At 38.1% G+C, this 72,089-nt stretch overlaps 1 protein-coding gene across 1 annotated transcript; it reads left to right on the plus strand.

The window, feature by feature from the left end:
- Nucleotides 1-6,972: 6,972 nt before the first annotated feature.
- On the plus strand, nucleotides 6,973-35,958 carry Hpgd (15-hydroxyprostaglandin dehydrogenase). The gene is made up of 7 exons (XM_028860910.2): nucleotides 6,973-7,375; nucleotides 7,611-7,734; nucleotides 10,921-11,027; nucleotides 17,870-17,966; nucleotides 32,088-32,164; nucleotides 33,330-33,493; nucleotides 34,976-35,958. Exons 1-7 carry the CDS (start codon nucleotides 7,283-7,285, stop codon nucleotides 35,112-35,114), a joined length of 801 nt encoding a protein of 266 aa, XP_028716743.1. The 5' UTR covers nucleotides 6,973-7,282; the 3' UTR covers nucleotides 35,115-35,958.
- Nucleotides 35,959-72,089: the final 36,131 nt, after the last annotated feature.

Raw genomic sequence — 72,089 nt, forward strand, 5'->3', positions numbered from 1 at the left:
AAACTGGAAGATATTCAACTTGCCTTGGGCCATACTCTCAAAGAAAATTGAGTCTCCCTCTCCTAGGGTCCATTATCTGTGCATAGCTTCTCCATTAGAGGTGGGCCTTGTGAGCTCCTTTCTGTTCCATGCTGGAGTCTGGGCAGAAAAACTGGTTGCTGCTCTGGGCAACAAGTGCCTTGAGTATAGTGCCCCTGTTACGTCTAGAAGACAGTTTCTCTTTGCTGCCACCTGACAACCTCTGGCTCTTGAAGTATTTTTGTAGGGTAAAGGCTTTTAAAAGTCGGTTAACTTAAAATGAAAACATTAGGACAGCTCCTACTCCAGTCTGCCTGGTGTCCTTATATGAAGAAATCTGGCCACAAAAGAAAACATCAGTGAGATATATGCCCTGTAAGAGGCAGCTACCTTTAAGCCATGTAACTAGGCTTCAGGAGAAATCAAGCTTCTCAGCATTTTGACCTGGAACTCCAGAATTAGCCTTCAGAACTGTGAAATGTACATTTCTACTGTTCCTCTCTGAAATCTACAATACTTTCCTATAGAGAGTCTAGCACTAATGCAGCATGAAGCATTGGGAATATTTTACTTGCAATCTGGAGTAGAAATCTACCATTGTGATCTGAGCATTCATTCATTTAGTGTTTGTGACTAAATATTATCTCTAAAATCCAGAAAGAAATAGGACCATCAAAGGAGAAGCCTGATGTAAATTACTCATCATCACTAAGTAAGTGCTAGGCATGACAGTGGGTGATTCAAGGAATGACAATTTGTTCTCCCTGTAATGGATCAGGAAACAGACTCAGAGAGGCTGAAGGAAGCACTCTCGTAGCTAGCAAATGGAAAGAGAGGCTACATAAAACAAACAAACAACATCAAGAACAACAAAACCCTGGATGTAAGGCAGTTGAGCCTGGCAGAAAAGCAACAGCTTTGGGGCCCTATGGCTTGTTTAAGGGCCAGGATTTGTGCCAAACTTCAGGGCGATCATGAGTCAAGTCACTTGCCTTCTCTGAATCTCAATTTCTTCATCTATAAAATGAAAAAAAAGTAATGTTTACTTTATAAGTCTGATAAATGGAATAAGTGTGGTATATTCCGAAAGTACAAGAATTTACTAGATATTGAAAAGAAGACAGCGGATTGGGGGTGTAGGGTATGGGGTTGGAGAGGCTAGGAGCACTGGTTGCTTTTCCAGAGGTCCTGAGTTCAATTCCCTGCAACCACATGGTGGCTCACGACCATCTGTAGTGAGATCTGGCGCCCTCTTCTGGTGTGTAGGCATAGATGCTGGCAGAACACTGTTTACATAATAGGTAAATAAATCTTAAGAAAAAAAAAAGAGAAGTAGACAGCTTGTATCTTAATCCATTTTCTATTGCTGTAATGAAATCAAGGAAACTGGGTCCATTACAAAAAGTGTCTTTAGCTTATCTTCTGGAAGTTCAAGGTTGAGAAGGTACATCTCTATACAGGCTCTCTTGGTGGTTAGGACTCTGCAGAATTGAGAGAACATAACTAAACACTCAGCAATAAAGAACAAGCAAGATCTCTTTTCATCTACTAGTAGAGACACTAATTGAGTGGTGAGAGCCCCACCCTCATGACCTCCTTGGATCTGAATGACCCTTAAAAAGCTCCCACAGGGCTTTGGGAACTACCTTCCCATCACATGGATACTAAAAAAAAAAAAAAAAAAAAAAAAAAAAAAAATGGATGCAGATGGAAGAGCCAAGATCCCAGAGTTATCCCACGTGGCCTTCATGTTTTTGCTGCTGCTGCTGCTCTGCCACTGTTTGTGTGTTTCAGTGACTAAATTGCCTGTCTCTGTACTTGTTTCCATCGAACAAACAAGAGGAAGCAAACATATGTAGACATGACTGAATGCAAGCATGACAATTTTATCAAGACAAAATAGTTAAAAATTTTTTTTCCAAAATAAAATATACTCTCCTCTAGAATTAGCCAGACCCAAGTCAAAACCTTCTCCTTCCATTTTCTAGATAAGTGGTGTTGGTGTTGGACCAAGTTCTCCAGACTCCCCAAACCTGTTTCTCTCATCTATAAAATAGCCACAATAAGAACTACCTCACATTGTGGCTGTAAATAACAGATGCAATTATACATGTGTAGTACTTAAGTATAATAGCATTTATATAACATGTGTCGGGTACCAGTCAATGGCTTGTGCCCTTGAATTGTATTTAACTTATTATATGGTCTTCCCAACAGCTTTATGAAATAGGTACTATTATTATCCTCATTTTGCTGCTAAGGAAGCCAGAACTGGTGGTGCTAAATAGTTTCCTGAGGGTCACAGGGCTGATAGGTGTTAGTCATGGCCTCAGGGAGTCTGAGCTATTTGCTATTTTGAGATTTCTACCCCCACCCTTCCACTATAAATGATAAATATTCAATACTTACATTTTACCTAGGGAATAAGTATCCCTTTTGAAATTTCACAACATTTTGTTTTCATTTTAAGAGATCTTGATCAAAAACTAAAACAATCATAGGAATGTTCTCACAAAGTTATATTAATAATAAATCTCAGATTTCTCATCTTTCTAGCCATGAATCACATTTTTAGTAGCAACTCACTGTGGTAGTGGAAATATGTAGTTCATGTAAACACAAGTTAATACAATTCGCACGATTCACGGGTAAGTGGAAACACATTTTTCAAAATCCACAGAGGAGTCAGGGTGTCATTACAGGATAAAGAATGTTGGGGGATTTTTATTTTTTAGACAACAATATACAATGGCCTGTAGATATTTTTAAATCAAAATGTACCTTTCTTTTAAAATTTTAAAGTATTTTTCTAAAAGTATTTTTTTTCTTATCTTAATATGTGAAGCAAATCAACACAGTAGCTGAAATCTCAGCATGCAAGCAAACTTATCCATCTTCTCTTGACATGACTCGTGTCCACCTCTGCTTTTCTTCATCTAACATGCACTGAGCACACACATACACACTCGGGCCAGATACTGGGAGACACACAGAGAAAAAGACACAACCTTCTTCTGTGGAGGTGCTCAGAGGGTCAACTAAGTACAATCAATGGAAAGGTGGATAGCTGATGACAGAAACAGGTAAGGGAAATGGGAGGGGGAGGAGGAGATCCAGTGAGCAAGTCTTTCAGGGCAAGGTCATGAGGGTGGAGATTGGACTGTGTTGTAACCGATACTTCTTCCCGGAATGCAGTGAGAGGCTACCAGATAAATATACTGCATTGATTAGATCATATACAATGCCCTGGAGTTAAAGAGTTTTCATCATCAGAATGGGGAAACATGAGCCCATCGACGTCTTTAGAACTTTTCCTGGTTTGGCATAGAAGCTGAATTGAAGAAATTTAAGGACAGATAAATTCAGGAGCCTAAGTGCTGTTGCTGTCATAACAGGCAAGGTTCAACTGAAGCAATCAGAAATCGGTAGTGGGAAAGTGGAGATGGATAAGGAAGGTTAACAAGTCGATTTTGAAGTCCTAGGTCTTCTTAGGTACAAAAAAAAATAAATAAATAAAAAATAAATAAATAAATGAAAGAAAGAAAGAAAAGTCCTTGTTTCCCATCTCTCGTGTATGATTTATGAACAATCTAGAAACCATTTGTTAAGATGAATATTTATTGTGCTATTATTCTGTTCTAGGCCCTGTGGTAATGCTTCACATGCATTGCTTAATTCTTACTTAACAAATAAGGAATCTGAGGCAGGCTAGAAGGAGCAACACCCACAAAGTCACCTTAAAATCTCACCCTCAAACTCCTATTTTTCTCCTTAACACAGTCTTCAGTCTAAATCAACACCGTCCTTTTCTTTTGTTATTAATTTTTAAATTCATTTTACATATCAACCACAGATCCCCTCTTATCCCTCTTCCCTCTCTCCCCCACTCTCAGCCTCCTCCAACCGGGTAAGTTCTCCCATAGAGGGACAGCTAAATAAGTCCGGTACATTCAGTTGAGGCAGGACCAAGCCCCTCCTTGCTTTATCAGGAGTGAGCAAGGTGTCCCACCATAGGTAATGGGATCCAGAAAGCCGACTCATGCACCAGGGATCAATCACATTGCCAGGGCCCCCTCAAATAGACCCAGCTACACAACTGTCTCTCCCATGCTGAGGGTCTAGTCCAGTCCCATGCGGTTCCACAGCTGTCGGTCTAAAGTTCGTGACTTCCTTTGAGTTCAGTTGTCTCTGTAGATTTCCCCATCATGATCTTGACCCCCCACCCCACCCCTGCCTTGCTCATAAAATCCTTCTTCCTTCTTTTTGACTGGACTCTCGGAGCTCGCATGGCTGTGGATCTCTGCATCTACTTCCATCAGTTACTGGATGAAGGTTTTATGATGACAGGGTATTCACCAATCTGACTACTGGGGTAAGCCAGTTGAGGCACCCTCACCACTGTTGCTAGTAGTCTAAACTAAGGTTGTCCTTGAGGATTCCTGGGAATTTCCCTAGCACCAAGTTCCTCCCTTACCCCTTAATGTCTCCCTCTATCAAGATATCTCTTTCATGGCTCTCCCACTCCATCCTTCCCCCAGCTTGACCATCCCATTCCTCATGTTCTCATCCCCTACCCTCTATTGCCCCCCATCCCCAGTTTACTCATGGGATCTCCTCTGATCCCCCTTCCCAAGGTGATCTGTACATCCCTCTTAGGGTCCTCCTTGTTTCCTAGCTTCTCTGGAGCTGTTGGTTGTAGTCTAGTTATCCTTTGTTTTATAACTAGTATCCACTTATAAGTTAATATATACGTGTTTGTATGTACATGTTTGTCTTTCTGAGTCTGGGTTACCTCACTCAGGACTCTGAGATACCATCTTACAGCTATCAAAATGACTAAGATCAAAACACTGATGACAGCTTATGTTGGAAAGGATCTGGAACAAGGGGAACACTCCTCCACTGTTGGTGGGAATGCAAACTTGTACAGCCACTTTAGAAATCAGTATAACTGTTTCTCAGAAAATTAAGAATCAATCTACCTCAAGACTGAATGATACCACTCTTGGGCATATACCCAAGGGATGCTCGAGCATACCACAAGGACACATGCTCAACTATGTTCATAGCAGCATTATTCATAACAGCCAGAATCTAGAAGTAACCTAGCTGTCCCTCAACCAAAGAATGGATAAAGAAATTGTGGTACATATACACAATGGAGTACTACTTAGCTGTAAAAAACAATGACATCATGAAATTTGCAGGCAAATGGATGGAACTAGAAAATATCACCTCTTTTTTTTTTTTTTAAGAAAAACTTAATCACCTTCTAATTTCCCCAGTTACCACCCAGCCCATGTTGTGTAATGATGGTCATGGCTCTAACACAATCTCTCCTCTACTCAGCTCCTTTCTCCTAAAATTTCAGCACTAAGTGCTGTGCCTTTTAAATATACTCATACTAGCCATTATTGCCCCAGCAAACTAAAAAATGTTTTGCCAAACTCCTACCCTACCCCACCTCACCCCACCCACCCCACCCCACACCGACCACCCCCACCCCCACCACCCCCACCTCATGTTCCTCAAAGCACTGGGCATTAGTAAACACTTCTTTCTTCCTTTGCCTGATGTATTGTGGCTTTGGTGGAAGCTTACTCATTGGAAGGTCCTGGCCCGCAAGGCTCGGTTTCTAGACTTGGGCTGGCTTTCTGTTATTTGTCTTTATTATTATTTCTTGTCTCTGCTTTACTCCTTCAACATGAGCCCTCATATGTAGCCACTGGTGAGCTTCCTAGCTTCAGTGCCTGGTCTCATATCCACGCACAGATAGGCAGGACGAACTGAACTTAGTGGGTTACTTGAAAAGTAAGAGGAGGGGTTGGTGGGGCATAAGGACCTTGGTGGGAGCAAATTGGGGGTTAAGGTGGTCATATTTCCTTGTATACATGCATGAAATTCTGAATAAAGTAAAAAATTTAAAATACTGTCTCTCCACTTCCTCTTCTCAGTACAATGCTGAAATATAAATATCTTCCTACCCTCTTTTCTCAACATTTTTTTTTTTCAAGATCGAGTTTCAAGCAACTTTGAAACCAGTTGGCTCAACACCAACTCGAATTTATGCAACCTTCCCAAACACTTCCCTGAGGAACCAGGCACATTCCCTAAGATTTCCTTCTATAAGCAGGCAAAGTACACAAAGAATTCATTCTGCTGTTAATCTCGGGCTGCCCGGAGTGCTCCGATTTCTTTGTTTATGAAAATAGATGCCAATGAATTGAACTGACAGAATGTACTTTGAAGCCTGCCGCTGTGAACGTGAGAAAGGGCGAAGCTTAGTCAGTGGACCTGCGCCCTGGCACACAGCGCTCCAGTTCTTGCAGGGCTTGGGGAGGGGGAGGAGGGGGCTCCAACCCAACTCTAGAAACTGAGCCTTGCGGGCCAGGACCTTCCAATGAGTAAGCTTCCACCAAAGCCACAATACATCAGGCTACCAGGGATGCTGACAGTCTAAGCGAAGGCATGCCTACGGACCTTCCAAGACGACACACAATTGACACAGATCTGAAACAGGATCGCTGAGGGAGTTCTTAAAGCTCTGGCGCTGAAATATGATTCAATTTAAGGTCAGAGCAAAATTAAACTCTCATGCCCGATATTTGTACAAAACGCCAGTAAATGAAGTCATCATCGCTCACTCCTACTTTACAGCAATATTCGTTTATGAGATGAGAAATGATGCAAAAGCTTTAACACACACACACACACACACACACAGAGAGAGAGAGAGAGAGAGAGAGAGAGAGAGAGAGAGAGAGAGAGAGAGAGAGAGAGAGAGAGAGAGCATCGTCCCTTAACATTTTGTGTTCATTCTTTTGCTTGCTTGTAGCTCAGTATCTGTCGAGAGTGGGAGGAGAAATCCCAGTTCCCTGGCCTCTCCTCTGCTCTCCTATAGGATTAGCCTTTGAGTAGTGCAAGAAACTTTTTAAGAAAGTTTTTGGTTTTTTTTTTCCTTCCTTTCTGCGTTTCCTCCGTCAGCTCAGCACCTTCAAGCAACCAGGGGCTTGGGAGCAAATTCTCCCATGGGAACCGGCAAAAGCGGAAAGCCTAGAAGGCAAAAGTCACCTCGGGTCCACCCGGGTGCTTGGGGGCAGGTGACAGAGGGACAGTTTCCTAGGCGCTGGTTTGACAGTTTCATCCCCGCCCACTGGCAAGAGAGCTCCTAGGGCCGCTGCACAGGCACGCAGAGGGGGCCATAAAAGCTGCAGCAGCGCCGAGACGCGGAGCTCGCCCACCCCCGGCGGAGCCGCGACCCACCATGCACGTGAACGGCAAAGTGGCCCTGGTGACCGGTGCAGCGCAGGGCATAGGCAGAGCTTTTGCCGAGGCTCTGCTACACCATGGCGCCAAGGTAAGGACTTCTCTGTCCACCCACACGCCGGAGGAGCCCCAGCCCCGAGGGTTGCAAAGCTCCAGGCTCGCTAGCAGACCTCCAACGCCGCTGGCTGGCAGAGAACCCGAACTTGGATGAGCCCATTCTGAGGTCTAAGAAGGGAGCGTCTTGTTTCTTCTTTGCTTGTGTGTCCCGCGGCTTGGTGTGGCAGAGCTGCACACAAGACCTGCTCCCTCTTTCTTCTTGTTTGTAGGTAGCCTTGGTGGATTTGAATCTCGAGGCAGGTGTAAAGTGTAAAGCTGCCCTGGATGAGCAGTTCGAACCTCAGAAGACTCTGTTCGTCCAGTGTGATGTGGCTGACCAGGAACAGCTGAGAGGTAAGACATGGGAAATCAATCCATAGACTCGGGAACACGCCCTGAGCAAGCAGCAACCTGAAGACTGCCAGGTAAGAGCCCGACAAGGCTGAACGCCAGCATCGCTCCCTTGGAAGAAGCTGCGACCTTCTAGCTCCCATGGATAGTTTGGACTGTTATGGTTCTTTCTGACAATCCAATGGCCATAAAAACTAAAGGGAAGACAGGACAGCCTAAGAAATCCTTTTATTTTAGTTACTTGGCAGCACATAATGTAATCAAATGTCTTTTGTGTATTCGAAGACAGTGCTGCTACAGTAATTACTCCGTGAGGGGACAGGCTGAGGAACTGTGGCAATAGCTCCCAGGAAGCTGGACAATGCAGTTAAATGACAAGCAAATGCGGCATGCTTCAGGCTACAAGTTCAAGGGTCAGGGTCATAGGCAAACCACATACTTTTAGCCAGATGTTTTCTCTGGGTTTTCCCCCTCTGAGATGGCTCTTAATCACTGTGTGGTGTTAGAATGAAAGAAGGAAAGACTCTATCGCCTTTCCCCAAAGTTTTCCTGTTTTTCTGTGATCTCTTAAAATAGACTTGTGAAATATCAGGAAGAATATTGGCGTCAGCACTATACTCTGGCTGTATAGAGGGCTCCAAGAATTTTCATAAAGAAAATTTCCCAGGAGGGAAAACATAGGAAAAAAAAATGTTGGTTTTTCACAAGGTGTTATTCAAAGGAACGAAGCAAATTGGTAGGCACATTTTTAATCCAGAAGTCAGAAAACTCACACCAGGTTCACTCTAGAGCTTAAAGGGATACTGAGGTCCTAGGTTTCTTGCAGCTTAAGATATCCTATGATTAAAATGGACTGATCTGTTAGAAGACAGTGAATCTAAAGATAAGTGAAATTGGATTAAAGAGAATGTCATTAAAATATGAAAGTGATAATATGTCAGACAATAGAGCTAGCATGCATGAGTAGAACAGATTTTTAAGAGCAGTCATAACAGAGCATGCTTTGCCAGAGGATAGTTTCATTGAAAGCATATTAATGACATTTAGGTTCAACCAAGAGCCAACATTTATTCTGCTGGAATAGAGGACCAGTATAGATAATTCATATGGCTTTACACAAGACATTTAATATAAGTTATTTTGCCAGTATTTAAAATGAGTACCATGGCTATGAAGATATTTATTAAGCATAAGTGATTGTGAAGGAAACTCAGACACATAATAAATGACCCAGAAGGCCTGTCAGTCATAAGAAGTTCACCAGTTGTTTAGAGTGAACAGACATAAAATGGAAGGATGATGGTGATGCTCACAATGTCACAACTAAAGGCTGCCCAGGACTTTTGAAACTGTTTAGATACATTGTAACAGTGCAGAGTTGGAAGGGTTCTTGGAGACATCTAGACATGTTATTGTACAAATTAACAAACAGAAAAAACACAGAAAGTTCAGATGAAGATAGAGTGTCCTTGCATGTAAATGTCAGAGGGAGCCAAACTTTGAAGTCATGTGAGCCAAGATCTCAGTGATATGTCAAAAAGCAGATGGCACAGGGCACCTTGGCAAAATCAAAGCAGTGGCAACCAGGAGGGAAGAAAACTGAGGAAAAATCAGACATATGTATTTAGTAACTTAAACCTAGGATGGAAGGGGCAGGGGCAGATTAATATTCCTTGACCTTTTCTGGAACCAACTGAAGACTTAAAAAATGGCTTTAAAAATCCATTAAAAAGTAAAAAAGTTTGTTTTATTGTTATTATTTTTGTTGTTTTCCAGTTTGGCCCAATGAGTATAAAATGATGCTTATGCAAAAACTTTGAAAATGTGCTTCACAATCAACTTGCATGTTTATTGCCTGCCCCAAATATTTGATGATTGTTAATAATTCTATAAATTTTTTCAGTCACATTAAAATTTGGATTGATCTACCTATTTAAAGAAACCCGTGTGTTCACTTGCAGGACTGGAAATAGACTTATGCCCCATGAAAGGAAAAACATAGTTGTTGTCTACAGACTGAAGTAATAGAAATAGAATAAAAGTGACCACTTGTTAAATCTATAGAACTTTATAAAAGGATGCTTTAAGAAATATGAGCTTCTCAATACTAAGGTGGTAAGGCCAACTTTGAACTGGATATAGAGGGTTTACAGACTTTGACAGATGGTTAGACAATGCAGTGTGTGAGATTCAGGTCTTGGAATCTATATAAACTTCTCCAACTGAACACAGTTTTATACAAATCCATAATGTAAAGTAGTAATGATAATAAGAGGGAAGAATGAAACAAGAAAGTAACATTAACACGATGAAATCAACTGAATAAAAAGTAATCTTTTACTAATTAGAACAGCAAAGATTCCTGGAAAAATGATCATAATGGATTTAAATGCATGAGTACTGACTTAGTTTAAGGCTCCGCATATACAATAGAGCTTATTAAAAGGGGATATTTGAAAGGCTAGGGTCATGGTTCCTATGGTGGAGCACTTTTCTATAGTGTGTAGGCCCTAGATTTGACCCGTGCTGCAAACAAATGCAAAGAATGTGTATTATAGTCTATACCAAAGAGTTATAACAATTTCTTAAGAAGGAAAGGATACTAACTGCCCAGACAGAACTCAGGAGGGCTCTTAGTTTGCGATGCTCACTTCTCTAATATCTGCTCCATCAATTTATTGACTGTAGAATGCTGACATGAATTCAAATCATCTAAAGATATGTTGAAGTAAGATTCTGATTCAGTGAGCATGCAAGAACTATACTGCATTTCTATCATTTGGGTAACTCCAGGTATTACCTAGAGTTAGTCGGCAGACCACTTATTCAGAACCAGATTATGAGCGTACTTCTTACTATGTGGTCAAGTAGACTTAAAAATCCTGCTAAACTTGGTAGTGCAAGCCTATAATTTCAGCAATGGGAGCTGAAGCATGAGGATTCCAAGTTTAACAACAATCTAGGCAATTTAGTGAAACCCTGACTCAAAATAAAAAGTAGAAGGATGGCTAGGGATATAAATCAGTTGGAGAGTGCTTGTCTAGAATGTCAGGTCCTAAATTCAACCTCTGGTACAACAATGAAATAGAATAAAATAATATAGTAGACTCAATGAAATCCATTTCCTCTCATAGGAAATTATTTAAATACATATGTGGAAAATGAAAATCTCTCTCTCTCTTTTATTAGATACTTTTAGAAAAGTCGTAGACCATTTTGGAAGATTGGATATTTTGGTCAATAATGCAGGAGTGAACAATGAGAAAAACTGGGAACAGACTCTGCAAATCAATTTGGTAAGCTATATTAGACTCATTTATTCACTAAGACTATTCAGTACCACTTCTGTATATATAAAATGTTATTATAGTCATAGAACAACAATAATGGCCTTCAGTTTAGAAAAATGGAAGTTACAGAAAGCTAGCAAATTATCTTTTCATAAATATGATGATAATTGATATTTATAATTATGAAAACATGTCTTAAAATATTAAAGAGAAGCAAAAACATACAGTTCATGAATAACCTGACATACATGAATAAGTGAAACTGAAATTTTGGTATCTATAAAGTTTTATTAGACTACAACCATGAAGTCATTGTTATATTTTCTCCATCTAGCTTTGTGCAATAATGGCAGGCTGAATGTTGTGACAAAAACCTCATGGCTTGCAACCCTAAAAATATTTACTGTCTGGCCCTTAACAAGTTAAGATTGCTAAACCCTGACTCAACTTATGTATTTGAAAAACAAGTCTTGAATTCTAGAAATAGATCAGAAAACAAAGTTAAAGAGATCATTGAACTTTATAGTTAATAAGACTTTGGCCATAAAATTCAGTAATTCTGTGTGTGTGTGTGTGTGTGTGTGTGTGTGTGTGTGTGTGTGTGTGTGTATACATGTGCATACATGCTCTTATGTGTGATATCCACATTTGAAGATGAGTTAGCTCTGAAGTAAATGGTGAGTAAAATTTTAAAATGAGGTTTTCAATTCATCCAGTGTTGTATAAGGGGATAGATTATAGCATTTTATGAACACCCTCAACATAAGGCTATTGTGGTTTAATAAGACTCAAACCTTTCCCCAGCATTGCAAGAAAACAAGAACAAAAAACAAAACATTAAGAAGTGTGTAGCTAAAACAAAATGTCAGATGGATTTTATACAGGGCCACCATGCCCTGGCTCAAGTTATTACAAATTTGTGAAGCAGCCAAATGTCAAGTACAGCACAATGACTTCATGGGTGAGAATACAGAGTACTGTTTCAGGAGCTTCCTCCTAGGCGATAATAAGCTTAAAAACAGCAACTAGATGGGGCTGGAAAGATGGCTCAGCAGTTAAGAGCATGTTTTCTGTTTTGTTCTCCTCCCGCCCCAGGAGTGAGTTTAGGGGTCCTGATCTATTGATCTGTTGCCATAGATTTATTGCCTACCATTAACCTATTGCCAAAATGATCGATGGTGATTTTGCAAATACTCATTCTATCTAGAACATTCTTGGTGAGCTCTGAGGGGTTACAAATGGACCTCCAGTTGCCATCAGATAAAGGGAGAAGCTCAAAAATGGCTTTTGGGACAGTAGAACAGGTGCATTTCCTGTGTGGGAAGGGCTGATGAGATCAGCAGGGTGAAGAGTAAGAGAGGGTAACTATGGTAAGCAATGAAAGTGCAAGGACACACACACGAGATGGTTTGGCAAGTCACCAAAGACTGTGCCAAAACACTGAGACGCACACAAAACCACTCACATTAATTTGTACAAGATTCTTTGTATTTCTACCCTCTAAGAACACAAAAAGTAATTTTCTGCCTTCAAAGAACTTAATTTGTGCTAGCATGAATTATGCATCTAAAAACAGTTCTAATGGATTATACACTGAAGAGTTTCTATGAGGATGGTGGAAATATGCTAGATGGGATTTCTCAGGAGGATGCATTGGGAATGGAGGTACAGAGCAATGGTATAATTATCTGTTTCATATATATGAATCCTGAACTCAGCCCTCAGGAAAAAACAAAAAGGATTCTGAACTATCTCTCCAGCTCAATCTAGTTCCTATTTTTGAGCTTATTATCCCCAAAATTCATGAAACAGTACTCTGTATTCTCACACAGGAAGTCACTGTGTTATACTTGACATTTGGTTACTTTGCAAATTTGAAATAACTTTGGCAGGTAGGTAGGTATAGAATTGCTTCGAATATTAGTAAGGCAATTCTATAATGCGATTCTTTTAACATTTTGAAGCTTTTGTAAACATAAATAATCCATCCCCATGCAGATGAGAAATATAATCTAATTTTGATAAATAATTAACATATATTGAATCCTTTAGCATATTCAAATAGAAAGCTGCTATTGATGATTATCTTTCCAGAAATACTAGTTGACTACCGATTTCCTCTGGGGAAAAAAGGGGTGCATATTCGGAATTAGTCAAAACTAAAGTTTTGTCCTGAATGTAACAATTTATGGACTCTATATAAATATCTCTGACCTTGACATTCACAGGTGTGAAAGAAGTTAAACTTCTTACCTCTAAGAACCATTAAGGTTAAATAGGACACAATTTGTGTGAAGGATACAGCCCAGTGTTACTACAGAGACATTCAATAAAGCAAATTTCCCTTCTAGGTACCAGAATATATATTGTGCACAATCTCCTTTTCATATGAAGTGGATTTTTCTGCCTTATTGTTCCTCTAATAAGGAGATGAATTGAGAAAACAGACAGAACTGTTGCTGCTTAAATAAAAAGGTTATTATGGATTCATCAGTAAGAGCTTAAGAAAAAGCCAAAAGCATGCTGTTGGAGTTAAGCCCACAGGGAGGTCAGCCATATGGCAGACAACAGACACATAGTGGGGAGAGTAACTTCTGAAAAAGAATGAAAAATCCCAAAGTATTCCACAGATTATACAAGACTCTGACCAGCCCCCAAAGGACAAAAATGGAAGAGAGAGGAAAAAAGGAGAGTTACTCCTGAGTCAGGACTCAGAAATGTGAGCAGACCCAACAGAACCTCACTGTGGTTAGTAGGTGCCTGCACTTGGGGTAGGGATTCTGGGAGGGAAAATACATTGTCTCATTAAGCTAATTATCTGCTCCCTCTTTAGATTAGTTTAAAGAAGCATTGTTCTTAATGTGTTTGCTTTTGTTGGCCCCAAAGGAGATTAATAGCAAATGAAATATGTAACCATTTGTTGCCACTGATACGCTGTAACAAGGAAAGTTCTACCTGAAGTACATTAGCTAGAATTGCTAAATTGTAAGTCTCTCTAGCCAATATTAGCACCAAAACAAGGAAAAACTAAGAAAAAATAATAACCTAGACATGAAAAATTAAACAATGAAGGGGATTTCAGAAAAATAATCTCCATTAATGTTCTTTGAGAACTGGCCTGGAGAAAATACAAGGACCATAAAAAGCAAATTTGCATGGTTTAGATGCCAGAATATTCTCAATTACAATGTAGTGTAAGAACTATAAACTGTGAAGTACCTCAAGTGGAGGGGAATGAGATGAGGGAAATGGAGAAATGACAGATTGGGAATTTTAGTAGTGAAAAATATAAATGTCTCTCTGAGTGTGCATGTATATACACTGTGTATGTGTGCTGTAGAAACATGTGAAACCTGATAAGAAAGAAAGCAAACAGGATATGTTTTTTTTTCTAGATGTCTGTGTTACTAGAGAATATTCCCAGTACAGAGGAATAGAAAAGCACGCTTTAAGTTATAGAACACTGCAATTAGCAAAAAATTCTAACACTTGCAATAGGTTTTAATTCCAATTTTAGTATTATATATAAAAGTTGACTCTTCATAACTAAAAGTATTGAATGAACATGTTGATTTGATCATTTTGTCAACAGTTAAAGAATGTCTCCTCTTTGAAGTTAGAGAAGTTTTTTTCTATGAAGTCAAGAACAGAATTTTAACTACATTCACAATGTATCTTAAATAATACCACAGAACCAATTTATATTCTGTTTTATCTAGAAATGTCATGTAATTTTATCTTGATGCTTGATTTAGTGATCCAATATTATATATATATGCATCCCTCAAAACCAAGAAATATTAACAAGAAATATTTCATTCTATGATTTTTTTCTAAAAGTTCCATGTGTGTGTGTGTGTGTGTGTGTGTGTGTATGTGTGTTGTTGTTGTTGTATACAGTCCAAACATTGAATATTCCTTGAAGTTTGTCCCATCAACACTTTAACTTAAAAAGTTATTCAATTCTTGAACTTAGATGGTTAAGAAAAATATTCCCTTGTCCATCTCTACAGAAAATATGGAAATGAATCCTGCTTTTTAAAACTTTAAAACTAGGGAACTGGGGAGATGGCTCAACAGTTAAGAGCATTGGCTGCTCTTTCAGAGGATACGAGTTTGGTTCCCAGCATCCACAGAGTGACTCACCACCCTATGTAACTCCAGTTCCAGGGATCAGATGTCTTCCCCTGACCTTCAAAGGCACTGGCCACCCACATGATGCCCATCCAGACTGGCAGGCAGACAGTCATACATATAAAATAAAATAAATACATTTTTTTAAAAAATTTAAAATTGAAGCATAAACTTTTGTACATTTCTTATCTTACTACAACTTGAAGATTTTTAGAAATACAGAAGCAGAATGTCAGGAAAGCTTTAAATATCAGAATAAAGGCATATACTAATGTATGTAAACTAGAACCTTACTCAAGCATGCTGAAGAATTGGGCAGAAATTAACAAACAGAACTGAACTGATTTTAGTAATTTCAGCCATGTACATATTTTTCCTTCTTATATAATCCATTTAGGTGTTGTTTTTTTTTTCATTTTCAGGGAACAGTGATAAATTATTTATGCCCTTGCTTAACTGGAAAAATGACTTAATTGAATAGAATTTTCAACTTACCTTTTTTTGTTTTGTTTTGTTGTTGTTCTAGACATACTAGCAGGAAATGGAGTTTCCCTAAACACTTTCTAAGAAAGCACTTTTTTCGAATGAAAAGAAGGAAAACACTAGTATGTACCCCTAGTTTCAGACTCATGGCCTATTGACCTTTATCTGTGCATTACTATAAAGTATAGATAAAGCAAGAATTAAGCTGTCCAAAGTGAATTTTCAGTTTTGAAAAGCTTAAGCTGAAAGAGAGAAGAGTTCAGAGAAGTAAAAGAAACAATACTATCAGTTTGCTCTCGAGTTATTTCAGAGAGTAGGAAATTCTTAAAAGTAAGAATAAAAGTTGAGTTCCCACTGAAGGGGTGAGCAGGAAAACAGTGGATGATCAGAATGAAGCCATCAGCAGTGTGGAATAACATTAAGTAGTAGATATGTCTAAAGACTCTGTCCAAGTAGCAGAAAATCTCTGCTCAAATTAGAACTAGAAAAGAGTCATGGGATTTCCCCAAACTGAAGGGCTCGGGGTTATCCGACACTGTACACCAGTGTTTTCCTCATAATCTAGTCTCTTTAGCCCCACCATCTTTTATTCAGGTTTCATCTTCATGATGTTAGTAGCTTAGCTGTGCTTTACCATGACTTAACAGTCACCAAGCAATGTAAAGGGGAAAATGTAGCTATTTCTTTATACCTTTCTTAAGAACAACAGATTTCACCAGATCCCATTCTTCACCTCCACCTTCACCTCTCCATCCGCAGGTCTCACTAGCCATAGCTGGGTCATATTCTAGGTCTCAAACACAGCACTATAAAGAGGGATGCAATTTCCCTGACTGAATCACATCAGCCAGTGTCTACACTAATTCTAGGAAGGTCATGTTCTACTATGTTACATGGAGAAGATGCATATAGATGTAAAATAGTTTATGCTGTAATCCTAGCACAAAGGATGATGAGGCAGGAAAACTTCCTTGAGATCAAAGTTAACTTGGGCTACCTAGTGAGATCTGGGTCAACCTCGGTCATTGTGTGAAAAGCACAACAGACCCTGGATAGGCAATCCAATCCTGAGAAAAGAGAACAATTCTAGGGGTAACTTAATACCTGATTTCAAACTACAACTTGGAGTTATGGTAACAAAAACAACATGATATTAACGCAGAACATATATGTAGATCAACAGAATAGAATAGAAAACTCACATTTATACCATCATAGCTAAAACTATCTGAAATTTCACAGGGATGCTAAAAAACATACATTAAAGAGTCTCATCAACAAGTGGTATATACATGTAGAAGAAAGAGGTTAGATTTCTGTTCTTCACTCTGTACAAAAACCCACTCAAATGTTTCTGAGATATTAATGTAAGACCTAAAACTCTGGAAGTCTTAGAAGAAAATCCTGAGTAAATACTTTAAGATACATACATAGGCAAAAGCTCTCTGAAAAGAACTTCAGTCCTTGGGAAATAATAGTAATAATTGACAAGTAGGATTTGTGCAAGTCAAAACTTTCTGCACAGCAAAATAAACAAATGAGTGAGGAGACTGCCTACAGAATGGGAAAAAAATTTTCCTAATTATTCATCTAATGGAAGATTAGTAACCAGAATATATAAAGAACTCAAAGAGAAAAATAAACACATTCTTGAAGAAAAAAAGCAAAACAATCAATAAATGGGCTAATGAAAGTGAACCAGCAAGCCTCAAAAGACAAAGTACAAATGTGACCCATAAACATCAACCAAACTTCCAACATTCTTTGCCACCAGGAAAATGCAAATGAAAATGACAGGATCTATCTCAGAGCAGTCAGAATGACCATCAAAGGAAAGTAATAAAATAATGTTGACGACGGGGATGTAGGGGAAAGGGAGCCTTTGTACACTGCTGATAAGAATGTACGTGCTTGCAAATGAAAAATTCAGTTTTCTCTAAGGGTGGCCAAGTGAAGAGAGAAATTACTCTTAAGGGTATAGGCTGCATGCCCAGAAGTAGATATGCCCATAAGTTAGGTGAACTTACATAGGAATATGGTAACCTACACTAATGTTAGGAGGGCAAAAAAAAGCAAATCAGGAGCAATTAAAAATTTAAAGCATGCAAAAACTCTCATTGATTATACTTGCAGATCTCCCTACATACCTGAGTGAGCAACATGTGTGGTATGCAGACAGATGATAAAGACTAATAGCTGTATCGCCCTTTCCATTTTTGCTCCTGGGTTAGGTTTCTGTTATCAGTGGGACCTACCTTGCTTTGGATTACATGAGTAAACAAAATGGAGGAGAAGGTGGCGTCATCATCAACATGTCTTCACTAGCAGGTAAGAACAATTCTCATTTTAACAGGAATTTTTTTCTTACTGATAATTTGGACCACAGAAGTAAATCTGTGAAGTATATGAATCATCACAACAAGATTGAATTAAATCTGGTTGTTTGTTTCCTTAAAGATTTTTTTTAGATTTTTCTACACATAATACAAAAAATTTGAACAATATATCTGTTACTTCTTTTCAAAGTTATCTTTATGGTGATATTGCTTGTGTGTGTGTGTGTGTGTGTGTGTGTGTGTGTGTGTGTGTGTGTATTTCCAGTTACTTGTTTTCAAAGATGATTTTAATACTTCCAAGCAGTCATACTTGTGAAAAAAAAACTTTTGACAAAATAAAAATTACTAATGTGATGTCAGCTATCTCTACTCCCTTATGAATTTAGTGAGAATGTGTAATTTTAAAATGTGACATCATCTGTACTAGTTGGTGTATGTTAAGCTGTTAATATTCAAACACATCTTAGTTTTAATATATAATTAGTTTTGACAACATCTGTATATTATCAAGGGCAAGATTTTTAGTCCTGGGTACCTAGTCTATATACAGCAAGTTGGAAAATCTGGCTGACAGAAGGTCTTCACCTCTATCACGGAGCTGCTAGTGTTGATCTGTGGTAGGCAGACACCTTTTTGTCCAGTAGAAAGAAGTAAAGCATATGGAGGACACATCACTGCTCTTCCACCCTCAGCCACCCAAGCAAGCCATGGCAGACCTTACTATGCTCACATTCCAGTGCAGAATTTGACCCATGATTCATCTAGCTACTTGAAAAATCTGGAAAATATTTTCTAATTGTACATGTAAGAATAATGGTTTCAGTGGACAGCTGATCTTTTGCCACACGGAGGACTGTTGCTGGAAAGCTTCTCTCCAGGTTCCACCAAGCCCTGCAGTCCCATAATCCACATATAAAATAATCACTCAGACGCTTATATTACTTATAAACTGTATGGCCGTGGAAGGCTTCTTGTTGTTATTTTTTTTTTAATCTTAAATTAACCCATTTTTTATAAATCTATACCTTGCCACATGGCTGGTGGCTTACTGACGTCTTTACATGTTGCTTATCCTGGCGGTGGCTCCAGTGTCTCTCCCTCCTTCTTCCTGTTTCCCCAATTCTCCTCTCTCCTTGTCCCGCCTATACTTCCTGTCTGGTCACTGGCCATCAGTGTTTTATTTATAAAGAGCGATATCCACAGCAGAGGACTAAAGAAATGAGGCTACACAAGCAATCAAAAAGTGGTTTTCATTCAGAATAAATGGTTTAATGTCAGGGAAATGCTGTATTCTTCAATAATAGCCGCCAGTGTGTGGAGTGACTCAGTTAAGTAACTATACTTTTACAACTCCAGTCAGGAATGGATATGCTGGTCCACACCTGTATCACTAGCACTTGAAGGAGCTCAGGTAGGAGGAAGAAGGACGGCCCAGATTAGAGGCCAGCTTAACCAACAGCAATGCCCCATCTCAAACAAATAAACAACAACAACAAAATTTCTCGGAATAATTCACCAATGCTTCTAGAAGGGTGCAAGTGAAGTCATGACATTTAAGAAGCCTGCTCATACTTGATAGCGAGTCTAAACTCTTCATGTCCAAAAGATAGGAAGACCTTAAATTACCAGCTTGGTCTCAGTGTAGCAACTTCAGGATAAGAATTCACACACACACACACACACACACACACACACACACACACACACACACACAAAATCACAGTGCTGTCCATTCTGCCTCCAGTAGTATGGGGGGAGTCAGAGAAGCCAGCAGTGGTATTTAGAGATATCTATGACTCATTAAATCCCTGATTCTCATTCTCAGCATTTTCCTAATTTCTTCGTGAGTCATTATAAAAGCACCATTTGTATATTTATAAGTATCCTTCTTTAGGAAATCTGAAGTATGACTGACATTTTTCTGGGTTGCTTAAAGTTAAACTGAGACCCCTAATGTGATTAGAAACCTAATTTATAAAGCATTAAGGATAATTGGGTTACTTTCCCCCTGTGGCATCTACCTATAAATGGCGATGCTTCGATTCTAAGGATGCACTAAAAGACCCTGTCCCAAATGTTATTTTTAAATGAGAGAGGTGACATTGGTGAGTGGCTCCACAGCTGCTCTGCAAGGACCAGAGTTCCCAGCAGCCATATCAGGCAGCTCATAGTCATCTCTAGCTCCACCTCCAGAGGATCTGATGCCCTGTTTTAGCCTCTGCAGGCAGGCACCTGAAAGCACACGTGTGTGCCCCCCCTCCCCCCGGGGATATAGGTCAATAGTAGAGCGTTTCCTTGGTATGCTTGAAACACTAGGTTCAATTCCTAGTATGAGAAGGTGAACAAAAGAGGGAGGAAAAGAAGAGACTATTCTACGGATATTCTTTATACAGAGAATTGAGTCAGAAGAGCTTGGAGAACCATGGACGATATGCAGAAATATACATAGATCCTCTTAGCGTTGTGTCAGTGGGGGCCTTGGGTACTTACTTCTTAGGAAACTTGGAAAGGTTGGCTCAATTCAGGACTCTGTGATAAAGATTGTGTAATACATAAATGAGCTTCATTGCCTCAAGGAGCAATTAATAAGGAGAGATACAAGATAATACTACTGTCATTTTTCCAGTTAAAATATCTAAACACATAACCACGAGCACTTGTTGAATATTAACTGTTTACTCATGTATTAGTATGAGTAATCATACTTCTTCTTCTTTCACTTTAGTCAAAGTATCTTTCACTATAATCAAAGTATTGGAGATAATTCACTTAAAAAGAAAAAGACTTAAAGGAAAAAGGCCAGAACTGAGTTATGGAAGTTGTAGGCCAAGGTCAGCAGATAGGGACTTGGAGCCTCTTCTAAGGGTAATGCACTGTGGAGGAGTGTCTGATTGACCGAAACAATAATATCACAATCGGTAACTATCAGGGTCCTCCAGTCTCCTTCATGGGCATGTCCCTAGTGACCTAAGAACCTCCTCGAAGGTCTCTTCCTAAAGGATTTACTCACTGTCAGTAGCACCACCCTCAAGATCAGGTCCTTCATACATGAACATCTAGAGGGCATTGAGCATCCAGACTATGGCAACGTGGTTCCATTGTAAACACTATATTTGAAGAGTCCATAGTCTACTACGGAAATGAGGACAAGGCAAGCGAGTTAAGTGCCATGCCCCAGCCTGTGTGGCCAATGCACAGCAGGGCTGAAATTCACACATGCAGTCTGATGCAAATCATATTAAATTCTAATCCTTCATTATCTATCTCAGATATGCACTGATTTATGAGTCTACCTCTTTATCCAAGGTTATGAGCCTAGGAAGAACATAAAGGAAATTGAAGCCCTATCTTGAATACATCTTTTCATTTTGCTGGTCCCTCCAGGACTCATGGGGTCCCCAAGGCTGTTGCTAACTTTCATGTGACACTGCAGCTTGCCTCCTTTGACACACACACTGGGAGCTGGCCTGAATCCCACATTCCAACGTGTCATCAAGAAGAACAATTTAAGGACCTCAATCTAATGTTCATTTTGCTTTCTTGGCTAAGAACTGGCCCCATCATGCCACTCACCCTTGGAGCTATTTTTTTGGGGGGGGGGGGAGCCTATTTCAGACACAAGATCTATAACTATATATAAGTGTTTTTGTTCCTGCAGGTGCAACTGTGGATTATTAGAAATTCAGTGATAGGATTGCTTTGGTTCTAAACTAACTTTCTGACCCTGTTACCATAATGACTATTATGTTGTCTCAAATTCCTCCTCCCTTTGATTTTCATCCTAACATGTAAGACACCCCCATTTTAAAAGGCTAAACAATGGACTAAGTGTCTCTGTGTCCACTCTGCTTGGCTTTCAGGCCTCTTCAAGTGTCCTTTGCATAACCAATGCAGCCTCCACACCTGCTTTATATCATTTCCTCGTTCTCATTAGCCGTCTTCTGCTACCGCTCTTCCCACAAAGAGCTTTAGCTAACATGCCTTCATCGCAAAAGTTTCAAAACAGTCTTGTGTTTTATCAAGTAATGTCTAACTCATACATACTAGATCAATTTGATAAAATTTCAGAGCATAGTCCCAACATTAAAGAGGAGCAAACAGGAGAATGGCCATTCTGAAGCAAGTCTGAGCTACGTAGTGAGATTTTTGTCTCAAGATAAAAATGGTTGACCATGTAGCTCAGTAGAAGAGCACTCACCTAGCATGAATAAGCATGTATGTGTACATGTACTTGCAGGCATATAGGCGCGCGCGCACACACACACACACACATGGGCGCATATATGAACAACAGAGTATTAAAATAATTAGAGATAAAAGAGAACCCCTTATTCATAATTTTCTCAAAACCATATCAACAAATGTATGACCTTGAGTCATGGTACATAGATTGAGGTCATCAAACAAACAAACAAAACCTTAGAGGTATTATTAAATATTAAGTACTTTTTAATTTTATTTTTGAGATTATAATTACATTATTTTTCCCTTCCTTTCCTCTCTCCCTCTCATATACCCCTTCTTGTTCTCTTTCAAATTTATGGCCTCCTTTTTCATTAATTGTTGTTACATGCATATAATCATATATAGAGAGAAATTATATATACATACATATATATGAAATATGTATATATATATATATAATTTCTAAATATAAGTTGCTAATCTATATAATGTTACTTGTATCTATGTTTTCAGGGCCAACCACTTGCTATTAGATAACCAATTGAATACACTTCCCTAGAGAAGACTATTTCTCCCTTTCAAAGTGTTTTTAACATTTACTTCCTGTTTGTTTTCCAAGCTTCCTTTACACGTTTTTCAGTTTGAGTTTTGTTTTTTCTGCTCACTCTAGTGTATGCAGAGTTGCAGGCCACATCAGCTCATCTGGTTCAGCCCTTATGATTTCTTATAGACCAGCAGAGTCCTTCACTGCCCTGGGAAAACCTCAAGTTGTCATACTGGCTTGGGCAGAGAACTTATGAGTAATGACCACTGACACAGTTTCGAAGGTAGTTAATGGGTTTAACAAGCAGAGTGGATGAGCCTGAGTGGAGAAATGAATGTGCTCCACTTGCATCTCCAGAAGAGGGTCTGGCCATTGCTCTCCACATGGAGTCTTCTATAGTTTTTGTTTAAACACGATATACAAACATTCATTTTGTCACACACTCAAGTATTTAAAAAATGCAGGTGGGAACAAGAGAGAATGAAGTCTGGCTTATTGCTGATGGCTAGATAACTGTGGGGCCATAAGACTCCTCAACAAGTCAAATGGGCTTCTTAGGATGGGAACATAGTCCTGTGAGTAGGATCATTTGATAGGCAAGTGTGAAAACCTGAGTTCAAATCGTCAGCATTCATGCAACAAGCTTGGCATGGCCACCCATGCCTGTAACCCCAATATTGAAGGGTGGAGACAAGAGAATGCCAAGACCTCACTAGCCAACCAACCTCCTCAAAACAGCCAACTTCAGATTCAATAATTCAGATAATTCATTGAATTATCTTCAATAGTCATCGAAACCACTAATTTCAGAGAAACTACATAGTGTGAAAAACGTTGTAATAATGACTAGTTATAATAAAAGAAAACTCACCTTGCAATATTTTAGTGAATGTCCCAGAGTGGATCAACTTTTCCTACTATATGGTTCTGATGCACACTGTCATGAGTGTAGGAACCCCACTTCCTGATTGGCACTGCCAAAGCTCCCCTTGCTAGTCCAGAAAGACTAGTATCAATTTTGTTGTATTTAATCATAAAATAATTAAGAAGACACATATTAGAAAGGACTGGTGTGGAAACTTAAATGTTTTTTTAATGAGGTGTTTAGGAAGTGGGCAGATTCACTGTTTCCTAGTATGGGAAGTAATAGTCTTCTAGAGCTGTGTTTCTCACTGCAAACTTTACTTAGGAATAGGACTTTGGGTGATCCTGTAACTCTATTCCAAGGTAAGAGGACACAGGTGTTCATTGCAAGAAGCTAGCTTCCACTGTGATTAGGGATCTTCACTGATTGGGTAAAGGCCATCTCTGTTTCTTCTGGCAACATCACAGTAGGGACTGGACTTATAGGAAGTAGAATTTTGATGGAATATTAACAGCAACTTTCTGAGAATTAATCACTGAAAATATTCTTGGATTTATCTATTTATATAAATATTATATATTTATATAATATAAATCTATAAATAAATATGACTATATAAAATATTACATATTATAAAATATGTAATAGTTGTAAATATTCTGTCACTTTTTATGTTACACATAAAACCACACTTTCACATATAACCTCGCGATAAACTTAACAATAAAAAGAAAAGCCACCTGAGGGATGGGGATGGAGCTGACTCAGTATGAGGGCAGTTTCCTAGCGTGCATCAGACCCTAAGCTGTGTCCCAGAATCACACAAAGCTAACCAAAAAATAACAGAACTGCCCTGAATAACGTGTTCTGTCATGTGAAAACCGTATAATGAGGAAGTCCACAAGTTTCTTTGGTCACTTTTAGATATAAACATAGATAAATAGATCCCCGCTACTTCTCCATTTCCCCCTCATATAAAGAAGTGGAGATAAAAGTAGACAGATAAGCAAATGGTTAGTTTCCTTTGGGGTTGTATAGAAAATGTGACAGATTTAGATCCTGTTTTTTTTGCCTCCAAAATTAGCATGTTTGGATTCACAATTTATATTCATAAATTGAGTTATTTTCAGTATTTTTACATAGTATATTTTACATGATTCATATCTATTGAGAAACAAATATGCTTGCAGATTCTATACAATTGTGAGAAAAATATTAGCTTTTGCACAAAATAAAAAAATTAACTTTTTATTTATTGAGAAATATAGCTATTAAGGCTGGGTTTTACAAGTATGGATAGAAAAATATTAAGAAGAGAATAAAATGAAAATCGAATTTTAAACTTTATGACTTTATACATATATCAGTAAATTTCAAGTATTTCAAATGTCTTATATACACTATATAAATTATTTTATCATCTGGGTGTTATTTAGTAGTACCTTGAATAGTCATAGAAAGTGTTTGTTTTGTGTGAAGAATTTCTCCTTCTAGTGTGTTGTGATCTGCACAGCTTTGGGGTTGACCAGACTCGAGAGATAGAGAGTGGATACATCATGTAAAGAAAAACTGTGACTGGGTGGGCCATGAGCTCTGATAGCATTGAGCCAGCAGCCAGGAGACAGGCATGTTTGTTATATGCAACTGCACCAGGAAATGAGTTAGAGGGTCTCGGTAAGGGAGCAGTCCAAAGGTGCAGTTATCAAGGAGGAGCATGCTGGGCTTCATACTTTCTGTGCACACTGTCAAGATCCATATTCAGAACAAGGGAAGACTTTACCATTCCCCTGAACCTGACCTGCCAAAGATTCTGCTATTCCATGGGTCTGAGGCATTAGAGTCCTTGACATGACTATGCTTACGGCATAAATGCTCATTCATACAGAAGTACACACACTGCTTACCCTACTCATTTTTTAAAACTGTATTTTATGTATATGTGTGTGGTGTCTGTTTGTGTGCACATCTTAACTTTTCAGACAGTCCCTCAGTGCACCTAGAGCTCATCTAGACAGGCTGACCAGTGAGCTCTCAGTATCTGCCTGTCTCTGCCCACCCCTCAGTTCTGGGGTTCCAGGTGTACACTACCGTGCCTAGCTTTGTATATGGGTGCAGGAGATCTGACCTCGGGTCCTTACACTTTTACAAGCATTTTATCTGTGGAAGTATCTTAAATTTATTATTGTTGGCAGACATAAAGGCTAGCATTAGGCTTGAGAGAGTGTTTTAAAAGAACCATCTTGTATTTTATTAGTAAACATAATTATTGAAAACTACTATGCTTAACTTAGAAAATATCAAGTATCAATTTTAAAGCACCAATCAGAGATTTCTTACAATGTTAAATAAAAGAATATTTTTATTAGTTTTAGTTATGGTGTGTGTCTGTGTATGTGTCTATGTCTCTGTGTGTGTGTGTCTATCTCTCTGTGCGTACTCAGAGGGATGGAGGCATTAGACCCCTGAAGCTGAAATTACAAGCAGTTGTGAGCTACCTGATATGGCCATCGGGAAACAAACTCTGATCCTCTGCATGGGCCGAATACACTCTTAGCTGCCAAGTCAGCTCTCCAGCTCCAGCATAACCAATTGTCTTGTTGTTGCTGCTGCTTTTGAATCCTTCACAAGAGGACAAGTTAATTTATTTAGCAGGTATTCATTTCAGCAAGTTGACTTTAGGAGTCCTTGGGTTGTCAAAACTCCTTGTATGGTTAGATGGACTCATCTAACCCTCATTGCAGCTGAATATATTTAAAATAGGACTTGATTATATTTTTCACTTAAAGGGAACTAAATTCATAGTTCTTATATGAATCTACTTCCATAAGTTTTTTTTTTTTGTTTTTGTTTTTGTGGTAGGATTTATAACACTCCATGGTTTGCTAATTAGGATGCTGTCCCAGGTTTGTAACATTTTAGAAAAAAAAGATAGTTTCTTTTTTTAAAAAAAATGCAAAGCAGATAGATGGGTAAATATGTCAATTAATCAATAATTTAAATTTTTTATCTTAAGAGAAAATGATGAATGTTCTAGTATGTTGATGTAAAAATAATAACGAATTGTAATTGTATTTCTTAACTCTCGATGGTTGTGACCAAATGACTGGCTTGAAATAAGTTTGGAAGGATTTGTTTAACTCACAGTTTAAGGATATAAACAATTATGCCAGGGAAGGAAGGAAGTGTACTTGTAATAATGGAGCCTGTTTACACTGGACAGATTGAGAGGCAAAGAAAATGGAATGCTCTCTCTCTCTCTCTCTCTCTCTCTCTCTCTCTCTCTCTCTCTCTCTCTCTCTCTCCTCTCATCTACTCCCCCTCCCCCTTTTCTCTTTCTCAGTCCAGGACTCAACCCTTCCTGGTTGCACCTCTATAGAAACATCCTCCTCAGAGACACATGCAGAAGTGTGTCTCCTAGGTAATTCTAAAGGTAGTCAAGTTGACAATGAAGATTAACTCTCATAGTGATGTTGTTACTGTGATGTAGCATCATTTTAAGCATATTGTGTACAGTGATTTACTGTAGACTCACAGTAGCTTTTATTACTACCCCGGCTTGCATCAGAAAGCACTACAGTATGCACCACTTATCGCTGCAGAATTGACATGGCAGATGGGCTCATAATTCCAGATTGAAGATTTGAGCTCAGTATCCCTGATACCCAAGGTCCAATCCACTGTGTTGTAATCCCTCTTGATAGATTTAATTACAATGATGGCATTGCCTAGCTTAGTGGGACACCCCTGTCATCCCACCACTCAAAAAGGGTGAGGCAGGTGGATCTTGACTTCAAAGCTAGCCTGGGTTATATCTTGAGTTCCAGGCCAAGCCAGAATACAGTTGTCAGATCCTGTCTCAAACAAAGTGAGACTAAGAATATTGTCTTCAGTACGCTTCATTTTAAAAGAGACGTGTTAGGGTCCAAACAAAATGGGGCACAAAGTACAGAGAATGTGCCTACCTCTCTACTATCACTTAGTAGCAGTCTCTTTCACTAACAGCACCCTTCTAAAGTGCTCCTTTTGTTCCAGTGATGAATATACCCTGGCACATTTTCACTTACAGTTCATAACTTACATTAGGATTCAGTCTCCTACCATCACCACCTCCACCTCCACCACCACCACCACCACCACCATCACCACCACCGTCACCACCTCCATCACCACCTCCATTACCACCACCACCTCCATCACCACCACCATCACCACCACCAGAACACATATTTGATTAGATTAAAAGATCCTCGAAGTAGATGAGTACAGTCTTTATTCACCAAACCTCACTGAAATTTAACATTCCCTTCATCATGAAGGTAGGCATGGGGCTGTGACTTCCTCATAAGGTCCACTCTTGGTGTAGACTTGAAGAGATGACACTGACTCACATTGGCAGCTATCTTATTGTACATGCTGCCCTGTCTGCACTGCCCTGATAAGCCTCTGCTCGACCTGTTCATTTCTCCCCTACCCAGCCCTGGCAAACACACACCTTTCCTCTGTCTCCACAGCTTTGCCTTTTTTAGGAAGTCATGGCTTGAATCCTACCATATGTCATTTTTGCAGTTCAGCTTTGTTTCTTCATAATAAAAAATTTAGTTTCTGCCTCATCTGTTCATGGCTTGATATCCCATTTATTTTTAGTGCTAAGTACAGTGTGCTGTTTATTCATTTACTCATAGAAAGACATCTCACTTGACTCCAACTTTGGGCAGTTACAAATAAGACCACTGGAAGCATCCATTCTCAGGTTTTTTCGAGGACATACATATTCAATTACTTTGGGTCAGTGCCAAGGAGCACAATTGCTGAGTAGTGTTGTAAAAATACATTTTTGTCAAAAACTGCCAGGCTGTCTCCATGGTGCCTGTGCCATTTTGCATTCCCACCGGCAATGACTAGGAATTCCTATTGTTCTATTTCACTAGCATTTGCGACTCTCAGTGTCTGGATTTGGGCTATTCTAATTAGTTCCGGCTAGTGAACTAGAATTGAAGTATGAAAATAATTTGTGACTGCCTGTGTGCCTGTGACAAGGAGAGAGGAATTGAGAGTATGTTGTCCAGGAACAGTGGGTACAAAGACGACCAAAAACAGCACTAAAAGATGAAGGGGTACCTCGCTTTAGTTTGAAATTTCATGAGGACATAATGAGGTTGAACATATTTTCTCTCTCTCTCTCTCTCTCTCTCTCTCTCTCTCTCTCTCTCTCTCTCTCTCTCTCTCTCTCTCTCTCTCTTTTGTTTTTTCGAGACAGGGTTTCTCTGCGTAGCTTTGGAGCCTTTCCTGGATCTCGCTCTGTAGACCAGGCTGGCCTCAAACTCACAGACATCTGCCTGCCTCCTGAGTGCTGGGGTTAAAGGTATGGGCCACCACCACCCAGTGAGCATGTTTTCATATACCTCTTTGCTATATGTAGTATCTTCTTCAGAGAGGTAGTTTTATCTGATTTAAAAATTTTTTTTCATTTCTTTTCTGTTGAGTTTTAAAATTTGATATGTATATTTAGTTATCAGGCCTTTATGACATATAACTTTTAGAAGTATTTTCTCCCAGTCTGTGTGAAAGTTGTTAGTTTCTTGGAGAAAAAAGCAAAGTGGTCATATTTAAATACTAAAACAGTGCATATAAGTGATATTTTTATATAGTACTAGTCCACCCATTGGTTGTATGCATTTTAATTTATGCATGTTTGCCTTTGTGCTTCATTTTACTCATGTGTGTATTGGAAATAAATTCAGTGCAGCCTGAATGTTGGAATTAGTATCCACATAATTTAAGTAAAGAAAATTGGCAGGAGAGGTGGCTGTGACTAAAACAAAGCTCCACGTCAGGAACGAATAGCAGATGAGGGGTTCTTGCTGGGAAGCTGGAGTATAACCTTGAGAAAAATGGGCCCCATCTGTGTGTGCGCACATGCCACGAAAAGAGAGAAACGAGAAAACTATGTTCACCAGGAGCAGATAAAGTCATTCAGAACAGGAACATACAGAAACCAGAGGGTCGGGGACAAGTCTAGAGTTGTTCGGCATGCTTACAGGTCTAGCCAAGGAGAGAAGCCAATGCTTCCGAAGCATAGCTGTATTTGCTATACAGAGGAAGAGGTTGAGCCAAAGGAAGACAGACACTTAAACTACCATGTGAATGGGGTCCCAAAGTCACACTATACCCACCCCAGTACAAGAAGCACTGCAGAGCAATAATCCACCCTACCTATTCAAAGTCTGAGAGGCAATAATTGAAATCAACACCCTCTGTGTGATGAAAAAAAAAAATCTTCATTTAACCAAATCATCTAGAATTTGACCAAATGCCTAACCGGTGGGTAGAGTCCTCTTTATTTTGAATTTTAATACCACAAAACTGGAAACAGCCCAAACATTTATTGCCAAGTGAATGCATAGTATAGATAAATGCTATATCAGTCAGTGGACTGCTGTTTAGCAGAACAATTATAGTAATAATGATAATATCAATAAGATATTGATGAATAAGTCCCAACATAGTTATCCCAAATGAAAGAAGCAGACTCCCCGCCCCCCCCAAAAAAACTTCAGTGATTACGTGTGCATAAAATTCTAGAAAATGCAAACACTAACAAAGCATATCAGTAGTTTCTTGGGTGGAGAAAGAAGGGCAGAAGGAAAGAATTAGGAAGAATCATAAGGTGATGGACTTGCTTGTTGTCATATGCTTATAGCTTCATAGTTTATGCTCATAGCATCAGTTGTTTATACATATGTCAAATCTTACAAAATTATGCATCTTAAGAATATGCTTGTTGGGTGGTGGTGGCACATGCCTTTAATCCCAGCACTCAGGAGGCAGAAGCAGGTGGATCTCTGTGAGTTAGAGGCTAGCCTGATCTCCAAAGTGAGTTCCAGGAAAGGCACAAAGCTACACAGAGAAACCCTGTCTCAAAAAAAAAAAAAAAAAAAAAGAATATGCTTTTTTATATATATAAATTATAACTCAGCAAAGCTGTAAAAATTTAAATACAGTGAAAACTTACAATGTTAAAATTCATAAAACCCAATGCTATTTTTTTTAATGGGAACAAGGTCACTGGGATATGGTAGCTCCTGCTTTTAATCCAAGCACTTGCAGGGATTGAGACAGAAGGAATGAAAGTTCAAGGCCAGTTTATGTTACATAGAAAACTTGAGACCAGTCTGGAGTATATAGGGAGACCTTGGTTTTTGTTTGTTGGCTGGTTGGTTGGTAAGTTGGTTGGGTTGGTTTTTGTTTATTTGTTTGTTTGTTTGTTTTATAGTTACATATAAAAGCGAACAAGCTCTTTGGCATTCCAATTGCATTTTTAATTCTATTTCTAAAGAAATGGCATAAATATATTGTGCTTGCTCATGACCACATCCAGAAAAACACTAGTTGATATATTTCTCATGTGTGACCCCTTGAAATAACCAGAGATCATTAAGTTTGTCCACTCTACCTAGGTAACAAAAAGTCATTCAGTCATCATCTTTGATAATATTTATGAACAGTATTCTTGTCATTTCTGTGGCAGTGTCAATTAGCTTATCTGTGATTAAAGATGCACCTTTTGTTTTCTGCACAGGATGTGAACACCATCCTGCAAACACTACCTTTGTCCCATATACCTGTAACAAATACACGTGACACAGGGACATACACAGTACCATCTGGCTACACTCCCTTGTTCTCTTTATTTTACACATCTGACATCCCTGTGTACCCTATGGAGACATTGTAAATTCTTGCACATTTTACTGACGCAAAACAACAAGAGGACCAACATGTTCTAGTACCTTGAGATCACTGTGTACTAAGTGTGATTTACCCTCGTCAGGGATTTAAGCTGCTCTTGGGCAAACATGCTTCATAAATGGAAGCCTGGAAGGCACCCAGGGAGTGGTTAAGGTCTGACTTTATTGCTGAACTTTGGCATGGCACTTTCAACTGTGTGGTGGTGATGTTGTGTGACTAGTTAGCTGGGTGGAGACTGGCACCTATCAGCAGAATAATTTAACATGAATATGATACTTGATGTGAATGAATCTCACAGTAACCGGGGGCCAGTCACTATTTCCTGACCGAGAGGAATTACATGTTTAAAAAGAATTATTAGAGCTGGATCACCTGAGTCAGGAAAAGTGGTACACACCCATAATCCTGGTACTTGGAAGGCTAAGACAGGAGGATTACAAGTTCAAAGACAGCCTGGGATGTACAATGAGACTCTGTCTCAAAAGGAAAATAAGGTTAGTGGAAGAAACTCATCAGACAGGAAAATACATAAATGAGTAGTTAAATCTGACTGTTTAGTTTGGACTGACGAGAGAAATAAGCTTGGCAGCAGCAGTCACTCAAGTCAGATAGGTGGTTGTTTGTTCGGGGTTCTGCTGTTGCACCCCAGTGTACTTTCAAGATTCACCTTAAAGTGCTGTGACCAAAAGCCATCCTTTGTACAGTCTTTATAAGATGGTCCACTTATGAAAACTTCAGCTTCTTTTAGACTTTTTCTTCCTTTCTTTCAGGACTTATGCCTGTTGCTCAACAACCTGTTTACTGTGCCTCCAAGCACGGCATAATCGGATTCACACGCTCGGCAGCGGTGAGGAAATCAGAACCACAGCCTCTCTTCCTCCTTGTGCTCATCGATGAAACCCAAATTTTTATAGACTAGAAGAAATACAAATTAAAAAAAAATCTAGCCGAAAGATGGAGGAGACGTCCCACTTAGAGCCTTATGATAAAAACATTTTCGATCATGTAGAAGACGAAATAAAGAATATATCAATGTCATTAGGTGACACTAATGAATATTTTAAATAATGGAAAAATTCTCTTTGTTTTTAAAACTGTGCACAGTTTCTGCAATATTAATGTCAGGAGTCCTTATATAGAACACTTAATAGAATTTTGCCTGCTGTTTGGAAAATGTATCATGAAGCACAGACAACAGAAAAGGATAGTTGGAAGTCTCTGAGTGGTACTGGATAGGATGAAAGGACGAGAAAGATGAAGTGTTTCACATTAACAAGGAGAAATCATAAGCAGAAGCATCAGGGTTAATCATTCTCGAGAAGGAAAGTAGTCTTTACTCTTAATTTGGGTTGATTAGACCTCAGTACTTAATTTGAAAATATTTCAATATTTTAGAAGAAGATAAACCGTTACTAAGCAGATATTTCGAATTTAAATGTATCACTGGCTATTTCTATAGTCGATTCTCATTGTTCACAGCAGTTAGGAAGTTACTTGCAGATGCTGAATTAGTAAATGCTGAGCCATCATTTCTGGAAGAAACAAAAGGAGAAGTTACTGAAAAGTTACTGAAAGGCCTGAGCTGAAAACATTTTGATCAATCCCCCAGTATTCAACTTTGTTTTATGTGTATTTCTGTATAATGAAAAGTTTACATAGTGTGACAATATTGAATTCACAAGTAGTAGAACTTTTATTATGATTTTGCATTAAAAAAAAAAAAAGCCTCAGTTGCTTGGCTTCAGGTCCCAGTAGAGAAGAGCAGCTTGGTTAATTCTGTAATCTTAGGAGTTTTCCAGTGTCGATACTTTTAAAACAGCGAATGCACTGGAGCTTTCATGAATGAATTCTGTGTGTTTATACCTTACATGCATGTTGGTAATTGTTCCATGTCTCAGAGCCTATCTGATGAGTGTGCTTTCCATGAGGATCTTAAGGAACTGTTAGTTCCGGTGTCCTGTACTGTACTTTTATAAAGTTCCTGAAGCCCTCAACTGTGTTCTCATTGGCAGATGGCTGCCAACCTTATGAAGAGCGGAGTAAGACTGAACGCTATTTGTCCAGGCTTTGTCAACACACCCATCCTTGAGTCCATTGAAAAAGAAGAAAACATGGGCCAGTATATAGAGTATAAGGATCAGATCAAGGCGATGATGAAATTCTATGGAATCCTGGAGTAAGTAAAACTCTTTCTTTTCACAGTGGCAATCTTTTTAAAGTTTTAAATTTTAGAAAATGATACAAATCTCAGGGTTTGGGTTGACAAACTTTTGACAGGAAAAACAGGCAGGAGGAATAGAATTGTGGTTAAATGTTATGAATTTTGCTTTGAAAACAGACAGCCTTCAGCCTTTATCAGATTTCTTTTCTAAATGATATTTGTTCCCTTTTCATGGTAATTATACCATGGTAATTATAGATGGACTGACACAAATACGAACTCACAGAGACTGTGGCAGCATGCACAGGGCCTGAGCAGGTCTGAGCCAGATAGGGTTCCAGCACTGAGACAGAAAGCAGACACATGCCCCCATCCCTAACCCAGAAGCTGTCTGCAATTGAGAGCCACTGGAAAATGAAAAATTAGTTTTCTTCAGTGGACATACAAATCACTCCTAAAGCCAGATCCTATATTCCATGGTAGACAGACAACACAAAACAAACTCAATGGCATTTTTAGGGGTTGTCTCATAATGCCTTTCCAGGGCTTTTTAAAAAAGTCTTATTGTGTATTTTTATGGGATTTCTGGATGTGTCTCTGTGTCTATACATATTTTTTGAGCTTTTTCTTTGGCTGTTTTTCTTCTATTGGTTTATTTGTTTTTAATCTTGTTTAATTTTATTTTATCATCATTATTTTTAATATCCCTATTTTATTTGTATTCTAGTGTGGCAGAAAAAGGAAAGATGTGGTTTGAGTGGGTGGGGAAGTGAAAAGATCCTGGAGTAGCTGGGGGAGGGGAAGCCATAATCAGAATATAATACAGGAAAAAGAATCTATTCACAATAAAATTTTTACAAAAAATAAATAATAAAATCCAAATATACTGCCACGGCATAAGGGTATCCTTCATTAAAAAAAAAGTATGTGAGGCTTTTGCAAGATGAGTTAGATGAGTTTTTCTCAACATAGAATTATAGCTGTTGTGTTGAAGGAGTCAAAGCTACATCAAATCTCAGCTTTAACTCCACCACTGACCATGAACTTCTCCACCAAACTTCAGAAAGTATCAGTTTTCTCACATGTAAAGGCATAGTATAACAAATTTAGGAATCTTTGGCAGACCAATAAGATGATATACATCATGGAATGTAGTTAAAATGGCACTTGGTAAAAATGATCTTCAATAAATGCTATTAATTGATTCTATTTTTCCTCCAGTGGAGTTTCTGTCTAGTAAGTCAGATATCTACTGATCTGGTCTAGATAAGAAAGTGAACATTTTTAGCAATATAATTAATGACTTCAAATGCATTGCCCAATGAGCACTAAATTTGTTATATAATTTACTTAGCATCTCAATGAATAAAAATTGAAGGTAGCAATAGCTTAATGAATTATATTTCCCTATGACAAGCATGCAGCTGCTTAAGAAAATATTGTGATGTTATTTAGTTTCATTTATTTTCAAAATACAAATGTTTCCTTCATTTTTAGCCCATCAATCATCGCCAATGGATTAATGACACTCATTGAAGATGATGCTCTCAATGGTGCCATCATGAAGATCACAGCATCTAAAGGAATTCATTTTCAAGATTATGACATCACTCCATCTTTTGTAAAAGCTCCATGAACATCTGAAGCATTGGCCATCACTGAAATTAAGCACAAGGGACTCACTCAGACTGCATCTTTACTAATATAGCTTTTAAAATGAAATGCTGTAGTATGAAACCTACCTGTCTGTGTCTGATGTTAATATTTTTCTAAATGATTAGTTAAATGTATAGATAAAGATGTACAATAAGCTAGCAAAAATATAGCGCAAGCCAAAACTGGGTTATAACCTACATAATCTAAGGGCAAAACACGGGATATTCAAGAGATATTCTGCCTTTCAGAAAACATATTTATCACTGTGGCTCATAAATATTAATGGTTTTCAGAGAGGAGATACTTGAATTGTTATTTAAATCAAAACAGATCTTAAATGATTCACTTTATATGTTTGCACTTCAAGAGGGGGAGGCTACTTTGCAATGGAAATACTTAGTAATAACAGCTTGTACATGATCTACAAGCTAAACATTTCAACTCTTTGAAGATATGGTTTGTGTGCGGGTCAATAGTTAGGGAATGAATTCCAGTGGGACCATGTCCAAATAAAATGTCTGATGTATGGGAAAATGATATTTTTACTAACACTGAAGATTCACACTTCAGCCTCAAACCAAGGAAGATGGTTTTTGTTTTCCTTCCTAATTTTAGAAATTTAATAGATTCCATAAACCTCAGGAATGAAACTTTCAACAACAGTTATAGCAATAAAGGAGGAAATTGTAAAGTTTTATATGTACTGTATATGCTTATTAAGAAGTGATTCAAGTGTATTTTTATTGATTATTTCTTTGTTGGTTTGTACTGATTTCAAAAGTGCCTATCTTTCAATAAAACTCTTTTATTCTAATTCACATAAATTACCTAGTCTTTTACATGTATACCTAGTGAGATGATAAAACCAATTCCGTTATATTCCAAACTAAAAATGTTTTTGTACATATACTCATATTAATAACACAAAGTGAGAAATAGTTCTGCTTTGCTTTCTTCATTATCCGATATTTAAAGATCTTTAAATACACTCACCTTGAGTAATGCTATTTGTAAGCAGTAAATGATACTAGTAAAAGTGAAAGTACATGATTTTCACATCAGTCAATTCTTCAAAGAAATGCTGTGTAAATGATTCACTGTGCCTGAAAAAGTCCAGGCTTCTCAGCTTGGAACAAAATCCACCTATTTGAAATTGATGAGTACTTCCCAAATACTGCACTATTAGATATTTTAATTCTTCCATAAAGACCTAACCACTTAATTTTTAAGGAGTAACTTGAATAGGAATGACTAGTTTGAAGTTCCACCCGATATACGGACATGCAGCAAGAAACCAATATTTGTGAACATCTATTAGAAATGAGTTACAATTAGACACAAACGCCTTTGCATATTTCTAATAGTGACCAATCAGCAAGTACTGCAGGTATGTGTAGTGTGCCTTACATCTTTCCTCCCTATAATGTGAAGTTTTACTTAAACTTCTTATTTACAGCCGGGCGGTGGTGGTGCATGCCTTTAATCCCAGCACTTGGGAGGCAGAGACAGGAGGATCTCTGTGAGTTCGAGGCCAGCCTGGTCTACAGAGCGAGATCCAGGAAAGCGGAAAGCTACACAGAGAAACCCTGTCTCAAAAAACCAAATAAATAAATAAATAAATAAATAAATAAAAAAAAAACTTCTTATTTACGGATAATTATTTTGTGCTCACAAACATCAATGTATATTATGCTTTGAATTAAATTTTTTCAAATTAACTATAAATGTACTTAAAATCAAATATTACATAAAACTGAAATATTGCATCATGTTAAACATTTACTTAAAAATTATGTTCTATAGGTAGCTTTAAATAAGTCTACAACGTTATGTCTCCATATGATAATTAAAAAATAATTAAACTAAATGTGAAATGGAGACCTTGGTTTCCTTAATTTTTTAGTAAAAATTCTAATATAAATAATATGTAGTTTTAAATACTTTCCTTTATGAGTGGAATTAGAAGTTACAGAACAGAAAATCTACAAATGTAACCACACACAAAAAATTGAGGACTAAATGAAAAGACATGGAAATATCCAGCCACCCTAATTTTTCCCAAATAAAAACTTTAAATAAGTGTTCCATGAACACAAGCATCCAGATGCCATGACTGTCAGTCTGATAGCCAAGATGCTAATTAGTGGGTAGCATATCCAATATGAACATGTTGGACAAAGTTATTCATGTCTCAAGTGAGAAAGAATCAAAAGCCACAGTATTTTATCATGCTACTTAAAATGACACTAACTTAGAACTTATGAATGACTTATATCTTGGATTTTTCCATTAAATATTTTCAGACTATTGTTGGCAACGAGCACAGAAACCATGGATATAGGGATGTTGAGTAATTATATCCTAGGGAACTGGAGAAGCAGCTGATGGAGTGATGAAATATTCCTGTTCCCTTTATTTCTCCAACTATAATCAATTGGTGGTTCTAGCATGGCTTCTAAACTGCCATCTTCCCTGATCAACTTCACTTTTTAGTAACAACAGCAGATGTACTAAAAATATGTACCAAGGCCAGCAAGATGTCTCAGTGGCAAGAGATACTCATAGACCTGAGGCTCTGAGACCAATCCCAGGATCCCACAGTGACAGGAAAGAATAGATTCTGAGAACTACCTCTGACTTCCACACCCACACTTCAAGTGTCTGTATTTACACACAAATATATATGTGCATGCACACACATGTATACACACAAATTAAAAGATAATAAAAATTTTAAAACTCATACCATATTAAGAGTGTGATTTTTTAGTCTTTCAGAAAACACCTACCAGAAAAAAATGTCATGCTAAATAATTAATGTCATGCTAAATGTTAGCAACAAAAACAACTTGAGGTAATTGGGAAAAGAACCAGAATTCCCATTATTTCCCCACTTTTATCCAACACTCTGGTCTGATCAGACAATAAAAAGAAAATTTGACTGTGAAGGGAAAAAATAAAATTATTGTTATTTCCACTGGATAAAACTTAATTGTTAGAAAGTCCAAAATTTTTAACTAAAGAGTGAATGATGAGCTGAGCAGGTCTATATGACTTTTGGCATACCTAGGGGATACTGCAAATTCAATGCCACACCCCCAATAAAGTAAATATCAACATAAAATGAGTCACGTGAGTTTGTTAGATTTCTGCTCATAAAGTTATATTTACACTTTTGTAGAATATTAACTCTGAGAGACTAATGTGCTCAAAATGCATATATTAAAATACTTTATTTTATGAACAATGAGATGCCAAAGACCACTTGAACTTTCGGGAGCCTTCAGTGAATTCTAATGAGTTTGTTGGTGGAGAGTTTCTCATGAAGATTAATAGTAGCTGGTGGATCAGGGTGTCAGTTACTGAAGGATAAGATGGCTGCGAAAGTCCCTTAAAATACAACATTGTAATTTGCTGCATCCTTTTCTGCTCCCTAAATATTGTTTTGGCAGCATTTACCCACACTAGGACTTCTTAAACCATTCAACTACTCATTCTAAAATAGCTCCTCAGCCAGTTCCCAACCTTCCCAACAGCCAGAACCAGATACACAAGTTTTACATGACACTTTTCCTGGGGAAGCATGAAACACATATCAATTCACCCCAGAGAATAAACCAATGACTGATAAAAGTAATGATTACACTATAGTCCAACGGGGTGAGTTTATTGATGTTGTTTCCAGGAATATGGGTGAGAAGTTACTTAGAGAAGCAGTAATGATTCTAATACAGCTGCATCACTCTGGCATGGTGGGGTTTTGAAGACTCAGGAAGCCTGGAACTTGAAAACTCTGTAAATGTTGTACTTACATAGCACAACAGGTAGAGGAATGTTTTCTAGGCAGCTCAGCTCATGGGAGTCTCCTCTAGATAGCTTAGCTAGTCAGAGTCTCTTGCCCCAGATGTTTTTACTGTGCTTGTAATCTTGTGGACAGGTTTTGGGAGTCCTGTAAGTTTTATTTCTCATGGAATCTGTAAAGGTTTTGTTTTAAATGTTTCCCTTTTTTAAAATATGAGAATATAGTTATACCATTTCTCCCTCCACTTTCTTCCCTCCAAAACCTACTATGTACTGGCCCAGCCCCCTTGACTCCTTTGAAATTCATCACTTTTTTTTTTCTCTAATTGTTGTTACATGTGTGGCAGGGGGTGTGGAGAGACATTTCTAAATACATAAAATACATTAATACAACCTACTCACTCTGGAAAGCGTTACATGTGTGTATGTAACTTCAGGACTGAAATTTTGTATTAGATAACCAACTGTTGTGCTCTTATCTGGGGAAGCCTGTTTTTCTTGCTTTCAGAGGTCTTAAGTTACCTATCATTCTCTGTCTAGGGTCACTGCCTCATGAGCGTTTCCCTTTCCACATTAGTATGTCTTAGTGTTTCCCTTGTTCAAACCATTTATTTCATGTTTAGGAAGTCAGGTTGGTAAGACTTATGGTTGTAGCTTTTGACACTTCCAGGAGACACAATTTCACAGAAACTCCCTGCTGCTCTGGCTCTTACAATCTCTCAGCCCCCATTTTCACAATGATCCCTTAATCTTAGGGGCAGGAGTTGTGTTGTAGATCTGCTGGTACTGGGCTCCACGACTCTGCATCTTGATCAGTTGTGGTTTTCTGAAATGGTCACTGTACGTATGTTTCCTTAATGAGGTTGAAGACTACTACACTTCTCTGTGAGAAGCATGAGAAGCATTCTTTTGAGTTGTTGGAAGGAATATCCAAGGGACTCCAAAAATATTGGAGACTGTTACTGTAGGACATAGATACATATCGTATATGATATGTAGGAATATGCAATATGGAATATTGCAACTTGGAGGAAATTGTTATACAAAAATGAGTAAGCTCCAACCAAAGTTAACCAAGCCTGACTCAAAGCAGAGAAACCTTCTCCACTATACGAAACACAAATCATCAACATACAGAAGCAAGAACAGTAGATGGTTGTTTGGAACTCCTGATGCATATGTGCTTTGTTATACAGACATGCACCCTGAAACGATAAGGTCTAACAATAAGATACCGTACTGAGTCCTACAAAAATCCTAAAACAAAAGAAAACATGTAAAACACAGTAAAGAGAATAACATAAAAATTATCAAGTACCATCTGACTTTGACAAGTTCCTTCCAAGAAAAGGTCAAAAGAAAGAAAGAGGGGCAGGGGGAGGAGGAAGGAAGGAGAAGGAAGAAAGATTTTTCAAGGAAGATGGAAAAAAAGTTTTTGAATGAAAATAAGATCTTCAGATGAAGGAAGATGCCCAGAGAAATGAAGGATAGTGAAAGGAAATGAGAAAGAAAATCAGAATGAATAACAAGTTTAAGTCATGGAAATCATGACTTCTAGGAAACAAAATATCCATAGAACTGAAATAGAGGAAAGCACTAAGTGTACATAGGGGTGAGTGGAAATAAAGTTTCCTATGGCCTTTGTATTTACTAGTATCTTGGGATGGTAAACATTCCCTTTCAACTTGACTGGATGGACTCTAGGGAGGCACCGTTTGTCATGTGTCGGCGCAGACATTTCCAGGGAGGATTTACCGACAAGGGAAAACTCACCCCGAACATGGTCGGCACCGTGCTGTGGGCTGAGGTTCTAGACTGAATTATAACGGGTAAATAAGAGAAATTGCTGAACATCAGCACCCACCTCTCCCTGCTTCCCAACTGCTGATGAATTCTGGCCAGACGCCTCACTCGGCTGCGGCTGTGCCTTTTCCACCAGGATGGGCTTTAGACTCTCAAGACATGAGCCAGAAAAAAAAAAAAAAAAAAAAAAACTTCCTCTGTCATTGCTTATGCCTGGCATTGGCCACAGCAACCAGAGAATTAACAAATACAGATCCCTAATTAATATTAAATATTACTAAAGCAGGAAATTCTAGTATTTGATAGGAAATAAATACTACAAAGCAGCGATCAAATGTTAGTAACACTTAGTAGATGTGTCCAAAAGAAGGTAAGAAGGAGCTACAAACAGGCTCAGCAGAGAACAAATGTAGATAGCCCTTGACATGCTGCCTTTCAATGTACACTTTTCGGCTTTATGACGGACAAAGAGTGATACACCATAGGAAGTGCAGCTCCAATAAGCACTGGAGAAACCAGGATTCTCAATTATAGGGGCCTATTTTCTGCAACAGAAGGAAATGAATGACGCCTAGTCATCTGGAATGCCAGAGTGAAGAGTGGTCCATCAACCTGGTGATTCTTTGCTGTCTTTAGGAGCTAACCTCCACCCGAATCCCTCCAATCCCAGCAGTCCTGGGCATTGTTCAGACCCTAATCATGCAGTGAATGGAAGATATCATTTCTCTAGACCCTATCCCTGAGCTCTGTCTGTCAACCAAGACTGTCATAGGAATGAGTAAATGTCATTTACAGGTATCCTTTTTTTTTCCGATCACAAAGCATGACTCTGGGATTTTTGTTCTACTTTGCTTTCTTTTTAGCCATTATAGTGTGGCTGGTCTCCAACACATTTAATATCCGAAATTATTTTGGTGGGAATATCTTGTGAGTTGTGTAGCACTCGTTTTACTGAGATAGTCCCACGATTATGGCCACCTAGGTGTCTAAGTCTCTAAACACTCTGGCGAGGACCTTTTCTGATAAGTCATGGTAGCCACCTAAATTTGGATTAATCCAACACGTATGTCTATTTTATAGTGAGAGGGTTATGAAGTCTGACTGCTCCACTGTTTCTGGCCATGTGGAAGTGTGGGAACAGGAAGTTTTCTACCAGGGAGGATGTTTTGAGTATCAGTTGTCTTAAGTAAATTTCATTGTCCTTATCAGATAGTTGCTTAACTGCTCTGTGAAAACATGGTTATGTTTTTCCTCTTCCTGTATCTTAATCAGTACGGGCCTAGTGTAAATTTAAGGGAATAACACAGACATCTAGGATTTTTCAGGAGTCAACATGATACAACTAAGGTTTATGAGATCATCAAGTTAGAAAACATAATTTTTCTACACTATGCTCTTATTTTTTTTCCAACCATTTTTTCTCTGATCCACATCCACTGTACAATGTCAAGCTCTCATAACACTGTATACTCATTAATATACTTTTATTTGTATTGTAATTAATCTCAAGCCTGAAGTTTTTAACCTTAGTCTATTAAGCCCAAATACTGTTATTGGGGTCATTTATCATACTCCTTTAATTGGGTAGTTTCTCAGCTCCAAACCTTGTCTGCTATTTCCCAGAAGCATGAAACTGAGCCCTCTAGGCAGACATGCCAGACACACACAATCAGAACACAAGTTGGTGTCTTGTCCCTGTCAAAGCTTATCAAATTACATGCTTCTCACCCTCTGCTCTGGCATTGCTCATTCCATTTCCTCTGCTTGTAAATCTTCCCTATTCCAAAGCTGGGAGAAAGGGGAGGCAATTCTTTCAAGCAGAAGAAAATTAAAATTGAGTTGGGATAGGTTGCGTATGTAGGCTCTAAAGTAGAGATATGAGGAAGAGAATTGGACATGTCTCAAAGAAATGTGTCTTTGCAGTTTAATCTAGCATAAAAGCATAAGGAATAGATTTCTGGATTTAATTCTCTGCACACAGATGTTCACAATCATGGTTGATTCAGAGTCAACTGAACAAAGAGAAAGTTTTTCATATTATAAGAATAGCACATGAGATGATGAAGCAAGCCTCCCCATGGTGAAGCCTTGTCCCACAGTGGTGTACAGCAATGTATATGACTTGTGAGTTGATCTGGACCATGCAGGAAGGAGTTCAGTAGTCATAGTCTGAAACAGTATTGTCATCATCCCAAAACAATTCTTCTCCTCCTATTCTAAAACATCACAAAGTAAACTCCTAGGATGCTGGGCAGCTTCCATTCTGCAATATAATTTCACACACAGAGCACTGATGAGTCTCAACTCCTCATTATCTTTATTTATCTTATCTACCTTAGATTCGAGTAAATGACTAATGAAAATGTTAAATGTACACCAATTATATCTGGGACTCTGCACTAAAATGTTCAAGTCCTGAAGAAAAGAAAAGAAAAAAAGCAGGTGTAATAACACTTGAAGACCTCTACACACACACACACACACACACACACACACACAGAGAGAGAGAGAGAGAGAGAGAGAGAGAGAGAGAGAGAGAGAGAGAGAGAGAGAGAGAGAGAGAGAGAGAGAGATAACTTGAGGAAAAAGCCAGGCTGAGTACAAACAGCAATTTCTGAGAAAATTTATTCACTTCAAGACTGTAGGTACTTTAGATATTTCTAGGGCAAAGGTTGGTTCCTTAGTCACACTCTTGGCTTCTTGTGCTTCCTTATAACACTGAGGACACTGAGTCAAATACTGCTCTTCTACCCAGACAGTCTCTACATAACTGAAATCTACATGTGCCCTTTCTGCACAGCAAATAGAGTTCATACCTGTTCCTCGTTTCAAAATATGGACTTTATAGTATGAATGTGGAAAAAATCCTCATAGCTAGGATCAGAAGAGTAAGAGCCAAATACTTCATTTTCTTAGCTTGACACAATGATCCAATTTGCACATTTATTTACTGGAAATGTTTTCAATATATATTTAAAACAACTTATTGTGGCAAAGTCTAAAAGCAAATCAGAGATGATTGTTCAGCTGTGAATGGTAGACACCAGAAGGCTAAAAGATATTTTTAGATATACAGACCATGGTAACAATAAAATTGGCCTCTGGAGCTTGATGACTTCTTTTAAGTTGTTTGTCATTTGAGTTGTCCTTATTTAAATGTGATAATCTGAGAGTAGAAATCAATTGAAGAAAATATGTCTTTTTACTATTCCCTTCACTTGTCAAAAACAAAATCAGAAGAGGGATGCCATCAAGAATAGCCATTGAATGTCAGAAGACTTGGTAGCAGTAGAATCTGGAAAGCTGATGACTTATGTGATTTGAAAAGGATGCTGAATAGAGTCTAGAAAAACTGTGAAGATAACTGATTCTTTTTTTTTTTAGGCAATAACCAAATTTGTTCTTTCTTGAGAATTTCATTGTTTTTCAAATGTGTGTTTACACAAGCCCTGATTTTAGTCTTGGAATAAACATTGCAAATCTTAGACAAAAATCACATGGAATCGAAAGGCTTGGCTGGATATAATCATGATTCTTTTCCCCCTGAATTAGTCGTACAAGGTATCTCAGAACTTCCACATATAACATGAATTGGATGTATCATTTATTATATATTATGTAGTATTTAAATGCTATAATTTAATTCATAATTAAAGTCTGTATATCCAGTTCTATAAAATACGTGAAATTTTGGTTACTGTAGAAGAGGAGCAAGGAACTCTCTTTGCCAAATAGGATGTTAGTCACACACATTTGTTCCTGTTTGGTAAACAGTGAACTCTACCTCTATCCTAGCTATGAGGATTTTTTCCACATTCATACTATAAAGTTTACCTCTAGTTTTTTTTTAACTATTCAGAGAATAAGTTCTACCCAAAAGAACTTCTGTGAACAACACTTGCTTATATTTCAGAGTTCATTCTACTGTTACTATCTGCACTCAGATTTTCCTTTGAAAATGGCCCTTTCTTGTTGTATTACAGCCATGAACTCTTGTGAGGGTTGACTCTATCCCAGCTCTAGACCATATATATTATTTTACTTAAAGTAGAATAATTCTATAGGGGCTTTTGTCTAAACCCAGATCAATCCACATTTTCTTTTTTCCCCAGGCACAGCAACTGTCCCATTTAGAGTAAATCTCAAAACATGGGTTCAGTGCTAATATAAAGTGATGCACTGGTTAGCAACTATTAATAATCATTCTGTGAATATGCTAGAAACTGACCTGAGGATGAAGTTAGATGAAAGAATTCAGGAGAGGTCACAGCTGAGAGAATACAGGAAAATGTAAATCTGCATTAATCTAAGTATGACACAAGAAGCAGGAACCTGGTTTTGGCTCTGTTTAGAATTGGTTATTAAATATTCTCAGGTTTAAGGTGGAAACTCGAGCTGTTGGGCGCCATTTGTTGCTGGAGAGCTTCTCTCCAGGTTCCCCAAGCCCCGCAGTGCCACAATCCACGTATAAAATAATCACTCAGACGCTTATATCACTTATAAACTGTATGGCCGTGGCAGGCTTCTTGCTAACTGTTCTTTTATCTTAAATTAACCCATTTTTATAAATCTATACCTTGCCACGTGGCTGGTGGCTTACCAGAGTCTTTACATGCTGCTTGTCCTGGAGGTGGCTGCAGTGTCTCCCTCCTCAGCCTTCCACTTCCCAGAATTCTCCTCTCTCCTTGTTCTACCTACTTCCTGCCTGGCAACCTACTTCCTGCCTGGTCACTGGCCATCAGTGTTTTATTTATATAGAGCAATATCCACAGCAAAGGAGAACGGTAAACATGAACCCAGCCATAAAACCTTTGATCTACAATGCTGTCCTTCATGCCAGATATGATGATGCAATGGTGGCACAAAGCTTGTAGGAGTAACTAACCCATATCTCATTTCACTGTATGCCCACTCCATGAGATGGAACCCATACCCAACATTGCTTGAGTGACCAAAAATCTGAAACTAGATAGTCAAGGGACCTAGGGTAAAACCAAATACTACTGTTTGGTAAAACAAACAGCAATAAAATGACTCCTAGTGATATTCTGCTATATTCATAGATCAGTACCTTGCTCAACCATCATCAGAGAAGCTTCCTCCTTTTAGTCTTTAGTCTTTACTAATATTAAAAAAAAAAAAAGAGGTTTCTGGGCTACACGCTACTTTGATAAAAGCGTAGACCTACTATTTCTGAGAATTGATGACTCCCAGAGCTGGCGGAAAACGTACCACAGCTATGCTGGGAAGCTTAAGTGGGTGGAGCCAGCAGCCACAGCTCTGTTTCAGGCTTAAAAGGCTACATACAGTTTAAAGCAATAAGTTCGCAATAAGACTAATTCAGGTGAAATACTTTATAATGCATGTAAAAATGTACATAGACTTAAAAAATATGTACTGTTATATATACAAATAGTGTCTAAAAATAAACTGTTTAAAAAAACAGTAAAGGTAATAAGCCACATAAAGATGACTATCACACATAAAATCTGGATTATGTTGTCTTTGATATTTGTAACTAAAGAAAAACATTTGATTATAAAAGCTGTTCGGTTATGCCAAAATGTAAATTTTAAAGTTACCTTGACTTCAAAATTTGTATATAAGGATATGTTACTTTGGAAAAGAGGTTCTGCTTTTGTTTCCACAGAAAGCCAGAGGCTATGGATTTGTTCCAGATTAAGGTACATCAGGTTTGACCAGCCAAGACCCCCTAAAAGATCTCCGATGACACCATGGCCCAGATGATCCAACATCCAGAGCAGTTTCGAGGCAACTGGTTCACACAATACAGCCTCACGGACTACCCCATAGGCCTAAAATTTTCTTTGCATCCCCATGAGATACAGCGCCCCCCTCCAGCAGGAAGTAGTAAGAGATGCTATGCTCAAATTCCCAAATATACCAAGCTGGCTTTAGAGATGGAATTGGCTCACTCCCCCTCTCTAAACCCAGACATATTGCTTTTAAAAAAAATGGTTAAGAGATTCTTGTGTCCCAAATCAGAAGAGCCCTCTGGTGTGGGACAGAGAAAAACCAATATTTTTACTTAAAACAGGTTGATTATAAATGTGATCTCTTTCTAAAAAAGAAAAGGGGATATGATATAGATATATAGGAGGATATAGAGATGATAAGATAAAAGGGTAGATTAATGAACCTACTTTTAAAGAACAACTTGTTTAAAATGTTTTACATTGGTATAGATTTTAGTTTATGTTTAAAATGTTTTACATTGGTAAAAATTTTAGTTTATTGATACAAACTTGAAGTTAATTTTGTTATACTGTATATATATTATTATTAATATATATATTTCCATTCTTGTTTGAGGTATTATGTTTAACTCATTTAAAATTGTAATGGATAATTATAAATAGATTAATAATTAGTCATCTATGATAATCATATTTGTAGCCATGTTAGTTAAGTCTTCTAGGTATACATAGATATATTTCAGATAGATAGGTAATCTTCAAACACTTCATAGACCTAAAAATATGGCATTTAAATAACTTAGAATTCTGTTGACGTGAGACACAATTGCTCCTGGCTGCACCAATTGATCCCGAGAGAATGTTGGGCTTCTAAGACATTTCCATTTGGAAGTTTGTCTTTTTGGCACAAAATGGCCAACTGGGCAAAGAACTGCCCTTGCCTTGACGGCTGACAGTACAAATGCAATGCTGTCCTTTCTGGACAAGCGGGACACAAGGAAAGTGACCACTGTACTCTGCCAAGACAGGGTAAGATGGTCTCTCAGAATTCCTGCTTCTAAAAATGGTCTGTCAGATACTCTAGGCCTGTAGCCAATTTAAATGCACCAACAATGCTGAGAAACATTAGGTGACTGTCCAGGCTGCCAGCTTTCTTGGTCTACTTTTGCAAGATTCCCGGAAGTTGCTTGCATCCATCTACCATTTCTCAGGTACCATTATGTTCCTTCTCAGGTCTTTGATGTGGTTGAAAACTAGATAGTTGTAATTTCCTCAATTATGATAAAAGATAAGTTAGATAAAACTTTAAACTCACAAATATAAGATAGATAGGACATCTTTAATATTGTAACTATAATTCTTACTCGGTAATTGTTTTGTTATACGTAATTTTACCATGTTAAAGTTAAAACCTTCCTTTTTAAAAAAAGAAAAAAAAGGGGAAGTGCTGTGGATATTGCTCTATATAAATAAAACACTGATGGCCAGTGACCAGGCAGGAAGTAGGTTGCCAGGTAGGAAGTAGGTAGAACAAGGAGAGAGGAGAATTCTGGGAAGCGGAAGGCTGAGGAGGGAGACACTGCAGCCACCTCCAGGACAAGCAGCATGTAAAGACTCTGGTAAGCCACCAGCCACGTGGCAAGGTATAGATTTATAAAAATGGGTTAATTTAAGATAAAAGAACAGTTAGCAAGAAGCCTGCCACGGCCATACAGTTTATAAGTGATATAAATGTCTGAGTGATTATTTTATACGTGGATTGTGGCACTGCGGGGCTTGGGGAACCTGGAGAGAAGCCCTCCAGCAACACTCCTTTGGTAGCATGCAGAATACTTCCTGTATCAATGATGCTAGCATGTAGAGGTGAAGGATCTATATAAGCACTAGCTTGACTTCTCCATGTTCTATGAATTGTGCAGGTGTTATCTTCTGCAATGAAGTCTTGGCATCAGTTTACATAAAGCAGCCTGTAGTCTTGGCCAACAACTCAATTAATTGTAACCCAGTGGAAGTTTTATATGGTGACAAGACATGTCCACTTAGGGCTATCTGTTTCTCTCATTATTTGGTTAATCTATTTCAGTTAGGCCATCTTCATATACATGTGCATTTTAGGAAGTTTCTGGCTTTTAAAGTCCCTATTGAGACCGTGTGTGTGTGTGTGTGTGTGTGTGTGTGTGTGTGTGTGTGTGTGTGTGTGTGGTTTCCCCTCTTGTGATTTGCTGGTCAGAGATTATTTATTCCTAGTGTTGTCTTGTGTGTGCTTAACCTCTTTAAGTTGGAGTTTTCCTTTTAGACCCTTCTGTTGGGCTGGGTATGTAGACAGATTGTCCTTAAATTTGGCATCATCATGGAAAAGCTCCTTGACATTAATCTAGTAGTGACTGTTTCGGAGAGGACATCAAAGGGACTAGTAGCAAAGGCAAGAATAAACAGGTAAGACTACATCACATCAAAAACTTGCTGTAAAATTGAAAAACCAATTGGCAAAATTAAATGGCAGTGTATGAAATTAGAGAAGCTATTTATAAACCATAGAACTGATAAGGTGCTAATATACTAAATCCATAAAGAAGTCAGACAACTTGATAGTAAAAAAATAATTTTTAAGGTAGGCGAAGAACTCAAACAAAATATATGTGGTTAGCAATCAGAGAAACAGACCTCCAAGATGCTCAGTAGGCAAAAATACTTGTCAAAAAAGTGATTCCCTGAGTTTGACCTTTGGGACTCACACAGCAGAAGAGAACTGAAACCTGTAAGCTGTCTTCTGACGTCCATGCATGTACTATGGCACACATACCCACACACACATATATGCATAAACAAATAAATGTTTTTTTGATTTTTATGTAAAAATAATAAAAGTAAATCTTCCATATAATCTACTAATCTCTTAAAATATTTTATTAATTTTTATGTTAGCATGCAAAATAATGGGTTTCATCACAGAATATTCATTAATTACTAGTATTTTTATATGTATTTTATTTTATTTTTAAGAATTTTATGCATGAATATTGTATTTACACCACTTTTCCTTCACCCTCCAACTCTTTCCCTGCCCCTCTACTCTCCCTCAAACTCATTAACTCTTCCTTAATTTTATATATATATATATATATATATATATAGCATATATAATATCCTCCTGAGTCTATTCAGTTTTTCTCATGTGTATATGTACTTAGAGCTGGCCACTTAGGATTATATAACCTATCAGAGAGGGCTCTTCTCTGTAGAAGACATATTATTATCCCTCCTTCAGCAACCATTAACTGCCCATAGCCCTTTATTTTAGGGTAAGACCTTGTGAAAGTTCTTCCCACATTGGATGGTGTGAAATACTACTGTCCTTCTGCTGGTCTTGTTTGGGTGACCGTATTGTTACATTTTCATGAGTGCAGCTCCCTCTTAAATACAGAATACACTGTCTCCTAGAAGTCTTGTTCTTCCGGCTTTCCCAATCCTCTGTGATGCTCTCTGAGCCTTCAGTATAGTGATCACACTGTACACAAACCCATTCGGAATGATCTACCAATCTGACATCTGGGTATCTATCCAAATGAAATGAAATTAGTATCTCAAAGAGATAAGTGATTCCCCTATTTATTGAAGCATTATTTCCAATAGTTAAAAAAAAATAAGGAAATTACCCAAGTGTATACTGATAGGTTAAAATACAACATATACAGGAATATTTTTCAGTCATTAAAGCAAAGAAAATCCACCATTTGCTTCATCCCAGATGAACATGGAGGTAGGTCATAATGCCAAGTAAAATAAGTCCGGCACAAAATAACAAGTACTGCAAATATTTTACACACGTGTGGAATCTAAAAACAAACAAGCAAGCAAGCAAACAAACAACCAAAACATGAACTCCTAACTCATAGGCAGAAAGAGGAATACTGGTTGCCAACAGCTAGGGTGTAGGGCAAGTGAGAGATGTGGACAAAGATCACAAATTTTCAAGAGGAGTAAGTTCTGGTTATTTAATGTATACCAAGTGATTACAGTTACTCATTTATCATGTACTTGAAATTATATGAAAACAGATTTTTAAGACTCCTCATCATCTCCTGCCCCAAACATTAAGCACTCATGCACATACAAATGCACACACAGAGAGAAATGGTAACTAAGTAGACAGTTAATTTGGCTGTGACTGTCATTATAAAATATGTAAGTATAGTAGCGACTTTTCTATTGCTGTGATAAAATACCCATGACTGTGACAACTTATACAAGGAAGGATTTCTTTGGGCTTAAAGTTCCAGAGGGGCAAGGAACCATTGCCATCAAGTCAAGCAAGCACGACAGCCAGCAGGCAGGGTGGCTAGAACAGCAAACTGAAAACTCACATCTTAAACTACAAGCGCAAAGCAGTGAAAATGGCCCACTCTTTAAACATAAGAGCCTGCCACCAGTGACACATCTCCAACAAGACTACCCTTCCTAAGTGTCCCCAGATGGATATTGAGTATTCAAATGTCCAAGACTATGAGGGTACATCTCATTCAAACCAAAATAAGCATATTAAATCATTATGTTGTACACTTTGAACGTGTGTGTGTGTGTGTGTGTGTGTGTGTGTGTGTGTGTTTTGTCAATTTAGTACTTTTAATCAAAGCAGTATCAAGTAGGGAAAAAATAACCAGTTAACCAAAATCACACATGTTTGATATTGTGTATGTGTAGTAGTCTACATTTTGTAAATGCTTGACAGGTTTGAAGAGTGTGCCCAGAAAGGGAAATGAATCATTTTTGGACATTACTTGCTCTAAAATGTTCTCTCTACTAACCAGCTTCTCTACTACATAATATTACATAAAATATCTAATCTTGTTCATTCAGGTTGAGACTTTGAAAGATCTTAGCATGCAAAATCACAGTCTTCGACGGGCAAGAGAGAAGCTATAATTTGACATTCAACAACTCATTACACATTAGTTTATCAGAGTCTCCCCAGCAGAGATAAGAACCCTAAGGAAACGGAATCCAAAGTTTATTATGTGGAGAAAGAGCAAGGAAGAAAGTGTTCTGGGACACAAGAACTTACAAAGGAAACAGATATGAGTAGGACCAGATAATGAGCACAGGCAGGGGGAGATGAAGGGTAATGAAGTCACAAAAATGGTCTCCAGTCCAGCTCCAGTTACTACCATTTCCCAATGCCAGCCCTGTGCTACATTAGGTGTGAACACTTGGACTGCTTATTTATATGAGTATGAACTCAGATACCAGCAAAATTGGCAAGGCAGTCAGAACATGTTCTAGAACTATATGTGAATGCAGGCCAGAAGCCTGCCACAAACAACCTGAAGAGACATTGAGTTCTAAAGCTCGACTCTCCCCTCCCTACTCCCTTTCCTCAGCCCTCACCCCACCCTGTCAACCAGTCATTGATTTTTCTTGGCAATCATCTGTCTTTACAACATGTGTGCATGACTTTGCAGCTGCATTTTCAATCCAATTTGGAAATTAACAAAAAAAGTGATGAATCAGTTCTAGGACAGCATCTAGACATAACTGAAACTGGTTCAGATTGTAGTTAATAAATTTTCCTTTTCCAAGAAAAACGAAGCCCTTCTCTTTCCTCCCAATTTATTATCCTTTGGCTACATCTTTTGCTGCCTTTTTTCTAGCACATCAAATGAATTTGATTTTGGATCGACTTCCAGCTATTCATGGTGTAGTTTGAAATTTCTTTATAAAAATCACTTTAGGAAAGCTATTTTTCCTACAATAAAGGTCTTAAAAATAAATATTTAGGGATGAGTGTGTGGTTCAGTTGGTGAATTGCTTTCCCAGCACCCATGAAGTTAGACCCCCAGCAGTACATGAACTAGTGGTGCTCGCCACTGCTGTCCCAGCCCTTGGGAGGTAAAGACAGATGAGAAACTCAAATGCATCCCCAGTTGCCTACAGTTCTTTGTGTATGGTTGTTGCCTCCTGAAGCTTATCGCCTCTACTTCAGTATGTCTACTGTTGTTGCCCTTGTTCAGTTCAATTAAAAAAGAAAAACAAACAAACAAAAACTTCTCTTAATACAGAGAAAGTTCCAAGTCATTCTGAGATAGAGAGATATATGAAAAACTGTCTCAAATAAAGAAATTGTTTCCATTTTTTTCTAAGCCAAAATAAGAAAGTCAGGAGACAATGCATTAAAGTGTAAAACTACTGTAGCTTTATATTAATCTAATGTCTTCTCAAAATACAAGTTAAGAAAATACTTTGGGTTGTAAAATTACAGCATTCAGGAAAAATGATGCTGTGTAAAATTGTCGGAAATGAAAAGTCTTCCTCTCTATGTCTAGTTCATGGCGTGATTTCAGTGATAGCCCTCAAACCTCATTTGAACTATAGAACCAATCTGTCAGCAGAATAAGTTCACACGCTTCCTTTTTCAAGGTGCTGACCTTCTCTTTTTATTTTGTTTCATCAGGAAATATTTGCACTGTATTGTTTAGGCTTCTAGTCTTCAGATCATCTTCTGTGCCAGCAACCTGATGTCCTGCTCTTGGGGTTCTGGCAAATGTAGACAGTGTGGTAAAATACCAACGTTCCTGAAGTCATAAGAGGTACAAAGGCTGCATTTCCCTCATTATTTATTCCACATCCCCTGTTCCCAACCTACAAATTAGTAATGCAATCCAGGAAAGAAACGTGGAGTTCTTTCTAAATCAAATGGAGTGGAACATAGAATCTGAGACTCAGAAAACAAAGGATCATTTACAGAGCTATGTAAGTCATTCATAATTATGATGGCAAAACATTTACCCCAGGGAACGTTGGCTTGCACATGCTCAGTGGCCCGTCTCACTGTGTCCCATCACCAGTTGATAACCACGTGCCATTTCATAATGAAGAACTCTGAATTTGTTTTGAGAAGATAGGTAAAGCAGTGACAGAAAGAGCTGGAGAAAATAGCGTGAGGCAAAACCCAGAGCTCATTTTCACTTCTCTCAAAAACTGTCTACTTCCAAATAGACAATTTGGTTGCATAAGTACCAGCATCAAAATGCAGTACTTGCTGAAGTCTTTTTTTTTTTCTCTCTGTGTAGCTTTGGAGCCTGTCCTGGATCTCGCTCTGTAGACCGGGCTGGCCTCGAACTCACAGAGATCCGCATGCCTCTGCCTCCCGAGTACTAGGATTAAAGGTGTGTGCCACCACCACCCAGCTACTTGTTGAAGTCTTAAGTAAAGTTTCTAACCATCAGTATGCTGGCAAGTTTCTAAAGGTAATAGAAGAAAAATTACAGAAGCCATAAGATTCTTTGTGGGAAAAAAAATACTGAACATTCTCATATTTCTCAAACACCTTTTTCAATGGAGAGACTCATGATAGTTTATTAATACAATACTTTATTATTCTTACTTTCTAATAGCCCCAACAAAGTTTAAAGATATATTTTATATTATTTATTGGTGTGCGCACACACAGGTGCCCATGGAGCACAGAAAAGGGTATTGGATTCCTTAGAGCTGGAATTACAAGTGGTTGTGAGCCACCAGATATAGTTCTAGCAGCCAACTTGCTTCCTCTGGAAGACTAACAGGTGGTCTTAACTGCTGAGCCATCTCTTCAGCCCAGACAACACTTTTAAGTTGGAAAAATGCTCAATTGCAAGCCTTATTTTTTACCATAAGATATAGGTGTGCATGCATTACCTGTGTTTTTTCTACTTTGCAATGCTCTTGGGGACATGACTCGTGACCTGAATTTTCTACTTTCTCACCACTTTTCTGACACATTTTCAAAAAATTGACCAAATTCTTTAGATGGTGGAAAAATTACAGGATTAGGAATAAAATTTTTAGAGCTTTAGCAAACAGCTTTGTTTTCCTATTCTAATAATAAAAAAGGATAAGACCTTGGGTTTGAGATATCTTTCCTTTAGAGCATTTAAACATGATGTTTTCATTTTTGTTTTTAATAGATTGCATAATATCCCCCATGACATACTTAGAGAAATTTAACTCATTAAAAGCTGAGACTGGAACCTAAGCCTCCCATATGTGCCAAAGTCCACTCCTCTGGGTTGATAGAAGGGCCGGCTTGTGAGGGCTCTGCCTCCATGTCGCAAGGCCTCAAGATAATAGCAGAAGGTCACGCTACTTTAGGTAGCTTTCCCTCTATGTATGAGCTCTCCCCCTTTGTGACAGAGCTAATTTTGATTTGTAAATAAAGCCCTATGTTTTTTCCCTTCATTATTATCACCCGGGGGAAGAACTGTCGCCTTCAGGTCTGGCATTAGGCTAGGTCACTTGCCTTGATAGACCTTGCCAAGCCCTGGTACTGTTTTTCCTGATGTAGATAAAAAGGAGGACCTTATCAACAACTCAGTCAGGAAGCCAGACCTGGGTGGCAAGAAACACTATTCTATTCACTGCAAATTATTATCTTAGCTGGAGGTGATGACATGCTTCTAGTCCCAGCACTCAGAGGCAAGGTGATCAGAAGTTCAAGGGCAGACTCAGCTACATGATGAGTTCCAAGGCAGCCTAAGCTGCGTAAGAATGTTCCCAAATTAAATAAATAAATGACTAATTTATTTTACCTCAATTTTAATATAAAAATTGGATGATAAAACTAATACTAACTATTATGGAGGAAAGAAATATAGTGAATGAGAAACTATATGCCTTTAGAACAATAAGTTTCATAAATACTCAATTTCATTTAAAAAAATCTGGGTCAGTTTTATTGTTACCTATACTCTATTTCTAACTATCCCAGCAGATCCCATGCTGAGCTCATGAATGCCAACCAGCAATGAGTCTATCTTCTTCTCTCCCTCCAACCACCTGCCCAGATATATGCTCCCACTTCCTTCCTACTCCTCCCAGACACCTAGACAGGATGCGGAGAACCTCTGCAGAAATACTTTGATTGAGACAGAAGTTTACTCAAACGTGAAATCATTTTAAAAGTCTAGCTCTTTTGTGATATATGCTAACTGATAAAAATCGTTCAATATTTTTCCACTTGAAATGTCAGAATACGATTTCACAATTAAAGACTATGTGTGTGTGAGTGTGTGTGTGTGTGTGTGTGTGTGTGTTACTCTGGTTTAACTCACAATTTTTCCACTTTACAGAAGTATGAAGGCAAATACATCCTGTAGAAACTGAGGCTTCAGCTTTTTACTTTTGATCTCTTCTCTGCTAGTAGTTAAGTAATGAAAAATGCCTGGCAGTGAGCCAGGGCTTCCAGTCAGCATGGAGTCATGCAGGTAAATAGCAGACACTCCTCACTGCACCTTGTTGCTCAGCTTCAATGTTTAATTGGTTTATATGTATTAAATGTTGCCTCGAATTACAGACATCAATTTATGATGGGATTGTTGGTGTGTTCTTTCTCCATCATAAGCCAAAGAGCTTGAGAATCCTAAGACATTAAATCATCGAGTATTAAGATTGCTTGGTGTTAACGTAATGACTGTTTAAATGATACATAGAAGACATTGTTAAAAGATGGAAGTATGTGTTTCATAGGTCATAAGAATTTTATCTCACTATTTTAGTTTTACATATGGTTTTGCATATAATGTATTTTGTATGATATTAAACTTTTTTAAGTCTTCATATAAAATCTTATTTTAATACTTCAATTATATTTTTCTAAAACAAAGTTTGTTATTGTTAAATCGATGGTTTAGTCAATATGAAATTCACAACTGAAGCTCATGAGGCAGCTCAGCATGTAAAAGCTTTGATACCAAGGCTGATGACTGAAGGACCTGAGTACAGTTCCAGGACCCACACGGTGGACTGAGACTACTAATTCTACCAGGTTGTCTTTTGACTTACACACACACACACACACACACACACACACACACACACACACACACACTGAAATAAGTATAATTTTTAAAAAGTAATCTTTGCCCCCTCCCATCTCAGCCCTAGCAACCAACCAGTAGATAAGAGTCCTGCAGGCAGGCTGCCCCACCACCACTGTCACCCACTGGACTCTATAACCTACAAGACCCACTCTGCTGCCGAAACCCACTAAACCCATCATCCTCCCACTGGCCAACCATCCCCGACATGAGCAGACCCTATAGGCACAAACACCATCCACACCAGTTGGAAGAACAGGCACAGGCAAAACCTACACCAGTTGAAGAACAGACTCCATAAGCACAGGTACAACCCACACCAGTTGGAAGAACAGATCCCATAGGCACAAGTAAAGCCCACACCAGCCAAAAGAACTAGACAATATGCTAGATTTAGGCACCCAACCCCCCCACAAACCTCAGTTGAGAAAACCCTACTTGACAAGACAACAGGCCAATCACCAGAACCCTTAGCCATTCAGGCCAAAAGACAAATAAAGGAAATAGACAATACTTGACAAAGACATCAGAAGAATCAACACCTATACCTATAATTATCCCAAACACAGATGGGTACATGGCAGTGTAAGAATACATGTAACAATATAAAGGGCAATATGTCACCACCAGAACCTTGTGGCTCTATAATAGCAAGAACTGAGCATCCCAACACAGATGAAGCAGAAGAAATCGACCTTAAAAATAACTTTGTGAAGATGATAGAGGCACCTCTTGCACCTATTGGAGGAAGAGATGGGTAGACACCAGTGCAAAAATACATACAACAATATAAACAGCAGTATGGCATCACCAGAACCTAGAAATTCTATATCAGCAAGACTTGAACATTACAATGTAGAAGAAACAGAAGAAAGTGACCTTACAAATAACTTTATGAAGATGATAGAGGCCTTTAAAGAGGAAATGAAAAATTCCCATAAAGAAATTAAGGAAAAGACAAACAAAAAATTGAAAGAAATCAATAACTCCTTAAAAGAAAGTCAAGAAAAAAATAATACAACAAGTGAAGGAAACAGTTCAAAACTTGAAAACTGAGATAGAAGCAGTAAAGAAAACACAATTCTGGAATTGTGGAAATGGAAAATCTGGGTAAATTAACAGGAACTACAGATGCAAGCATAACCAACAGAATACAAGAGATGGAATAGAGAATCTCGGCCATTGAAGATACGATAGAGGAAATAGATTCATCAGTCAAAGAAAATGTTAAACCCAACAAATTAACACAAAACTTTCAGGAAATATGGGACACAGTGAAAAGACTAAACCTAAGAATAATATGGGTAGAAAGAGAAGAATTCCAGCTCAAAATGTATTCAATAAAATCATAGAAGAAAATTTTGCCAACTTAAGGAAGAACATGCCTATGAAGGTACAAGAAGCTTACATAACACCAAATAGACTGGACCCCCCCCCCAAAAAAAGTACCCTCACTACACAATAACCAAAACACTAAACATAAAGAATAAAGAAAGAATATTAAGAGCTGCAAAAGAAAAAGGCCAAGTAACATATAAAGGCAAACCTATCAGAATTACATCAGACATCTCAATGGAGATTCTGAAAGCCAGAAGGTCCTGGACAGATGTTTTGCAGAAACTAAGAGACCACAACCCTGACTACTATACCCAGCAAAACTCTCAATCACAATAGATGGAGAAAACAAGACATTCCATGACAAAACCAGATTTAAACAATACCTATCCACAAATTCAGCCCTACAGAAAGTATAACTGTAATTAATGAGGCAATTCCACACAATTTATCTGATAATCAAGAGAGGTTTATTTCTGGGGTAACTAACAGGCAATAGGGTTTGGTTACAGGATCCAGGAGAGATGAGGTACCATCTAACAGAGAACTCTGCCTTGGTCTCCCATCCAGCTTCCAGAGCCATGAGGTATCCAGAAGGGGCCAGCATGTATGCACGCCAAGTCTTAAGAGGCTCCCTCTCAGCCATGCTCTGGGGGCAGATGATAGGCAGATGTGGCAGTTACCTGCTGTCACTCTAGGAGCAGTATTTCAAGATTAAAGCTGGAACAGCTACCCACTACAAGAATGGACTAGAAGGAAAACACCAACTCAAGGAAATTAACCACACCCATGAAAACACAGGCAATAGATAATCTCACACCTGCAAATCCCAAAGAAGCAAAACATATACACTACCACCACCGCCAACAACAGCAACAACAAAATCAGGAATTAACAATCACTGTCAGTAATATCTCTTAATATTGATGGACTCAATTTGCCTATAAAAAGACACAGGATGACAGAATAGATAAAAAAACAAAAACAAAAACAAACAAACAAAAAAAAAAAAACAGGATCCATCCTTAAGCTGCATATAAGAAACACACCTCAACTTCAAAGACCAACATTACCTCACAGTAAAGGATTAGGAAAAGATTTTCCAATCAAATGGACCTAGGACGCAAGCTGGTGTAGCTATCCTAATATCTAATAATAAAAAAAAAAGACAATACTAAAAGTAAACAAAAGGAATGGAGAAGAATATTTTATATTCATCACAGGAAAAATCCATCAAGATGAGGTCTCATTTCTAAACATTTATGCCTCAAATACAAGGGCACCCACATTTGTAAGAGAAACATTACTAAAGCTTAAATCACACATCAAAACCCACACACTAATAGTGGGAGACTTCAATACCCTCTCTGACCAATGGACAGGTCTGACAGACAGAAACTTAACAGAGAAACAAGGGAACTAACAGATGTTATGACTCAAATGGACTTAACAGTTATCTCACAACATTTCACCCAAACACAAAAGAATGTGTCTTATTTTCAGCACCTCATGGAACTTTCTCAAAAATGGACCATATACTTGGCCACAAAGCAAATCCCAACAAATACAAAAAATTGGAATAACCCCTTGTATCTTATCAGATCACCGTGGCTTAAAGTTAGAATTCAACAACACAAATTACAGAAAGCCTACAAACTCAAGGAAACTGAACAATATTCAACTGAATCACCACTGGGTCAAGAAAAAAATAAAGAAATTAAAGACTTCTTAGAATTCAATGAAAATTAATGCATAACATACCCAAACTTATGGCATACTATAAAAACAGTGGCAAGAGGAAAATTCATAGCACTAAGCACCTACATAAAAAATTTGGAGAAATCTCGTACTAGCCTCTTAACAGCACAACTGAAAGTCCTTAGGAAAAAAAAGAAGCAAACTCACCCAGGAGAAATACATGACAGGAAATAATCAAATTGAGGGTTGAAATCAATGAAATAGAAACAAAGAGAACAATACAAAGAGTAAAAGAAACAAAGAGTTGGTTCTTTGAGAAAATCAATGAGATAGACAACCCTTATCCAAATTAAACAAAAGGCAAAGAGAGAATATCCAAATTAACAAAATCAGAAATGAAGAGAGGGACATAACAACAGACAACAAGGAAATCCAGAGAATCATCAGGTTATACTTCAAAAACATGTACTTCAAAAAAATTGGAAAATCTAAAAGAAAGGACAATTTTCTGGATGGGTAACACATATGAAAATTATATCAAGACCAGATGAACAATTTAAATAGACCTATAACCCCTACAGACATAGAAGCAGATTAAAAATATCCCAACCCCCAAAAGCTCAGAGCCAGATGATTTCAGCACAGAATTCTACCAGAATTTTAAAGAAGGGCTAATACCAATACTCCTCAAATTGTTCCGTACAATAGAAACAGAAGGAACATTACCAAACTCTTTTTATGAGGCTACAGTTATCCTGATATCTGGATCACACAAAGAAAGAGAATTACAGACCAATCTCTTTCATGAACATTGATGCAAAAATGCTCAATAAAATGCTGGAAAACTGAATCTAAACACATCAAAATAATCATCCACCGTGATCAAGTAGGCTTGATTCCAGAGATGCAAGGATGGTTCAACATACAAAAATCCATCAATGTAATCCATCATATATATAAACTGAAAGGAAAAAAAAAGCCCACATGATCATCTCATTAGATACTGAAAAAGCCTTTGACAAAATCCATCACCCCTTCATGATAAAAGTCTTGGAGAGATCAGGGATACAAGGAACATACCTAAACATAATAAAGGCAATTTACAGCAAGCCGACAGCAAATATTAAATTAATTGGAGAGAGATTCAAAGCGATTCCACTAAAACCAGGAACAAGACAAGACTGTCCACTCTCTCCATATCTATTCAGTATAGTACTTGAAGATCTAGCTAAAGCAATAAGACAACAAAAGGAGATCAAAGGGATAGAAATAGGAAAGGAAAAAGTCAAACTTCGCTATTTGCAGATGATGTGATAGTATACATAAGTGATCCCAAAAATTCTACCAAAGAACTCCTACAACTGAAAAACACCTTCAATAATATGCTGGGATACAGGATTAACTCATAAAAAAAACCAGTAGCCCTCCTATATACAAATGATAAATGGGCTGAGAAAGGAGTTAGAGAGACAACACTCTTTACAATACCCACAAATAATATAAAATATCTTAGGGTAACTCTAACCAAACAAGTAAAAGACCTGTGTGACAAGAACTTTGAAGAAAGAAATTTTCAAGACTTTGAAGAAAATATCAGAAAATGGAAAGATCTCCCATGCTCTTGGATATGTAGAATTAACATAGTAAAAATGGCAATCTTACTATAGCAATCTACATATTCAATGCAGTCCCCATCAAAATCCCAACACAACCTGACTTCAAGCTATACTATAGAGCTACAGTAATAAAAACAGTCTGGTATTGGCATAAAAACAGACAGGTGGATCAATGGAATCTAATTGAAGACCCTGACATAAATCCACACACCTGTGAACACCTGGTTTTTGACAAAAAAAAAAAAGTCAAAAATAGACAATGGAAAAAAGAAAGCATCTTCAACAAATGGTGCTGGCAAAACTGAATGGTGGCATGTACAAAAATGTAAATACATCCATATCTCTCGCCCTACACAAAACTCAAGTCCAAGTGGATCAAAGACCTCAACATAAATCCAGTCATACTGAACCTGAAAGAAGAGAAAGTGAGAAGTAGCCTTGAACACATTGGCACATGAGATTACTTTCTGAATATAACACTAGAAGTGCAGACCCTGAGACAGATAATTAATAAATGGGACCTCCTGAAACTGAAAAGCTTTTGTAAGGCAAAGGAGACTGCCAATAAGACAAAACACAGCCTATAGAATGGGAAAAGATCTTCACCAACCCCACATCTGACAGAGGTCTGATCTCCAAAATATATAAAGAACTCAAGATGCTAGACATCATAATAACAAATAATTTAATTAAAAAATGGGGTGCAGATTTAAAGAGGGAGTTCTCAAATGGCCAAGGTACACTTAAAGAATTGTTCAACATCCTTAGGTATTGGGGAAATACAAATCAAAATGACTCTGAGATACCATCTTCCATCTGCCAGGATAGCCAAGATCAAAACCGCTAATGACAACCTATGTTGGGGAGGATGTGGAGTAAAGGGAACACTCCTGCAGGTAAATGGATGGATCTAGAAAAAAAATCATCCTGAGTAGGGTAATCCAGACCCAGAAAGACAAACATTGTATGTAATTACTCATAAGTGGATACTAGATGTAAAGTAAAGGATAAGCAGGCTACAATCCACAACTCCAGAGAAGCTAAGTAATTAGGTAGACCCTAAAAAAGACACGTGGATCATCCTGGGAAGGGGAAATAGATGGAATCTCCTGGGTAAATTGGGGGGATGGGGCTGGGAGAGGGGAGGAGATGAGGGATCTGGATGGTCAAGTTGAGGGAGGACAGAGTGGGAGATCAATGAAAGAGATATCTTGATAGAGGGGGCCATTATGGTGTTAGGGAGAAACCAGTGGAGATGGTGCCTGAACTGACCTTCTCCTGTAATCAGATTGGTGTCTACCCTAATTGTCATTATAGAACCTCCATCCAGTAATTGACAGAAGCAGATGCAGAGATCCACAGCTATCACAGGGCCAAGCTCCTGGAATCCAGATGAAGAGAGGGAAAGGGATTATAAGAGCAAGGGGCGTCAAGATCATGACGGGGAAATCCACAGAGACAGCTGACTAGGGCTTGTGGAAGCTCAAGGACTCTATACTGACAGGTAGGGAGCCTACATGGGACTGACCTATACCCTCTACATGTAGGTGACAGTTGTATAGCTTGGTCTGTTTGTGGGGACCCTGGCAGTGGGACCAGGACCTGTCCCTGGCACATGAGCTGGCTGTTTGGAACCTATTTCCTATGGTGGGATGCCTTGCTCAGCCTTGATGCAGGAGGGAAGAGCATGGTCCTGCCTCAACTTGACTCCTATGAGAGGTCTTACCCTTTCTGAATGGAGATGAAGGAGGAGTAGTTGGGCAGAGGGAATTGGAGGAGAAGAGGGAGGGGAAACTGTGGTTGGTATGTATAGTCAATTTAAAAAATTTAACAAAAGAAGTAATCCTTAACTAAGAACTCCTTAAATCTTTCCAATTTAAGGCAGATATCATAGGACAAGAAAGCAAACACCCCATCTATGTATGTGTGTATGTATGTATGTATGTATGTATGTATGTATGTATCTGTCTGTCTACTCATACAGACATTTGTTAAAAAATAAATCTATTTATCTGTCTATCTATCTATCTATCATCTGTGTCTATTCATACAGACATTTGTTAAAAAAATAAATAAAATCAAGAAGCTTTAAGATACTGTGCCTAGGGATGTCAAGATTATGATGGGAAAACTTGCAGAGATGATGAGCCACACTAGCGAAAACCCATGAACTGTGGACTAATAGCTATGGAGCCCCAATAGGACTAGACTAGGCCCTCTGGTTATGGGAGACAGTTGTTTAGCTCTAACTGTTTGGGGGTCCCCCGGGCAGGGGGATCGAGATCCATCCCTGGTATATGGGCAGGCATTTTGGAGCCCAGTGCCTAGGGTGTGACAACTTGCACAGCCTTGGTGCAGGGGAGGGGCTTGGACCTGCCTCAGTTGAGTGTGCCAGGCTCTGTTGACTCCCCATGGGAGACCTTGATTTGGAAAATGTGGGGAATGGGGGTGGGTTGGGGAGGGAGGCTGGGGCGTGGGAAAAGGGAAGAAGGGGGATCTGTGGTTGGTATGGAAAGTGAATAGAAAATTTCTTAATAAAAAAACAGAAAAAAAATACTGTGCCTCATATTAGAAAGGAATCTCCACTTGTAGGCATTAAGGAGTTTTATACAATCATAAATCGTTTGCTACAAATTGTGTGTGCAGATGTTCGTGAATATCTACACTGACTTAAGCCTTCGCAGTCTTAATTTACTTAACTGTAGTTTCTGTTTTCTTTCCATTTTAACTCAAACTTTGTTTTTCTCATTGGTTTATGTGGGAAGACATTGGACGTTAGCTGTTTGCAGATAGATATCCTGGAGTGGACATTATGTGTTGGGAAGACTAGAGCCATGGCTGTGGTTAAGTTATATAATCAGTCATTGTTTAAAAAAAAGCTATTTTTGTCGTACACTTTTTTTTTCTGGGCAGAGTGCCTTTACCTGCCATGTTTTCTCCGTCTTTTTTTTTTTTTTTTTTTTTGCATAGTAGTTTCCTCCGGCTTATAACTTACAAGAAAATTGGACACTAGGCTGTTGCTTTCTGCCTTGTACTGTTATCATTTTCTTCTTTTAACCGACCCAGATATCTATCTGCAAGCGAACCTGGCAGCCCTTCACGAGATACAGCAAACCTGCATTATTACAGGACAACAGAGCCTGGATATAGCTTTCCTTGTCTTTCCTCCTCACCGGGAAGCTGGATCTCTATGAAGAGGAGACCCGCAGAGCCACAGCTTAGAAACAAAAACTATCCAGATTTTCAGTGCAAAACCAGCAGACACCTCTCGGGTCTTTAGAAATTTGCTGCACCTCTATTGGATTTTTGATGGAAGCGGAGAGATTAGGAATACACTTATGAGTTGAAATATCCCTAATTGTGGGGGGTGGCGGGGAGCAGGGAGAAGCCTGAGTAGTTTGTGAGTCCCTGAGTCAAGTTTGCATTTTGAAACTTAATAAACAGCAACAACAAATGCTTGAAGCATACGCTGGCTTCAGGAATGTAGACAGAATGTTAAAGCAATGGAGTTCCAATGCCTGGCTTGCCTTCTCATACTAACAAGGCTGTACCTTGGCATGGTGCCACTGAACAATGAAGTGCAAGAGATAGACACCAAAAACATAACAGGATTTAACCTGTGTTTGCCACCCGGTACTTTACACAAGAAAAAGGCATGCATTCCCGGGTAATCTGGGACTTAAAGCAGAAAAACATTTATTATCATTTAAATATACATAAGTCAACCAATCCACTATCCAGGTGCCACGGAGTCAGAAATAGGAGCGGCCACAGCTGATGCTTTTGCTTCTCCTTCACCAGATGATTGTTCTCTATGAAATAGCTATGTACAATATTTAAAACAGCCTCTAACTCACAAAGATATTTTTATAAACAACGCGAAGCACTAGGTCTATAAATCATTTATATCCACAATCGTAACAAACATTCCTAGTGATTGGACTACCTAGCAGGCTTTGGAAAATGTCACAAAACTATTTATCAGGAGGATTTTATAATTCTCAGAGTTGAAGAGGGTTTTGTTTGTTTGTTTGTTTTGTTTTGTTTTGTTTTGTTTTTTTATCCTAGCCCGTTTATTGATCTCTGTGGTCTGACACAGGCTACTTAGACTTAAACTGTAGATCAGGTTTTCTATGTGCTGGCCTTCAGACCCACACTGGAAAAGCCAGATGAGTTCTCTGTGACCAGCACTGCAAAGCTCCTCCTGGTCTCCCCGCCTTTCTAGATAACAGGAACCTGAATGGCAAGCTTGGGCTTGCAGAGTCTGAGGCTTCAGGTTTCCTCGGGCTACTTTTCTAAAACCAGAGGTCATTTTGAAATAACAGTTTCAGTGCTTGGCTCTACAAGAATACTAACAGAATGTCCCATTATAACCACCTCCATGTGTGTCTTCCAAAAACCAGAGCAGATGTATTTTTATCAGGCTCAGGAAAATAGGGGCACTTTTCCAAGTCTCTGGATTAGGGCTTGGTATTTATTTCAGTGGTAGAGCATTTCTCTAGTTTGTGCACAGGCCTCAGTTGAGTTCCCAGTAAAACACACACACACACACACACACACACACACACACACACACACACAAATCCTCTGTATTATTTTTAAGAATTTCTGTAGAAAGAATTTTAAGTCACACGTTGGTATACTTATATTTCAATGAAAACTGCCCGCATATGCTTCTAGAACAAGATTTCCTATAATTGTTGAGTCTTTGCATCTCAAAATGAACTTTATCCTTAAGGCACACCTTTCTGTAGGGTTTACAAAAGAAGGTTATGAATCCTGGAATGGAACTTGATTCATGGCTTCTAATAAAGATATTTTAATCCCCTTGCCAAGTTCAGCAACAGGCTTGCCAGAACATAGAATCTCCAGTAAGCCTACTCCTTAATCTTGTGTGAGAAAAGAAAACAGGCCCAAGGGCAGCAGGAATTGAATATGAGAGTCTGTCTCTATTCCCTTCTTCCTGTAAAAGGGCATCACCCAAAGCCACACTGGCAATGTCTACTAGTGCTCAGAGCATTCACAAATAGAAAGGGCTTCTCCTACCCATGTAGGAAAACACCTTTAGTAACCTACACTCTTAATGTATTTTCTTCATCCAATAAAGACAACTTTTGGTCTATTTTTAAGACCTTAAACATTTTAGATAAGGGGAAAATAGCGTTTGAATCTTCCAACTAATTAGGCTTGGGGGATGGACAAAAAGGAGAAAGATCAATCAAACTGATAGGCAATAAAATACTAAGCTGTGATCGGCTTTTCACTTTGTTTTTGTACTTCTGCTGGAATATGGGTGTGCCTGGCATCCTGGGAATTCACATTTCAGGCAAAGTAATAAAAGTAGATTGTAGAGCCCTGACTCAGAAAAGCTAGCAAATGACTTTAGCCCTTAATGTGCTCAACTTTGCCTGGCTACTCCACTCCCTGCTAAAGATGGACATCTCTGCTCATCTAATTGCCACCCAATTTAATTAAACAGAATGGAATATTGCTTGGTTCTTAAACAGAAAATGAAAGCAAGATTTTCCAGAGAATGATTATGTAAGTGGATGGTGAGTTACCATTTCCAAGAAAATCAGTGGAGTGAAATCAACTCCCTTCTTTGGAAATTAAAACTTGTCATACATTTTTTTCATTAAGCCTACTATATTTGATCTTTGCTCGAATTTTGCAAAAGGAGATTGTTACTAGAATGTTTAACTACTTTCCACTCACCCACATAGTGACCCCGATGAATATCACATGTTCCTAAGAAAATAAGACTTGACAAGTACAGAGGGATGGGAAGACCAAAAAATAAGAGGAAGACCATCTTAAAATTCATTTAATCTGTATGTTCTTCCATTTTCAAAGGAATACATAGATTGCCAACCATAGGGCCTCCTGAAAACAGGAAGCTTTAATACTTGGTTTTGAGGTTGCAATCATTTTCCAACTGTCAAACCCTTGAGTTACTGTAATAAATGGAACACAGCTCACAGATGGTCTTCAGCCCAGCAAGTTATTCATTAGAATATGTTTCATTTTAGTGTAGTCTCAAGAGGACAGATGCTTTAAACAACCCTGACTCAATGCTAACATGGTGGATATGTAAAGCATTGCTCCATTTCCAAGCTTAGGAGATTTGTATATAGTATCTAGATGATTAAATTATCAATAGACACATGGGAAACATAAATGATCAGAATTTCTTACTTTGAAAAGTAAGTGTAGGAAATGTATCAACCAATGCAAAAACAAACAATATAAATTTTTGTCAAATTAGTAAGCTTCATTAATTTGAAATGGATAATTTCTACTTAAATCTTTATCATGCTTGGAGATAGCATATATTATCTAAGCATTCACAAAATCTTGGTAAAATACAGCATAACTCAAACTGGTATCTTATCCAACAGGAAAAAACTGCTCTGAAAGAAAAACTAAACTAAAAGAAAGCACCACAAATGGAGTAGTGTAAATGAATATTCATAAATCATCGCTAGGTAGGAACTAAGCAAAAAGACATCCAATGACCCTTGACATAGTTGGAGTAAGTAGTGCCTGAAAGTTTGAGTCATTATGTACAAAGTAAAAACAGATGGGACAGTTTGTATTTAAAAAAAAAAAAAACAATATTTATCTCTATAATGTTCCAAGGACGTGCTGTGATAGATGTTAGAAAAACATGCAATATAATAAAATGAAAGAACTTTATTTCACTGTTTTTTCAAAGGATTTGATCTTATCCTAAGATTGGACTGGAGAATCCAAAAAACTGTACATGTATTTCTCTAGAAAATACCAATTTAGAAGACTCTCTTATATTCTTCAGCAGTATTATATTGGATTAGCTTCACTCAACTACAAATATACACAGTAACAAGATAAACAATGCTAGCCTAACTTGAGAATCATAAACTTAAATGAGACACTGTGGACTTTAGAATATAGTATATTTCAGGATGTTCAAGGTTCACATTTAGTATATATATATATATATATATATATATATATATATATATATATATACAGCTTCAGGAAGAAGCAGCAGCCAGAAATCAGAATTAGAATTAAGATTCACTGCTCAGTTTCTGACTGAGGGGGGAAGGCAGGGCCATATATTAAGGGTTGTTAGAACCCTGATGTTACTAAGTGCCTTTGACAGCAGGAAATCAGGGACCTGAGTCCTACAGCCACAGAAAACCAAATTCTGGCAAAACCAGGAATGAACCTATAATTAATTTTTTCTACCAAATATCCAGATGACTCCATCTAGTCCACAGTTTGATTTCCATCTTCTAATATTCCCAAGACAAAGGCTCAGAAAACACAGGCATAGGCTGCAGGGACAGCTCAAGGGCTAATGCACTTGCCCCATAAGTATGAAGACAGGAATTTGAACCTTCAGAACCCACATTAGTGCCAATGGACTTGGCTACCTCATGTTATTCTGGAGCTTAGAAAACAAAGACAGAGCATGCCAAGTCCAGCTGGCTCGGCAGACTAGCCATATCAGGAAATCTATGTTCAACAGAGAAGCCATGCTTCAATGAGTAAGATGGAAAGGGATTGGGGAAGACTCCCAAAGTCAACTGCAGGCTGCCACACGTACATTCATCCACATGTGCATCCACACATATGCACGCAAGCCACACACAGCCATGGGAGAAAGAAAATGAACTCTAACATGCTGTTGAAGGCATTCAGAATATGCTGTCTAAATGCGGTACGATGGCACGTTGATTACTTTTGCGCTGGAAGTATTCCAGAAACAGTGGGTGCTAAGGGTCTCTAAGGCATGTATTGGTATTCCCAAAGAGTAAAATCGTATCTCTGTAACAGAAAGAGCATTATGGACACTGAAGACTCACTGTTGATATCAAAATGGAACTGTAGAAATATATCTAGTCAAGTATTCTTTCTCTTCCAGTAACATCCCCCATACTGTGCCTACTTACTTTCTTTCTGTATGCAAATTATCAATCTTTTTTTACTTTTATAATATGTAATTTCTTCACCTGGTCTTCTCATATCTTCATGTTTTTCCTATGAAGGTGAGAACATAAAAGTATTAAAAACTCTACCCACCTATGGCACCTGCCTGAGCACATGTCCTCAGCCTCTCTTCTTGTGATCCATCGGAATCTCCTTCCATCCCAGCTAAGACTCCCAGACTCAGCACAAACTCCAACCATCTCTACGAAATGTTCTTGCATGCTCCATCTTTAGGCAGAGAACTTATTCTCCTGCTCCCAACATTCCCCCCCCCCAACTCTATCTACCCATGTGTTACATACCTGGACTCAGCTCCAGAGAGAAATATTAGACGTGTGCTACCAACACTGCCAACACCATGACCAGAGAACTGCCCTTCCACAGAAAGGGACACCAGACCACATCGCCTACTCCACCCATCCCTGCCGCCTGAGGACTGTGTTTCATCTCTGCTCTTCAGGTACGGGTCCTAGACTTGCATCACAGCTAATTCTACCTGCACACATCACCTGAGAAAAAGTTCCAGGCATCCCCCAAAAATTCTTGAAGATTGGCTAAGAGAACCTTCTAACTTTACAGATGGTCTTCTCCTGGTTAGAAACTTCCCTTAGCTGGAACTGAGCCGGTGTTGCTATCAATACCCCACTTGAACATCCACACTGAATTGCCCAAAGACTGAACCCTAAGCCCCATACAACTGGTCAACCACCTAACAAAATGGGATGTGTGCTATTTTGAAGTAAGAATCTGTGGTTACAGATTAGTTGCAGTAGAAAAATAAGAAAAATTAGAGCTGTGATCCAGAGGAGCCAAGGCTGCAGCTCAAGCTGGCGGCCGAACTTAGTAATGTGTAAGAGTCTCCCATGTGTTACTAAAGAATACATATTCTTCTTAAAGCCCATGGAAATTTTTCTAAAATACATCACATATTAGGACATTAAAACAAGTACCAACCAATATAGGAAAATTGAAATCATATCTTGCATTTGATAATGGATAACAGATGGATATAAACAAAAGAAAGGACAGAAAATACACAAACTGTTGGAAGATAAACACCACACTACAGAAATCAAGATGGAAATTGAACAAAAATCAGAACACAGCACATCAAAATGGACACAGTGAAGGGAATTGTAACAGTAAAGTTTGTATCACTATGTGTCTAATCAAAATATTTGAGAGATCTCAAACTAATAACTTAATGATGCCCCTGAAAACCTTAGAAGAACAAGGACAACCAACACCTCAAAAAAGTTGATGGGAAGTCATACCCAAATTCAGGCCTGAAATTGATAACAAAAAATATAAAATAAAAAAACCACAAAGAATCAGTGAAAGGAGAATTGGTTCTTTAAAAAACTTACTAAGACTGACAAAAATTTAGCCAAATTAGCCAAAAGAAGAGAGAAAGGATCCACAATAAAAAACTGGAGATGAAAAGAAGGATGCTACAACAGACACTGGGGAAATTCAAAGATGCTCAAGGACATAATTTAAAACTATGTTTCATCAATCCAGAAGATCTAAAAGAAATGAATTTCTAGATTCATATGATCTACCAATCTTAAATCAAGATGAGGTAAATGATTTATTTTTAAGTTTTATTTGGATTTATGCATTTTTTTCTATGTGTGATTGTTTTGCTTGCATATACGTATTGCACCATGTGTAAGCATACTTGGTCCCACAAAGGTCAGAAGAGAATGTTGGATCTCCCGTAACTGGAGTTACAGAAGATTGTGAATCATCATGTGGCTATTGCGAATCTAACCCTAGTCTTTTGCATGAGCAACAAGTGCTCTTAATGTCTGAGCCATTTCTCCAACCCCATGAAGTAAGTAGAGATAAATAGATCCAGACACCCAGTAAAATAGATGCAACAATTCAAAAATTCTCCCAAATAAAGAAAAAAAAAAGTCCAGGGCCAGATGGATTCAGTGCATATTCTACCAGACCTTTAAAGAACACCAACATTCCTATAGCTATTCTACAGAATAGAAAGCAAGAAAACTTTCCAATTTTTTTTAAAAAGCCAGTATTATCCTGATACCAAAACCATATCTTTGACGAACATAGATTCAAAAAATTCTCCATAAAATACATACAAACTGAATTCAAAAACACATCCAAAAGGTTATCCATCATGACCAAGTAGACTTCATCCCAGAGGTGCAGGGTTGATTAACATATGTAAATCAATAAACATAATCTACCACATACACAAGCTAAAGGACACAAACCATATGATCATCTTATTACAGGCAGAAAAGGCTTTTGAGGAAATCTAACACCCATTCATGATAAAAAAAAAAAAAATCCTGGAGAAAATGGGGATATATGAGACATTCCTCAATATAATAAAGGAAACATACAGAAAATCCAGAGTCAATATCATCCTAAATAGGGAGAAACCCAAAGCATTTCTATTACAATCAAGAATGAGACAAAGATTTCTACTTTCTCTCTTCCTGCTCAACATAGTACTTGAAGTCTAAACTGGAGCTGTAAGATGAAGGAAGGAAATAAAAAGAATACAAACAAGAAAAAATGTCAAGGCATCTTTATTTGTTGATGATATAATTCTACACAATAAAAGACTCTAGAGATTCCACCAAAAGTCTCCTAGAACTGGTAAATAATTTAACAAAGTAGCAAGATACAAAATTAATGCACAAAAAAATCAGTAGACTTCCTACACACAATGACAAATACACCGAGAAGGAAACCATAGTAGCCTGAAAAAAAAAAAAGATCTAGAATAAATTTAACCAAGGAAATGAAAATATGTACAATGAAAACGTTAAGACACTGAAAAAAGTAATTGAAGAAGATATCAGAAGAAGAAAAGTCTTCCCAAGCTCATAAATTGGTAGAATTAATATAGTAAAAATTGCCATCCTACCAAAACCAATCTACATATTCAATGCAATCCCCATTAAAATTCTAATACAATTCCTCACAGAAATTAAATAAACAATCTTAAATTTCATCTGGCACTACAAAAAAACACAGCATAGTTAAAACAATCCTCAACAACAGAGAAAAAAAAAGAAAAGAAAAAGAAACCCAAAAACTGCTGGAGGTATGACCATCCCAAATTTCAGTTATGCTACAGAGCTAGAGTAACAAAATTATCATGAGACTGGCATTAATT

This window comes from Peromyscus leucopus, chromosome 17, assembly GCF_004664715.2.
Source record: "Peromyscus leucopus breed LL Stock chromosome 17, UCI_PerLeu_2.1, whole genome shotgun sequence".
Lineage (NCBI taxonomy): Eukaryota > Metazoa > Chordata > Mammalia > Rodentia > Cricetidae > Peromyscus > Peromyscus leucopus.

Excerpts from the sequence above, each read along its gene's own strand:
- Hpgd (XM_028860910.2), top strand. The coding sequence starts at position 7,283 with ATGCACGTGAACGGCAAAGTGGCCCTGGTGACCGGTGCAGCGCAGGGC. Across the intron at positions 7,735-10,920 it reads TGACCAGGAACAGCTGAGAG|ATACTTTTAGAAAAGTCGTA; the intron begins GTAAGACATGGG and ends CTCTTTTATTAG. Across the intron at positions 33,494-34,975 it reads AAATTCTATGGAATCCTGGA|CCCATCAATCATCGCCAATG; the intron begins GTAAGTAAAACT and ends CTTCATTTTTAG.